At 40.6% G+C, this 72,089-nt stretch overlaps 1 protein-coding gene across 4 annotated transcripts; it reads left to right on the forward strand.

Annotated features, from left to right (window-relative positions):
• The first annotated feature begins 19,406 nt into the window (after nt 1-19,406).
• On the forward strand, nt 19,407-58,675 carry SLA2 (Src like adaptor 2). Of its 4 annotated transcripts, none has more exons than XM_077458960.1 (8): nt 19,407-19,547; nt 38,279-38,398; nt 42,088-42,187; nt 43,760-43,846; nt 44,295-44,398; nt 53,076-53,225; nt 56,282-56,411; nt 58,237-58,675. In XM_077458960.1, exons 2-8 carry the CDS (start codon nt 38,323-38,325, stop codon nt 58,376-58,378), a joined length of 789 nt encoding a protein of 262 aa, XP_077315086.1. In that variant the 5' UTR covers nt 19,407-19,547; nt 38,279-38,322; the 3' UTR covers nt 58,379-58,675. The 4 variants fall into 4 exon arrangements, with proteins under 4 accessions (XP_077315086.1, XP_077315087.1, XP_077315084.1 ...); XM_077458961.1 differs by having other exon boundaries at nt 42,091-42,187; XM_077458958.1 differs by lacking the exon at nt 19,407-19,547 and adding an exon at nt 23,755-23,798.
• The last annotated feature ends 13,414 nt before the right edge of the window (nt 58,676-72,089 follow it).

Consider the following 72,089-nt stretch of genomic DNA (forward strand, 5'->3'; position numbering starts at 1 on the left):
GGACAATGGTCTGGCAATTACTTGACTGAGTTCCCTAAGTACCCTCGGGTGCAAGTCATCTTGTCCCGGTGATCTATTAATGTAAAGAAAGTTTCCCAAGTCTGATTCAAATTCTGTCCTCTGTTAGCCATGAGGGAGTTTCCTGCGATGTGTCATGAGGATAAACACTGCAGTTTGGGTTACTGAAGCCCCCCAATTCCCTTGTGAAGACTGAGGTGAATAAATTCAATACCTTCACTATCTCCCCATCCTTTGTAATCAAATGTCCTTTCTCATTCTTTATGTGGCCAAAATGTTCTGTCCTCCTTTTTTACTGTTAATATACTTAAAGAAGAGTTCCACCCAAAAATGGAACTTTCACTTTTCCGGTTCCCCTCCCCCTCCGGTGTCACATTTGGCACCTTTTAGGGGAAAGGGTGGAGCAAATACCTGTCTAATACAGGTATTTTGCTCCCACTTCCGGGCATAGATACCCGAACCACCCGAGGGTATCTATGCCACTCCCCCTTACTGTCTTCTGGGATACACACGGGTCCCAGAACACAGCAGGGACCAGTGGGGTAGCACAGTTCGAGTCACACATGCGCAGTAGGGAACCAGGAAGAGAAGCCGCAAGGCTTCACTTCCTGATTCCCTTACCGAGGATGGAGGTGGCAGTACCTGACAGCCGAGGGATAGATTGGCTTTGGGTGCCGAAATCGCGGGCACCCTGGACAGGTAAGTGTCCTTATTTTAAAAGTCAGCAGCTGCAGTATTTTTAGCTGCTGTCTTTAAAAAAAAAAATTTTTTTCTCTCCTCCACTATGTGTCTTTTGTGTTCTATCTTAGCCACCCTAATTGCACCCTTACATTTCTTGTTGCATTCTTTATAAAGTCTGAATGCTAAGGATGATCCCTCAGCCTTGTATTTTTTGAGGGCCTTCTCTATTGCTTTTAAATGCATTTTTACATAAGTTAAGCCATCCAGAACTTTTCATACACAATGTGGTTGACCCTACATATCAAACACTTGATTCGTAGGGTCAACCACTTTGTGATTGTCTTTGGATATATAACAGCTGCCAAGCACTAAAGAGGAGAGAGCTTCTCATAGGGCTAATTCATCCAGAACTTTTGTTCGCTGTTTGAAATGTATTACCCAATGGGATGCACTGGCTAATGCCCTTATTTAATATGCTCTAAAAGCGAACCCATCTCTCCTCCTTGTTCTTTGTATCTAAGATTTTAACCCAATTTATGTCTTCTAGCGAGGTTCTTAGTTTAGGGAAGTTGGCCGTTTTGAAATTCAGGGTCTTTGTAGTTCCGTTATGTTTTCCTATTTGTGTGATTTATATTAAAGCCAATTGACCTGTGATCGCTGTTTCCTAAATTGCCCCGTATTTCCACATCCATGATCAGGTCTGTATTGTTGATAATCAGTAGATCTAGTAATGCTTTATTTCTAGTTGATGCGTCTACCATCTGACCCATGAAATTTTCCTGCAAGATATTTAGGAACTGGCGAGCCTTAGGCAAATGCATGGTTCCCTCTGCCCAGTCTATGTATAATTAAAATCTCCTATTATGATAACAATTATGATAACGCTTCCCATTCTTGCTGCTGATACAAATTGTGATAGGAGGTCCATCTCCCCTTCCTCCCTCAGGATAGGGGGCCTATAGCATACTCCCAGTATTATTTTCCCCTTAGTTTTCTCCCTTTGAAGCTCTAGCCATAAGGATTCCACCTCCTCCCCTGCTCCATTAGTGATATCATCCCTCATATTCACTTGCACATCATTCTTTATATACAGGCATACCCCCCCCCCCCTTTTTTTTTTTTGCCCTCCCTATCTCTGCAATATATGGAATAACCTTGAATGGTTGCCAGTCAATCATGAGTGCTGTTGAACCAAGACTCTGAAATTCCCACAAAATCAAAATCCTTCTCGTACAATAGCAGCTCTAGTTCACCCATCTTGTCAGCCAGACTCCTGGCATTAGTGAACAAGCCTCATAGTTTTGTCCGGTCGCATGCTATCTCCTTGTTGGTTGTTCTGAGGCTGAATAATGGATTTGTTAGTTTTACTTAGCTCGGGTTTAGGTACTCTAGTCACACTACCACTAATGCCCTCTACACTACACTCTGAAATGTGTTCCATGCTGGCTATCTGTACAGCTAGACCCTCCCCCCGTCGCCTAGTTTAAAAGCCCCACTAACTTTTCGGCTACCCAATTTAGGGGCAGTTTGTCCTTGCTAAAGAGCCGGTAACCAACAGAGAAGTCGCCCAGTTCTCCAGGAACCTGAACCCTTTCCTTTCTACACCAGCTCCTCAGCCACTTGTTAACTTCCCTGATCTCTCGCTGACTTTCTAGTGTGGCTCGAGGTATCCGTAGTATTTCTGGGAATACTACCTTGGAAGTCCTATTCCTCAATTTAGCTCCTAATGCCCTAAAATCGTTTTTTAGGACACTTCATCTTCCTCTGACTTTGTCATTGGTGCCACCTTGCACCATGACAGCTGGGTCTTCTCCAGCCCATACCAGTAATCTGTCCACCAGATTCGTGACATGCCAAACTTGAACACCTGGTAAACAACATACAGTTTGGCGCTTCGGGTCTTTATGACAAATTGCCCTCTCTGTCAGGGGCGTAACTAGAAATCACAGGGCCCCATAGCAAAATGTTGTATGGGGCCTCCTCTGCAAACAGCCCGCCCCCCAAAAAAAAAATTAACTTTACATATGGTATTATTATATTAACTGTTATACAGTGTTACATGTAACATACTCCTAGTGGAATAATTGTAAATGTAGTGCACGAATAGGCAAGCAGCAGGGGCTCCTCTGAGCCCAGCATGCATGTTCTTCTCATAGAATAGAGGGCACACACCTACTAATACATTACAAACCTGGAAGTTGACTGGGGGGCCCTCCCTCAGGCACTTAGTTGGGTGGCTCGGTTCACAGCCCTCGCGGGTGGGAGGAGGAGAGAAGTCTGGCTACGGGCAATGCACTGCAGGCAGCGAGAGTCGGCCCCAAGACTGGCTGGCACTGGGCACAGGCTGCCGATTTGCACTGCAGAATGCTGCTGGAGGAGGAGATACAGATGCTCACTCTGGACTGGGCTCTGGCTGCTGCTCTCTCTTTGCTGCTGCTGCAGCCGAAGGTGGAGAAGGAGCGGAGGTAGGTGGGCCTTAGATCGCTGTGCAGGGCAGCTCTGGGTAAGGTGACCCTCACGATGTTCCGCCTCTGACTGATTCTGCCAATGACGTCACTGGTTGATAGACACGGGGCGGCCCTAGCAATGAGTTTGGTAGTGTTTATCAGGGTGGCTATGTGTCCTTATTTCATTCTGGGACACTGTATTGTCCCAAAATGAAGGTGCTCAGGACACATTTGAATTGAGGGACAATCCTGCAAAAACCGGGATACGTGGGCACCCTACTGCGGGCCCAGGTCTGATCCTAGGGTCACAGAAGCCTGGGTGCAGAAATATTTCTGGCGCCCCCACATGGGCGTGGTCATCTTACCAACCCCTCCCCTTTACAAATGTTTCTATGGCAACGACTCAAACACAGAGCTGCTCCCCTAAGAAGTCTTTGTTACCCTGGGATCCTCCCATGATCTTTTAACAATAAAGAAAATGCAAGAAGAGCTTACACTAATGAAACCTGGAGGGGAGTCTCTCTGATGCACACAGAGAGGGCTTCTGTTAGAGAGTCTGTTAGAAAGATCCCCCAGACATAGTACAGGAGATGCTCAAAGACTGCAGAGATTATACAAGAGATGATCAGAGACTGTAGACACAATACAGGAGATGATCAGAGACTGCAGACATAGTACAGAATATGGTCAGAGACTGTAGACATGATACAAAGTCGGCCAGAGACTGCAGGCATAGTACAGGAGACCGTCAGAGACTGCAGACATAATAAAGGAGATGGTCAGAGACTGCAGACATGATACAATAGACGGTCAGAGACTGTAGACATGATACAAGAGACGGTCAGAAACTGCAGTCATTTTAACATTATTTTATTTATGGTATTCTCCACATTTACATGAAAACCAAGCTGATCAGCATTACTGCAGTTGACAAGAGTTGGCACTATAACACTGCCAGAGGTGTGTTAAATGGTTAACATCCAAATGATTTAAATCTACTGTCTGTGATTATATCTTGCAGCATGTCCACAGTCTCTGGTCATTTCCTGTAGCATGCCTACATCCTCCAACCATCTCCTGTAGCATACCCACAGTATCTGGCCTTCTCCTATAGGCTAGCATGCTCAAAGTCTCTGAATATTACCTTTAGCATGTCTAAAGTCTGTGACCATCTACTTTAAAATGTTCACAGTCTCTGACCATCTCCTGTAGCATGCCTTCAGTCTCCTACCATCTCTTATAGCACGTCCACAGTTTCTGAACATCTCCTGTAGCTTGCCCATCATCTCTGATTATTTCCCCCACAATCTCTGGCCTTCTCCCATAACTCATGTTCACAGTCTCTAAATATCTCCTCTAGCAATGTCCACAGTCTCTGACTCTCTCCTGTAGCATGCCTTCAGTCTCCAACCATCTCCTGTAGAATGCAAACAGTCCCAGATTATCTACTGTTGCATGTCTACAGTTTCCAACAATCACCTGTAGCATGCCTGCGATCTCTGAATATCTCCTGAAGCATGTCCATCGTCTCCAACCATTTCTTATTGCATTTCTGCAAGTCTCAAATGGTTTAAATCTTGCAGCATGTCCACAGTCTTTGGTCGTTTCCTGTAGCATGCCTACATCCTCTGACCATCTCCTGTAGCATGCCCACCGTATCTGGCCTTCTCCTATAGCATGCTCCAAAGTCTCTGAATATTACCTGTAGCATGTCTAAAGTCTCTGACCATCTCCTCTAAAATGTTCACAGTCTCTGATCATCTCCTGTAACACATTAACAGTCTCTGACCATCTCCTACAGCATGCCTTCAGTCTCCTACCATATCCTATAGCACGTCCACAGTTTCTGAACATCTCTTGTAGCTTGCCCATCGTCTCTGATGATCTCCTCCACAATCTCTGGCCTTCTCCCATAGTTCACAGTCTCTAACTATCTCCTCTAGCAATGTCCACAGTCCCTGACTCTCTCCTGTAGCATGCCTTCAATCTCCAACCAACTCCTGGATCATGCCTACAGTCCCGGATTATCTCCTGTTACATGTCTACAGTTTCCAACAATCACCTGTAGCATGCCTACAGTCTGATTATCTCCTGAAGCATGCCCATAGTCTCCAACAATTTCTTATTGCATGTCTGCAAGTCTCCTGTAGCATGTACACAGTTCCTGGCCATCTACTGTAGCATGTCCACGGTCAACCCAGAGGACACGGGGGAACTCTTTACGTCTAGAGGAAAAGAGATTTCATCTTCAAATACAGAAAGGTTTCTTCACAGTAATAGCTGTGAAAATGTGGAATAGACTCCTGCCAGAGGTGGTTCTGGCCAACTCAGTAGATTTCTTTAAGAAATGCCTGGTTTATTTCCTAAGTGTACATAATATAACTGGGTACTGACATTTACAGGTAAAGTTGATCCAGCGAAAATCTGATTGCCTCTCGGGGGATCAGGAAGGAATTTTTTTCCGGTGCTGTAGCAAATTGGGGCATGCTCTGCTGGGGTTTTTGCCTTCCTCTGGAATAACTGTGGGTATAAAATTGGGTATATTGGATGGTACGATATTTTTTATTTATTTATTGTTTTTCAGGTTGAACTGGATGGACTTGTGTCTTTTTTCAACCTGACTAACTATGTAACTATGTCTCTGTCCATCTCTTGTAGCATGTCCACAGTCTATGACCATCTCCTATAGCAGTGATGGCGAACCTTGGCACCCCAGATGTTTTGGAACTACATTTCCCATGATGCTCATGCACTCTGCAGTGTAGTGAAGCATCATGGGAAATGTAGTTCCAAAACATCTGGGGTGCCAAGGTTCGCCATCACTGTCCTATAGCATGCTATCAGTCTCTGACCATCACTTGTAGCATAGCCACAGTCTCTGACTATCTCTTGTAGCACATCCACAGCCCATGGCCATCTCCTGTAGCATGTCCACAGTCTCTGACCATCTCCTGTAGAATGTCCACAGTCTCTGACCACATACTGTACAATTTATTGTACAATAAATATTAAACAAGGATGACAGTAATACTGGTAACATTAAACATCCGATCAGGAAACGGGCATTCAGGCAATCAGTGAACTTTGAAGTTCTGGTTTTCTGTTGGGGTGTACCCTCGAACTTCTAGTATTTTCACTGATGATTTACTGTAACAACACAGGATTCACCTTCCCCGCACAACCTATGCAAATCCCCTTTTACAGAAATAATTTACAGATTAGAAATCATTTTCACTTCTCTAAAACATATAGCTATGACATTTTTTTGCGATATGGCACTGTGTTATTTAACTGACAATTGTGGGGTCATGCAACGCTGTACCCAAATAAAATGTATGTCATTTTTTTTTGTCCACAAATAGGTCTTTCTTTTGGTGATATTTTATCACCTCCTGTGTTTTTTATTTTTTGTGATATAAACAAAAAAGGCCGAAAATTTTGAAAAACAATGATTTTTACTCTCTGCTATACAACATATCCAATATAAAAATGTAAAAAAACTAATTTTTTCATAAATTTAGACCAATATGTATTTTACTACATATTTTTGGTTAAACAAAATCCCAATAAGTGTATAATGATTGGTCTGTGCAAAAGTTATAGTGTCTACAAACTATAGAATATATACTGGATATTTTATTTATTTATTCTTATACTAGTAATGGTGGCGATCAGTGACTCATAGCGGGACTGCGATATTGCGGTGGACATTCTGACACTAATTGACACTTTGTGGAAACCAGTGACACTAATACCGTGATCAGTGCTAAAACTATGCACTGTCGCTGTACTAATGACACTGGCTGGGAAGGGGTTGAACCTCTTGGGCGATCAAAGGGTTAAATGGGTGCCTAGCCAGTGTTTGTGTGTACTGTGAGGTGCTTTTACTAAGGGAAGTGATGTATGTTATTTCCTGCTTTGCAGGCAAAGAAAATTCACCACTTCCTCCTGTCAGGATGGATCTCTGCCTTGTTTACATATGCAGATCTCTATTCTGTGTGTTTTCCAGAAGTTTGGCGGGTGCAGCGGAAATCCACTGACTAGCACCAGATGAGCAGCTTCTGTTGTGACAAATCACAGCAGAAGAGCCACGCCACGCACAGCTCCTACCCGGAAGTGCAGAATTATGTATATATACGTAATTCTGCGCAACGTGGCCATCCTATAGCAGTGGATCTGCTATAGGCGGTCGGCAAGTGGATATATAATAGGCTGTTCATTTTCATTTTATTATTTTTTTGCTGGAGTTCTGCTTTATGGTGATTAAACAATCATACATAATACGCATTCAGTATCCCTGATCATCGCCACACCAGTCATATGATAACACTGTACTGCACTGGTGACAGTATATTTAAAAAAAAATGTGAAAAAAAAAATGTAATTTCTTAATTTTCAGAAAAAATTGTTACAACAAAAAACTAACCTGGACTGACTACTTTCCAAAAAGGGGTAATTTTGGGGGAATGTGTACTGTCCTGGCATTTTAGGGTCTCAAGAAATGGTCTCTCAATCATTACAACTTTGGCATAAACTTTGGCCTCAAGAAATGAAATAGGCAATTGGTCTCTCAATCATTACAACTTTGGCATAAACTTTGGTATAAACTTTGGCATAAAGAAATGAAATAGGCAATTGATCTCTCAATCACTACAACTTTGGCATAAACTTTCTTTATGCTCAGAAACCCCACCTCAAGCATCCTTTTTTCGGAGATCCAAAGTTTCCCCCTAGTCTTCATAGTTCACCTGAATTTTCCTGGTGGTACAATAATGGCTTAATATTTTTAACAAAATGTATAGAAAACTCTACTTTTTTATCTTTTTCATCCCTTCAAACGTCATATCAAACTCCAAACAGTGAACACTTTGGCATGAACCCCCTCTTTATACGAACAAATTTTCTATAAAACTCCATGAGGAAGGGGTCCTGATCTCAGAAAGCTGTACAAGATCCCTCACAGTTCGTGAAACTGCCATGAAACTCTTTACCAGAGGTTACTTCACACCTACCAAGCTACACACTATGTTCCCATCAGTCTGTCCTACATGTTTTAGAGGATGTTCCCCTCAGGGATCCTTACCACATGTTTTTTGGGGTATGTGAGAAAATCTCCCATATTTTGCGTAAGTTGGAAAATTTGGCTTCCACAATAACGGGCAACCCTGTTCACCTCACCTCCACTAATTGCATTTTATTCACCCCTATACCAGATGTTCCTTCCCCTTATATGAGACTTATTCATACCCTTTGTGTGGCCATATGCTGGCTGATAGCCAAAGACTGGAAGTCCTCTTCAGTCTCTATTACCCAATTAAAATCAAGAGTAAACTCCATTGGCCTTATGTAAAAAATATTCCACACTTTTTAAAACTCTATAAATTCCTATAACTTTAAATGGAACCCTTGGTTTAACCACTTACAGACCGGACCATTTTGCTGGTCAAAGACCAGACCACTTTTTGCGATTCGGCACTGCGTCGCTTTAACTGACAATTGCCCGGTCGTGCGACTTGGCTACCAAACAAAATTGACGTCCTTTTTTTCCCACAAATAGAGCTTTCTTTTTGGTGGTATTTGATCACCCCTGTGGTTTTTATTTTTTGCGTTATAAACAAAAATAGAGCGACAATTTTGAAAAAAACGCATTATTTTTTACTTTTTGTTATAATAAATATCCCCCAAAAATATATAAAAAAAACATTTTTTTCCCTCAGTTTAGGCCGATACGTATTCTTCTACATATTTTTGGTAAAAAAAATCGCAATAAGCGATTATTGATTGGTTTGCGCAAAAGTTATAGCGTTTACAAAATAGGGATAGTTTTATAGCATTTTTATTAATAATTTTTTATTATTATTTTTTTTACTAGTAATGGCGGCCATCAGCGATTTTTATTGTGACTGCGACATTGTGGGGGACCCATCGCACATTTTTGACACATTTTTGGGACCATTGTCATTTATACAGTAATCACTGCTATATAAATGCAGTGATTCCTGTGTAAATGACACTGGCAGTGAAGGGGTTAACCAGTGGGTGGCAGTGTAGGGGTTAAGTGTTCCTAGGGGTGTGTTACCAGCTGTGGGGGGGTTGGGCTTTCATTTAGTGAACACTGATCTCTGCTCCAATCACATGGAGCAGAGATCAGCGTCACTAGTTGCTAGGCAGAATGGAGAAATGCTGTTTACACGGCATTTCCTCCATTCAGCCGTCCCGTGAGACGATCGCGGGGATACCGGACTCACGGGGGTCCCGACAAGTGCAGGAGCGCGCCGCCGGCGGCGCGCTCCCGATGGCAGGGCGGCATTGAATATTGGAAGTACCTGTACGCCAATATGCCTGCCCGTGCCATTCTGTCGACGTACAAGATGCTGAAGATTTTTTCTAGATCACTGACAACTATGTTTTTCAATATGGATAATCTACATCTGACTAACCATTTACAGTCAAACACGTGTATTTTTTTTATATACAGCGTTAACCTTTAAAATCTATACTTCTGATTTATTAATCATAAGATATGATATGGGTTAAATGAGAATTCTAAAGACAAGGAGGAAAAGCTTTAAATATAATAACATTTATTAAAAGTAGGTGAAAGTCTAGCTAACACACAAATCTCTATCTATGGTCTTACATCAAGGAAGAAAATACTAGGTTGAAATATAATATTTACATGCAGGAATACAAAGTATATTCTCTAAGACAGTGATCTACAAGCATATTTAGTTACAAGCAACACCTTAACCATAATTACCCATCCTTACAAACGTTCCACCCTGAGGGCTGGTTTCCCAAAAAGTGACCCGTTACCTCCCCTCTGCTCTGAGTATATACCTTCATGCTGATGCCCCATAGGCTGCCTTAACTTGGATCATGATTGGAGGGCTTACTACAAAAGTCGGCCCTCTTTCATGCAAATCCTTGTGACTATTCTGGGCAGAAGATTTAATTGGATTTCCCCAGGAACTTAGGTATTGATTATGGTTGCCTCCCTTCATTGCATACCCCAGCATGGGGTCCTTGGAAGTGAGTAGGTGTAGAACAATGGAATTTGTTCTCCATGGTTGGTATATACAAGTCTCGGCCCCGCATTGTCTGCTCTTAACAAGCACCTGGGGGGAGGCATTTTACCTAGCTTTCATAGATGCAAGCCAAATGAGATATTTTCAGAATTACAATATTTTACAGATATTAATGAAGATTTCACATAAACGCATAAGGCAACAACAGTAATACCTTGGATTTGAGCATAATTCATTCCAGAAGCATACTTGTAATCCAAAGCACTCGTATATCAAAGTGAGTTGCCCCATAGGAAAAAATGGAAACTCAGATAATCCGTTCCACAGCCACTGCTGGTCTATGCAGTACTGTATGTGGCCAGAGGTGTGGGGGTGCCGGTCTATGCAGTACCGCATGTGGGCAGAGGTGCCGGGGCGCAGGAGACATTCGGGAACCGTGTGTCTCCGAGCGTCATTTGCGCCCCCCACACCTCTGGCCAAATGCGGTACTGCACACTCCAGCGGCTTGAATCCTACTCATCTTACGTGGCAACGCTCGCAAAGCAAGTCAGAATTTCAAAAAAAAATAACTTGTATTGAAAAACTATTGTAAACCGCATTACTCGCAACCCGAGGTTCCACTGCATGGTTAGCTATCCCCTTTGGATTAAGTTGTAATATTGTTTTATGGCCATCTATACAATTTTATGTTTTCCTTTGTCATTTCACTAATATCAAGATGTAACTGGCGATTGTACCTTGAAAACTCTTTTTCAGTTTTTCCATTTCATATTGCTGTTTTTTTTTCTCTCTTACTTGTACCGCTAAACTATTTGAATAAAAAGTTTGTGAACAAAAAAAAAAAAACCTCTGGAGGTCAAGTAGTTAAAATGCACCATACTTTTCCTTTAAGATCCAATTTGAAATGTAATCACTGCATTACAATTTTTTTAGCAATGCTTTACAAACACGTCAGAAGCAAATCAGAAATTCCTGTGTATTGACACATACTGTATTTCTAACATGGGAAAGAGGGACACTTTTTTTTTTTAGCACAGAAGGCTCAATTAAAAAAACACACACCAGAATAAAAATCCTAATTTTTGAAAATGTGAAGCCTCGTACACACGATCGGATTTTCCGCCTACAAAGCCTTGTACTTTTGTCCAGAAGGCACGTGGCTGGATTTTGTCTTGCTTACAAACGGCAAGGAATTGTTGGCCAACAAACACGAATGGAGTGATGTACTACGTGGTTTTTCAGCTCTTTAGCGCCACCCTTTGGGCTCCTTCTGCTAATTTCGTGTTAGTAGAAGTTTGGTGAGTGTTGATTCATACTTTTCCTTTCATGCTTTTCATTTCACGCTTTTCAGTTCGCACTTTGCATTCCATGCTTTGCAGTTTGTTTCTGAACGGCTGTTCGTCAACCAGACATGTTGCGGAATCGGAGGAGATAATGTGTTATTTATTATTGGCCTTGGAGTGATTGCTTTGACCCAAGACCAGTACAGGAACAGGAGGAGGAGGAGTTCTTAGACCAGAAATTCATTGCTCTATTACAAATTATGTCATATGCCTTTGTTGCGGGAGCTCCAGGAGAATAATCCAAATGATTTTTGGAATGATCTCCAGACGATAGACCCCTGCTTTCACCAACTCTTGGCATTGTTGACCCCCTATATTAAGAAGCAGGACACATGCATGAGGCTTTTATTTTATTTTTTGGTTGAATAACAATTTGATTATTTTCTATATTTTTGAATGCATAGAATGCACTTTTTGGTTAAGTTCTATTGGCAGATAGCATGCCTAATTTTATTTATTTTCTTTCTTTCTGTTTCAATATGTTTATTGAAAATTTTGAATAAACAGGAATAAACAAGACTACAATCTGCTCCTTGTGCGCCCTCGCAGGGGCTACAAAACATGAATATGAAACCGAAGGACAAACCATTAGACATGTGCAGAGTAAAATATTTCGTTTCGGAATTTCGTTTTCGTCTGAAAACTTAATTTATTTAGTTACTCCCGAAATTCGTTTTTATTTATTTCGTTTTTCGTTCAAAAATTGCATTCGTCCGAAAATCCACATGAATTACGGTCGAATCTGTCTTGGAAGGCTTATGGTGTCTGTCGAATGTATAAAGAAGATTCGACGGAGCTAACTATATAGCATACTTTAGAACCCTATTAAAGTCTATGGGACTCCAACGTTCAAAATCTAAAGTGCTAATTTTAAAGGCTAATTTGCAAGTTACTGTCCTAAAAAGTGTTTGGGGACCCGGGTCCTGCCCCAGGGGACATGTATCAATGCAAAAAAAAGTTTTAAAAATGGCCGTTTTTTCGGGAGCAGTGATTTTAATAATGATTAAAGTGAAACAATAAAAGTGTAATATTCCTTTAAATTTCGTAGGGGGGGGTTGTCTATAGTATGCCTGTGAAGGGGCGCATGTTTCCCGTGCTTAGAATTGTCCCTGCACAAAGTGTCATTTATGCAGGAAAAAAAGTCCTTTAAAATCACTCGCAGCTATAATGAATTGTCGGCTCCCGTAATACAGAGAACACTCATTGAAAGTCATTGATAAAAAAATAAATAAATAAATAAATAAAAAAAAAAGCGTGGGGGTCCCCCAAATTCAATTACCAGGCCCTTCAGGTCTGGTATGGATATTAAGGAGAACCCTGCCTCAAATTTAAGAAAAAATTTGACGTGGGGTTCCCCCTAAATATCCATAACCAGACCCTTCAGGTCTGGTATGGATATTAAGGGGAACCCCGCGTCAAATTAAAAAAAAAATTGACGTGGGGTTCCCCCTAAAAATCCATACCAGACCCTTTATCCGAGCACGCAACCTGGCAGGCCGCAGGAAAAGAGGGGGGGACGAGAAAGCGGCCCCCCCTCCCTCCTGAACCGTACCAGGCCACATGCCCTCAACATTGGGAGGATGCTTTGGGGGTCCGTGACCCCTCAAAGCACCTTGTCCCCATGTTGATGAGGACAAGGGCCTCATCCCCACAACCCTGGCCGGTGGTTGTGGAGGTCTGCGGGCGGGGGGCTTATCAGAATCTGGAAGCCCCCTTTAACAAGGGGACCCCCAGATCCCGGCCCCCCCCTGTTTGAAATGGTAAGGGGGTACAAAAGTACCCCTACCATTTCACAAAGAAAGTGTAAAAAATGTTTAAATAAAACAAACACACTTTTTAAAAATTCCTTTATTAAAAATAAAAAAAGATTCCAGCGGCGGTAATCCACTCTTGCTATCCAGCGACGGACGGTCAGCTCTCCATCGATGTCTAATGTCATCCAGCGCAGCGCAGCATCCTTCTTCTGTCTCCTCCACGGAGACACTGGAGGCATTCCGGCGCTGACGTTTCTCATATACGGAGGGCGGGGCCACCCGTCACCTGACCCCGCCCCCCTCTGACGCAAGGGGAAACCCGGGGTTCCCCGTGACGTATGGGTGACCCCGCCCCCCTCTGATGTAACGGAAACCTGCCTGTGTTACATCAGAGGGGTGCGGGTCACCCCTACGTCACAGGGAACCCCGGGTTTCCCCTTGCGTCAGAGGGGGGCGGGGTCAGGTGACGGGTGGCCCCGCCCACCCTATATAAGAAACGTCAAGCCGCCGGAATGTCTGTAGTGTCTCCTCCACGGAGACAGAAGAAGGATGCTGCGCTGCGCTGGATGACATTAGACATCGATGGAGAGCTGACCGTCCGTCGCTGGATAGCAAGAGTGGATTACCGCCGCTGGAATCTTTTTTTTATTTTTAATAAAGGAATTTTTCAAAAGTGTGTTTGTTTTATTTAACCATTTTTTACACTTTCTTTGTGAAATGGTAGGGGTACTTTTGTACCCCCTTACCATTTCAAACAGGGGGGGGGCCGGGATCTGGGGGTCCCCTTGTTAAAGGGGGCTTCCAGATTCTGATAAGCCCCCCGCCCGCAGACCTCCACAACCACCGGCCAGGGTTGTGGGGATGAGGCCCTTGTCCTCATCAACATGGGGACAAGGTGCTTTGAGGGGTCACGGACCCCCAAAGCATCCTCCCAATGTTGAGGGCATGTGGCCTGGTACGGTTCAGGAGGGAGGGGGGGCCGCTCTCTCGTCCCCCCCTCTTTTCCTGCGGCCTGCCAGGTTGCGTGCTCGGATAAAGGGTCTGGTATGGATTTTTAGGGGGAACCCCATGTCAAATTTTTTTTAAATTTGATGCGGGGTTCCCCTTAATATCCATACCAGACCTGAAGGGTCTGGTTATGGATATTTAGGGGGAACCCCACGTCAAATTTTTTCTTAAATTTGAGGCAGGGTTCCCCTTAATATCCATACCAGACCTGAAGGGCCTGGAAATTGAATTTGGGGGACCCCCACGCTTTTTTTTTTATTTATTTATTTATTTTTTTATCAATGACTTTCAATGAGTGTTCTCTGTATTACGGGAGCCGACAATTCATTATAGCTGCGAGTGATTTTAAAGGACTTTTTTTCCTGCATAAATGACACTTTGTGCAGGGACAATTCTAAGCACGGGAAACATGCGCCCCTTCACAGGCATACTATAGACAACCCCCCCTACGAAATTTAAAGGAATATTACACTTTTATTGTTTCACTTTAATCATTATTAAAATCACTGCTCCCGAAAAAACGGCCGTTTTTAAAACTTTTTTTTGCATTGATACATGTCCCCTGGGGCAGGACCCGGGTCCCCAAACACTTTTTAGGACAGTAACTTGCAGAATCTTTTCTCTCTGTCAAATCTTTTTTCTCTGTCGAATATTTTCTCTATATAATCTTGGACTAATAGAGGTAAGGTTAAGCACATTCGACCACAGGTTCTATAGACAGATTGTTATCGTCAGAGTCATGTCGAATCTCCTATTCTATATCGAACTGTTGTAACAATGAAAACGAAAATAAAGCATTTATTTATGTCGGATCTTTCGTTTTTCGGATTTTGTGCTTTCGTTATCGTTTGTCAAAACGAAAATAGCTGAAATTCAGACGAAAATGCATTCGGACGAAAACGAATGCACATGTCTACAAACCATCACATTATACTTATCAAAACACAAGAAGGGAAGGAAAAAGTGTAGGGAATGGTATCGAGACTGGCTCCAGTACCAAGCAACTCGTTCCTTTATTTATTTTCTTTCTTTAATGCACAATAAAAAAATTGTGTAGAATAATACTTGCCTATGTGTTTTACTTCAAATGACAGTTTTTGAGTAGGCAGTTACATTGAAAAAATACAATGTAAAATTGACAAGGTACCCCAACATAGTTGTATCTTTCATCTTAAAATCTACGGAATAATGGTGTTGTGGTAACTTGCCCAAAAAAAGTATAATAATATTATTCTTGATATCACTTGTAAAAAAAAAAACCTTTGAAAATTTGTTTGCAATAACTCCATCAGTATCACCAGCAAAGCAGCTTCATTATTACCCCATTACAGAAGAAGAGAATGTGCGCTGTATTTCGAGATTTCATAATTTGCCACGTCACGAATGTTAATTCTCCATTACGAACGCTAGTTTACAAGACCGACCGCTTCTGGCTCGCCCTTGCTTCCGAGCATGCGTGTTTGTACTTTGGACTTTTGTCCAACAGACTTGTGTACACATGCTCGGAAAAATCCGACAACAGACATTTGTCCGTGGAAAATTTTAAAACCTGCCATCCAACATTTGTCTGCGGAAAATCCGATGGAGTGTACAAACGGTCGGATTTTCCGCCAACAGCCTGTCATTATACATTTCCTGACGGAAAATCCTATCATGTGCACGAGGCTTTAGAGCAAGGATATGCAATTAGTGGACCTCCAGCTGTTGCAGAACTACAAGTCCCATGAGGCATTGCAAGACTCTGACAGCCACAAGCATGAGACCCAGAGGCAGACGCATGATGGGACTTGTAGTTTTGAAAGAGCTGGAGGTCCGCTAATTGCAGATCCCTGCTTTAGAGTTATTTTAACTTGAGTCCAATGAGATTTAATAATTATAGTCACATGCTCTAAAGGAGCAAGAAACTAAATACTGGTTGACCCAGAGCCCTTGGCTGTTTTACAGGGATCAGACTCTACTGGCTCCCTCACTGGAGCCTCCACCTTGAACCCTAACATGTTTCAAAATATACAGAGCCAGTTCCTTGGACAAAGATAGGGGATGGGGATGTCTGGATGATCACCTTTCGACTTGCCCTAGGGAATAGTGCCCTATCATTGGTGTCAGTGGGAGAAATAGTGCCCCGCCATTTGTGATATTGGGAGTAATACTGCCCTGCTGTCTGTGGCAGGAACTATGCCCCGCTGTTGCTGACAGTGGGGGGAATAATGGCCCAAGGGCCCGATAAAATAAGCAAAGGGCCATATCTGGCCTCTGGGCTGCAGTTTGGGGACAACTGCTTTAGTGGAAAGATTGCTATACTTGTGTCACATGGACCCCATTCTGTAATTAAGTAATGTTTTACACATCTATAATATGTTGTAGATGTATAAACTCTGAATGTTCTTTCCTCTTGAATAAAGATTTTACAGCCACATAACTGAAAATAGGGTGTTCAAAGGCTTGTGTTATACAGTGGGTATAGAAAAGAACCACTCCCCTTTTAAAATAATTCAATTTTGTTGCTTTGCAGCCTGAAATGAAGACAGACACAGATTTTGTTTTATCCAGCTATATTTACTAGTGCAACTTATGATATCCAAGTGAAAGATATAACACCAACATGTCAGAAAAAAATCAAAAACAGAATCACTGCATTGGATAAAAGATCACCCCCTTGTGTCAGTATTTTGTTGGACCACATTCTGCTTTAACTGCTTGCTGGTGGGGGAACTGATGCGTGTGGCCGGTGTCCGTGATGTGAACCGCCCATCCACGAACGCTCCACAGAGAGCCAGAACAGGGATCTGTCAATGTAAACAAACAGATCCCCATTCTGTCAGGGGAGTACAGAGTGATCGTCTGTTCCTAGTGATTAGGAACAGCAATCTCTCTGTACTCCCCATCAGTCCCATCCTCCCACAGTTAGAAACACCTCCCAGGGAACACGTTTAACCCCTTGATTGCCCCCTTGTTTTAACCCCTTCCCTGCCAGTGTAATTTATACAGTAATCAGTGCTATAAAATGATCTTTGTATAAATGTCACAGGTCCCAAAAAAGTGTCCAATCTGTTTGCCGCAATGTCACAGTTCCGCTAAAACTGCACAACTGCACAAATTTGGACAGTCCCTGAAAGTGAGGGACAGTTAGGAGCTATGCACGTTCATGACCTTATTAAACTGTCAGGGGTCCTGTGAATTGAGAACAGTCCACAGTACGACAAAACTGCCGCTGGTTGAACCACTTTTGGTGTAGCCTAAATATCAGCCATTCTGAGCCAGGTTTCCATGGAACCCAATGGTTCCTCCAGAGATTGTTAGCCCTTGTACACACGGTCTGAGATTCCGACGGATTAATTCCGGAAGAGGTCCGGAAGTGATGTTGCATACACACGGTCGGACTAAATTGTTGGAAAATCCGATTGTACATAATGTGATGACGTTATTTCGTTACGACGGGACTACGTTCAGGCTAGTAGCCAATAGATTTGGTCTAGGAATTTGATCTGACCATGCGTGGCACTTTGTCCGTCGGAGTAGGCTACACATGATCGGAGTATGTCCGATAGGAGCAATTAGTCGGAAAATTTTACCGGCAAGTTGGAAAACTTGGTCCATCGGATATTCCGACGGAAACAGTCCGATGCAGACAACACACAGTCGGAATATCTGACAAAATGGTCCGATAGGACACATTCTGTCGGAATCTCTGACCGTGTGTACAAGGGCTTAGAGTTTCCTGGTGCTGTGGCTGAAAGACCTCCCACCTGATGGGGCGAATGGTTTCATGTCCAAAGCCACATTGCATGGCCAGCAGCAGGACACCACTGATCATTTCACCTGTCTGAAACAGTGCCATTCTGACCACCAATGTAAGGGGCATTCTTCCCAGTGACCATCAATGTAAGGGGCATTCCTTTCTCTAACAACCAATGTAAGGGACATTCTTCCCATTGACCACCAATATAAGGGCATTCTTCCCACAGACCACCAATCTAAGGGGCATTCTTCCCACTAACTTCCATAATAAGGGGCGTTCTTCCCACTGACCACCAATGTAAGGAGCTTTCCTCCCGCTGATCATCAATGTAAGGGGAATTCTTCCCTCTGACCACTGATATAAGAAGCATTCTTCCCATTGACCACCAATGTAAGGAACATGCTTCCCACTGACTACTCCTACTGACCTCTAAGGTAATGGGCATTCTTCCCACTGACTACCAATGTAAGGGGCATTTTTCCACTGAACCCCAATGTAAGGAGTATTCTTCCCACTGACCTCCAAGGTAATGGTCATTCTTCCCACTGACCACCAATGTAAGGAGCATTCTAACCACCAATGTAAAGAATATTTTTCTCACTGACCAGTAATGTAAGGAACATTTTCATCACTGACCACCAATGTAAGGAACATTTTCATCACTGACCACCATTGTAGGGTCATTCTTGCTACTAACCTCCAATATAAGGGGCATTTTCCATTGAACCCCAATGTAAGTAGCATTCTTCTCACTGACCTCCAAAGTAATGGGCATTCTTCCAACTGGCCACCAATGTATACAGCATTCTAACTATCAATGTAAGGAATATTTTTCCCACTGACCAACAATGTAAGGAACATTTTCATCACTGACCACCATTGTAAAGGGCATTCTTTCCACTGACCATCAATGCAACGAGGGCAGTCTTCCCACTGAACACCATGTAAGCGTCATTCTTTCCTCCAATTCCTCCAATGTAAGGAACATTCTTCCCACTAACCCCTGATGAATTCAATTTAGCCGGTGGTTATCTGAGACCTGAAAACTATTTAAAGGGTTCCTTAGGGGTGAAAAGGTTGAGAAAGGCTGTTGCAGATTCTGTAGGCAAGTGTCTGGAGATATTTATGGTCTGGGTTCTATGACATGAAAAATCTATACTACAATAACCCTTTGTCTGGACCACACCATTCTTTTATTTGAAAAAGTCACGAAAACATAATGTACTTTCCATGACCAACGGGTGCATTGCTCTTACACCATACGATCCATGACACAAGTCAGTAGTTTGGTGCAGTTTCACGCACTCCTACATGCTCAGGTCTCCCCATAGAATTTTGGGAGTGATGTCATCACACAGATCTGGCTGAGTATTGCTACAAGGCACATCCTACTTCTCAGACTCAGCTGCCTCTCGATGTGACAGCGTAGGCTACTCATTAAGAAACCCACACCGAGAACTTCCTCCAAACTCTCTCACTAGCAGGTGTAGTCAGTCTTCTCTCTCAGCTGATGAAAACATGCTAACAAAGTAAGTTTTATTTTTATTCTTCTTCTTCTATGGAGTTTGTTATAGGAATACAATGTATTATTTGCCCAAAATAGCTGAGGTTTTCACATTATTAGACCATAAACCTGCATAGGAGACAGATTCAATACACATTTCAAGTCTTTTTAAGTGGTCCATGCTGGTGTTGTTCCAATATGCCCATACAGGCTCTTGAAGTGTTCATGATACCCAGTGAGAGTGTCCACATTCTGGTGGCTGCCTGGAAACCTGTTTTTCGCTATCTCTGGTTTTGCAGGAATGATATTCGGATTTTTAAACAGAGGTGCTGTGTTTATAAGCACATTTGATTCCAAAGTATGAAACATATGTTTTATGAGAAAGCCAGTTATCTTACTATCTTGCCAAACCCTTAAAAATTACAGAAGACCTGGAATTATCCAAGCAAGCTAGGCTGACAATTGTAGCATGCCTTGCAGTGATCAAATAAGCACTGGGCTGTGTAGGTCATCATTAATAGGGGGTGACGATCCATGCTTCCATCCTTTGGTTCCGGCTTATATTGGCAAACAAAAGTTTTCCAAACTTTTTTTTATAGAAAAAGGATTAGAAGCTTGCCTCTGAGCATTTCCCACACAGAGAAACATAGAAAGTGACAATTAAAAAGCTAATTTGGTCCATCAAGTCTACCCAAGTCTCCCCCCTTTTTATTTATTGTTTAACTTTTGGGGGTTTTTTTGTATTTTATTTTTTTGTTTCACCTTTTTTGTCTGTAATAGTGTAGACTTATATTTGTAAAATGTGGATCTATTCTTTTGTGGGGGTTTTTTTAACCTTTATGCCTGAGTATAGACCTAAGTTTATCCCATTTGTGTTTTTTTTTTCTTTTTTTTTTTTCTTTATCCAACCACTACATTTCATTTTATTTTTTTGTTTAACCTTTTTTATCCATAATAGTATAGACTTATGTTTATTCCATTTGGGTTTGTTCTTTTATTTTTTTTTTTTTTTACTTTTTGGACCTTTTATCCCATTTGTTATTATTATTTTCTTTTTCTTTTTTTTATCCAGCCAGTACATTATACCACTGATGAACAGGTGGCTATAGCCAACATTTTATTTTACCAATCAAAGTTTTCAAGTCTATACCAGGTTCAATTAATCTCACAAACCACAGTTGGATGCATCCAATTTGCAAGTGCCAGGGTCCTGTAATGATGTTGCCTAAATCAAATGCTGATCTTACTAATAAGCCTGGTGTGAGAACTCATATTCATTACTGTTTATTTGTGGTAGTACAATGGCTAGGTCTTGTAAATACATAAGAATACCCTCAAATTGCTATAGGCACCATCGTTGGGGCAATCAGCAAAAGTCCCTATTAATGGTGTTGGTGGCCTTTGTGGCAAAAATTGGATCAGTATATTTTATTATGGGGGGTCTTACATAGCTAGACTATTTGGTGACAAAATAATTGATAACCTCCTACTTTGACAATTGGTTAGTGCAATGGCTAGAAGGTCTTGTAAATGCCTAACAATACCCGCAAACTGCAAAAGGCGCCAAAGTTGAGGCAACCCGCAAACGTCCCTATTACCGTTGTTGGTGGCCTTTGTGGCGAAAATTGGATAAGGCTAGTAAATTTCTGGTGGTCTTACATAGCTAGACTATTTGATGACAAAATAATTGATAACTGCGTACTTTGACAATTGGCTAGAACAATGGCGAGGAGGTCTTGTAAATGCATAACAGTACCCTCAAACTGCAATAAGCGCCATTGTTGGGGCAACCCTGCAAAAGTTCCTATTACTGGTGTTAGTGGCCTTAAGTGGCGAAAATTGGACGAGGCTGGTAATATTATGGTGATCTTACATAGTTAGACTATTTGATGTCAAAATAATTGATAACTGCCCACTTTGACAATTGGTTGAGTATCCAACGTACCCATGAATACTTCTGTTTGGCTTAATAAAAAAATACTCTCGTAGAATGCCTACACTTTATATCCGATACAAAACGGCTGTTCCCCATTGTTACAGTTCAGTTGATTTCCCAGATAATGTAATGCTCAGAAGATGTTCAGCTTTTTTCCACCACCAGTTCTACAGACTTTTACAGAAGGACTAAACCTGGCACTCCAGTTTTACTGTGTGGCCTTATACAGTAGCAGGGGTTTACTAAGTACCTCCTTATATGTGGCATTTGGTCTGTAGTACCCTCCTGTAGTGCTTTTAATAATTGCCAATACACCTAAAAGTGTATAAAAAGCAGCCTATTATATATTTTAAGTAACTGCAACGTGTTTGCTCCAATTTATTTCTATAGACTTTTATCATTGCTTATTCATTACATAGAATTAATTTGTTGAATTTACGGCAAGCAAAACTAAAAGCTTTATTGCTTGGTGCAAAACACGTTGTTGTGTATGGACAAATTTCTTTGTTGTTGTTAAATCTAACTGTACAAATTAAAAATGTATTGGCTGTGGTGGACATCACCTCACTGGAGGCCTTATTTCAAGCTGCGTGAAATAACAACTGCCTATAATACCCCACATCAATGCATAGGCTTGCTGCTTACATTCAATTAGCTGTCATTTTTCGGTAGAGCTTTGAGTCTTGTTGCTTGCTGTGAGCTGTACAAAAAAACGTTCTTTAGGACACATTGATGAAGAAGCCAATTATTTTTTTTTTACTTATTCACTAGTAGTTTTTGAACTTACAAGCATCTACTGTAGCAGTCACTTTTAAAGGGAGCAAGAACTGTGTTCAATGGATACAGAACACAAGCTGGCCGAATGTCTTCCAGGAACGGCAAAGACTTGCACATCCCAATAAAAAACACTTGAATTGCCAACAAACGTGTGGGATTGTTAAAAAAACATATTGTCCATGAGAAGCAAAACCCTGCTTAATGGCGTGGCTTTGGGTCTAGAAGATAATCATCAATTATACTAGAGACTTCAGACCTTACAGTAGATCCAGGGGCCTTTTATTATTTTTTACAAAAATTGTTGTCAATGCTAAAAAGTATCGGAGGCTGGTGATATAGAATGACAGGGCAGCTGCAGAAGTTATGAGAGCCTACAGTTTAGAAAAGGGTATCAAAAATGTAATTTAATAAGACCATACACGTTGTTACAAACCATAGCATCCAATTAGCTTTCAGTTTAATGCAGACAAATAATAAAGCCCCTATATTTGTATTTAATTGCAGCTAAGAATACGATGAAATTGAAGCACTTTTTTATGCAGTGAATAGCTATGCTAAATTGACTGTAAGTGGATCAGGCCTAAAAAAGAAAAATATAATATGACTACTGACTGCTATAGGTTAGACCAGGCCTTTTCTGGAACTTTTTATTTACAAGTTTCAATTCGTATTTTTTGTTAGAGAATTACTTAGAACCCCCAAACATATATTTTTTTTAGCAGAGACTCTAGAGAATAAAAAGACTATTATTGCAATATTTTAAGTCACGTCGTATTTGCTTAGTGGTCTTTTAAACACAATTTTTTTGGAAAAAATACACTTTTTTTTTAATAAAAAAAAAAAAAACAGTAAAGTTAGTTCAATTTTTTTATGTGATGTGAAAGATGATGTTACACCGAGTAAATAGATAACTAACATGTCATGCTTTAAAATTGTGCACGCTCATGGAATGACGACAAACTATGGTACTTAAAAATCTCCACATTCCACGCTTAAATTTTATTTACAGGTTCCCTGTGTAGAGTTACAGAGGAGGTCTAGTACTATAATTATTGCTCTCACTCTAACAGTCGCTTCGATACCTCACATGTGTGGTTTGAACACCGTTTACATATGTGGGTGCAACTTACGTATGCATTTGCTTCTGCACGCGAGCACGGATAGACAGGGCGCTTTAAAATAAATAGTATTTATTTTACTTTTAATCTTTACACTGTCCCCTTATTATTTTTTTTTTTTTTATCACTTTCATTCATATTACATGGAATGTAAGCATCCCTTGTAATAGAAATAAGCATGACAGGTCCTCTTTATTGAGAGATCTGGGGTCAAAAATACCCCAGATCTCTCATTTAACTTTAAAAGCAAAAATAAAATAAAAGTAATTTTGCCTTTAAGGGGAACAAAAAAAAATCATCACCTTAAGGCTGAGAGGCGGAAGTGTCAGACCTCGTTCCAGTCCTCCAAGGGCATAGAGCTGAGTGGAGGACATTTTCTCCTCATTCGGCTTCCTGCCCAGGCATCTGACGGTTCGGATCTTTTCTGGGCTAATGGACAGGTCCGGTAAGCTTGGAGATGACTGGGAAGGGGCAGGAGGGGGGCACCTCTCCCGCCTTCTCTAAAAGTGATCCTTAGGCAAATTTTCTGCTGGGACCACTTTTATCAGACGCAGAATCGCCCACAGTACAAAAAAGTACTAGGATTATGGCAGCTAGCTGCTGCCAAACCATCAGTATTTAATGTCAAAATAATGATGTAAATGTACTGTGGGCGGTCATTTTTTGGTAGGATTTCTTGGATCACAGTCCACTTTTTCAGGAATCATGAGCAGGTTTTGGAGATAGTTAACAACAGCTCTATAACATTTTAAAAAATAAAAACAATTTGTTTCCATAAATTCAAAATCATTTAAAGTGTTTGCTCCTTCTGTCCTGGATTGGGGTCCCCTCTTGAACCCTCTAGGCTATTGCAACGCCCCCAGTGGTCTTTGAGGTAACTGCGGTCTTCATAGAGGCACTTTAAATTATTTTGGATTTATGTAAACTAATTGTTTCTATTTTTTTTTTTTTTACATGTTTTTAATTATCTCCATCACCTGCTCCTGAAGAAGTGGACTATGATCCAAAAAATGATATGAATTTGGTAGTTTGGAGATAACTAAATTACATGTTTTTATGGGAATTTTCAGTAATTTTGTAACAAAGTTGTTGAAATTAAAAAATTTTTTGTGTGCCTCAAAAAAAACATTTTTATCTTGTACTTTTTACTGTGTAATAATAACTGGACAATAAATAGGATAGATATGGATCCTTTGGTTGAAGCCCTGGCAATATAAATAAAATAACACACTGAGCTAAAAATCTGTTGTTATGAGGACCTGTCTTCTAATATTGCAAATGGCAAAAAAAAATGGAAGGGCAATATCTAAAATCTGTGAGCGTCCTTGGAAATCAGTAATGGTTGGTGTCTATGATACCATGCAAGTAGGAATGATTGAATCAGGGGAATTGCAGATTCATTGTTATTCTCTTGAGTATTTGCTTGTAGGTCTGTCTGAAGATAATTCCTAAATGGTAAGATTTTCAATTTGCCTAATTCTAATATCTATTTCCTTTTCAATACTATAGCAAAAAAAGGTGTTTGCTATGGACGCTTCTTATTTTGTTCGGCATGGGATTTTTCTGCTTGGCTTAAAGCAATTTGATATTCTTTAAAGGTCCATGCAACAATAATATTTTAGTTACAAGTGGAGATATGTGGGTGAAGTTGGCCCTTGGCATCTTATATGTCTTTTATATGTCGCCAAGAGTGCCATAATTCTCCGCTTTGTTCTTGTCCTCCTGGGAGTTCTGCGTGTTCCAGCCCCCCTTGTTATATTGTCTATAATCTAAAGTAATCTAAAATAAATACAATTCTAGCAGGGCTGATGAGAACCCGTCATAATGGGCACAGCAGCTCTGCAGAACGCAGTTTAGAGATCTCACTAACAGAATTTCCAAGAGATATAAGAAAATGTCAGGTGGTTCAATTCTCAAGCATCTATCAAAAACTGAAATGCCAGTTCTAAGTAAACTTTAGATATTAAATAAGACTAAGTAAACCCTTTAATATTAAAAACAGGGTTTATTAAAAAATAAAATAAAAAAAATAAAATAGGGTTTCATAAAAGAAACAAATACTGTACATGGTTTCCTGGGCAGATGCCAGTTAGCCCCTTTAGATACCAAGTTGCTGCTGCCAATTAAAAAACTTGTGGAAACCAACAAATGAATGAATGTTCCAGGCTGATGGATTACATTACTTTGCAGCAAATGTTGCACTAAACCTTATCTCTTGTAGTTTGCTATTACGTACTTACTGGCATTTAGTATCATACTTAACATTTTAGACATTCGGGGAGTTTAATATGGTTCAATTTAGAGATAATAGCCAATTGTTGGCTATAGGTTCTATGTATTAATGTTTTCACCCAAGATTTATACAACTTTCACTCACCTGAATGGAAAGAATCCTGGGTGAAAGTTGTGTAAATCTTGGACAAAAATATTGATAAACTGGCACCTATGTGTTATTGATCATACTGATTGCCATTTTTAACCACTTGACTGATATTTTCAGAGTGAGCCTATACCCTGTTGCGGGCACAGAATACAACATTTTCCAACAGCTTTTTATACATTTATGTAAATTCACGGCTATCATATTATCTTATTAATTACGGTTTGCTTGCAATACTTGCATTTTCTGTAAAAGGCAATTGCTTCGTTTTGATGCAAAAGAATTGCATTGTGCACTTATTTGTGCACTTGTTTAATGCAGTTTTTTAAAACAGACATTAATTATCATTAAACTGATATCCGGCGACACACAATAAAATGAATACAGACATGGTACATACCCCATACGCCCTAAATCACATTTTTGTAAAATGTATAAAGATTGGAAGATTGGAGTCCTTCCTTGGCAGTACTCCTCACCCTCAACAATCGTCACATTTTGAAGGGTCCAACAGACCCATGATCTCTTTGATGAGAGCAGAAAACCCATCCCAACAGGTCCAGCATTACTTCTTAGGCTCGGTTCACACAGTACGCGGCACGACTTGCCGCGCCGCGACCTCAGCGGCGACTTGCAAAACGACTTCTGTATAGAAGTCAATGCAAGTCGCCCGAAGTCGCCGCAAAAGTAGTACAGGAACCTTTTTTCTAAGTCGGAGCGACTCGAGTCGCTCCTATTAGAACGGTTCCGTAGTACAGAACGGGGGCGACTTGTCAGGCGACGAAGTCGCCTGCACAAGTCGCCCCTGTGTGAACCGAGCCTTAATCCACAATGAGAGATTTGACACACACAAAAAAAAACTTATTGGACATCAGCCATGGCCATGCCATGGTCACTTACACACCCAATACTTATCACAAGCCCCACCAAGAGACTTTTATACTAGATTATTATTCTTTATATTGTATTTATGAGTTTAAATCTCTTTTTATTTTTTTACTTATATATTAGAAAAAGAGTGTACAATATAAAATAAGAAAACAAAGGAAAAATAGCAATGTGTACCAGGTAAACTGCGTTTTGTTCATCAGCTGGACCGCTCGTGAGCATTGACACTGGGTACAGATATAGCAAATTGAAGTGATCCTAGAGCAAGAGCTCTAATCCTTTTTAAAACTACAGACTCCAATTTATTGCCCAATATGTCCTCATACCCGTCATCATCATCAACAGTCTTATTGAGGACCAATGTGATGCCCTAAATCACATTTTTATAAAATGTATAAAGATTGGAAGATAGGAGACCTTCCTTGGCAGTGCTTGGTTTTACTTTATAAATGGATAGATAAGTACAAAATAGCTGAAAGAGATTTTAGAGATTATATCATTTATATAAAAAAAAGGCAAATCACAAAGCTAGCTATAGCCGGTGAGATTGTTGCTGTTGTTTTTTTGCAATCAAAGCATGGAATTGAGGTCTAGTTGCTAATGATGTTACCCACATTATGTAGATTTCTTTTTAGTTTAGTTTAAGGTTCAGTAAGGTTGGTAAAGTTCTGTTTCAAGATTTGTTTGATCTTTCAAAGGACCAGTTCCATACCTTCATCATTTTGGTTCTCATATCACCAAGGGGCATGGATAGCCCCAATTAAGAACCCAACAGAAAAATTCGAAGTCACCAGCACTTTACATTCATTTCACATTTATTGTGAAGACCATGTCATATAAGAACAAGAATTCTGCCTCGTTGTCTTTGTCTTCTATAAATCTTTACAAAGAATGTGAGCTTAATACCCAGGGAAACTGAGCGATCGGGGGGAGAAGGGCCTTAGTCAGGAGGGTGACCAAGAATTCAATGGTCACTCTGAGAACCTTCCTGAAGGACAACAATCTCTGCAGCACTCCATCAATCAGGTCTGTACGGTAGAGTGGCCAGATGGAAGCCACTTCTAAGTAAAATACACACACACAGCCCACCTGGAGTTTGCCAAAAGGCACCCGAAGGACTCTCAGACCATGAGAAACAAAATTCGCTGGTCTGATGAAGCAAAAATTTAACTCTTTGGCCTGAATGGCAAGCATCATGTCTGGAGGAAACCAGGAACCACTCATCACCTGGCCAATACCATCCTTACAGTGAAGCATGGTGGTGGCTGCATCATGCTGTGGGGATGTTTTTCAGCGGCAGGAACTGGGAGATTACTCAGGATCGAGGGAAAGATGAATGCAGCAATGTACAGAGACATCCTTGATGAAAACCTGCACCAGAGAGCTCTGGAATTCAGACTGTGGTTCATCCTCCAATGGGACAACGACCCTAAGCACTCAGCCAAGATAACAAAGGAGTGGCTAAGGGACAACTCTGTGATTGTCCTTGAGTGGCTCAGGCAGAGCCAAGACTTGAACAAGATTGAACATCTCTGGAGAGATCTGAAAATGGCTGTGCACCGACGCTTGCGATCCATCCTGGATCGGACCTTCCGATAGGGCCGCGTTGTCGGATAATCCGACCGTGTGTGTGCTCCATCAGACTGTTTTCGTCGGAGTATCCGACGGACCAAGTTTTCCAGCTGGGCTATAAAATTTTCCGACAACATGATCCGATCGGACTTTGTCCAATTGTGTGTAGAGAATTCTGATCGGACAAAGTACCACGCATGCTCAGATCGAATTCCTAGGCCAAAGCTATTGGCTAGTAGCCTGAACGTAGTCCCATCGTAACGAAATTACGTCATCACGTTCTGAACGATCGGATTTTCCGTCAACTTTGTCCGACCGTGTGTATGCAACAGTTTCAGACAAAATCCGTCGGACAAAATTCAACGGATTTGGTTGTCAGAATGTCCGATCCTGTGTACAAGGGCTAACAATGAGTTACTTAGAAGTCAGGCCAAAGGTATCTTTTTTTTTTTTTTGGCTGCATTCGTTTTCTTTTTCTGGGCTAAGAACATTTCCTGGAGTTCAGCTTTAACTGATAGAGTTGGTGGTAACTCATATGTTATCTAATTAATGAGCCGATGAACGTGCAAATGTGACAGTGCCTGTCCCTAAAAAGAAAAGAAAATGCAAATAAATAATTATAAATGTAATTAATTTCATTATAAATGTAATTAAATAAAATGCAGGTACGTAGCTCTGAATAAGGCATAAAGCTTGTGCTCTGTCTGGAGTTCTCCTTTAATAATCAGAAATGGGAAGCTTTCTATAGACACAGGTTGTTTATGGTTATGCTCCTTCATGCGTTTAGAGCTGGAGTCCCAGGCGTGTTTTCGGTATCACTATTACTTTCTCAGCAGTCTGTTTTCTTCTGATAAACCCCAATTGCAAATTTGTTTTACTCAGCATCCTCCTCAGTCCTCCAGTGATAGGCAAGGAAACCCCCTTAGAGCCTCAGTGCCAGCCTACAAGCAGCCATTGTGTAGAATGTGTTCATACTGTATTCAGAAATAAAAAATTACTGTTAAGAATCTCCCATCAATAACACAGGCTGTGTAAAAGCTTAACTTCGTTGGCTACAGCTTTTACACTAAACTACTTGTGGTCATTTAGAACCAATCAGGATTCTGGATTTTTTTCATCAAGTTTCATGCAACGGTTTCATATTTTCTTTAGCAGCTTCTAATGCTGTCTGTGCATTTAGCAATGTCTTGTGCAGCCAGCTTGAAAAATGTTACCCCCAACATTTCATATTCCTCATATGTGCCTGCTGTACCATGTACTGGTACAAAAAAAGTATCCTGTTCTCTTTACATTGCTTCCATTGCGTGAAATTTCTGGTGATCCTACCAGCCTCTCTGCTTTCCTGTTTCAAACTGACCGCACTAGACGTTAGAGCACTTCTATTTCAGCGTGACCAGTTTTCTGGCTGTGCTGGGAGAATAGGGATAAGAAATATGCAAAGAATTACAGGTGATATCGACATTTGCCTTGTTCCTTATATGCACTTTTTCTAGCTAAAATGGCACTGACTTATTGTTTATGCAACTTTCTTAGTTCCGACCAACACCTAAAACCATATATAAAGAACTAGCAAATGTTACCATAATAGGAAACCTTGTGAAAGGCACGCTGGATTTGGGAATAAAGCTGACAATGCACCATGAGTCACCAGTGGGCCTTAGCCAATGGCAGGCTGCCAAATACTGCTGTAAAAGAACTGTGTACAGATTTCCTGGTGTGATTCTGCTGTGGAAGAGTTCTATCACCCCTTTGTACTGGTACATAAATCTGTAATAAATCTGTCTTCTAATCAACATGACCGGAGTTGATAGCTTGTCTGTTCTCCATTGGTCAGACTTCTGCTGGCATGCCTCCACACAGTCATTCACTAGAGTGGTCAGTGTACTGCTGTTTCTCCACCCCCATCTCTCCAAGCTCCTTATGCAGCTGAGGACAGATATCACTTATAAAAAAACATATACATACTGTACATGTACTTATATATATACATTTACATGTACTTATACACATACAATTTGTACAGTTATAAAGGCTACGACTTTATTAATATCTGAGCTTGCCCCAATGTTTTTTTCTATTTATTACAGGTATTTATATAGCACTGACAATGTATACAGTGCTTTACATAGTGTACATTCACATCAGTCCCTGCCCTCAATGAGCTCACAATCGAAGGTCCCTATTTCCCATGCATACTCACATACACTGGGGCCTATTAACCCACCAGTATGTCTTTGAAGTGTGGAATGAAACACACACAAGCATAAAGGAAACATGCAAACTCCATACAGGTAGTGTCCTGACTGGTTTTCAATCCAAGGACCCCAGTGCTAACTGCTAAGCCACTGTGCTGGCTATGATGGTGCCTACAGTGCCTTGAAAAAGTATTCATACCCCTTTTCTACAATTTATTATGTTACAACCAAAAACATAAATTGATTTTATATGGATTTTATGTGATAGACCAACACAAAGTGGCACATAATTGTCAAGTGGAAGGAAAATGATAAATGGTTTTCAAACATTTTTACACATAAATATCTGAAAAGTGTGGCGTGTGTTTGTATTCAGCCTTCTGAATCAATATTTGTAGAACCTCCTTTCACTGCAATTACAGCTGCAAGTCTTTTTGGGGATGTCTTTACAAGCTTTGCACATCTAGATAGTGAAATGTTTGCCCATTCTTTTTTTCAAAATAGCTCAAGCTCTGTCAGATTGAATGGAGAACATCTGTGAACAGCAATTGTCAAGGCTTGCCACAGATTCTCAATTGGATTTAGGTCTGGACTTTGACTGGGACATTCTAAAGCCCCATACACACTATAAGATTTTCTGATGGTTTTTTCCTTCAGATTTACCAAAACCATTTAGTGCAAGGGCCTGGCTGATTGCATACAAATTGAAACTCCTAAGGTTTGACCTCATAGTATATGGTTTTGGTAAATCTGAAGGAAAAAAACAGCAGAATATCTGATAGTGTGTATGGGGCTTAACGCATGAATATGCTTTGATCTAAACCATTCCACTGTAAGTTTTGGCTGTACATTTAGGGTCGTTGTCCTGCTGGAAGGTGAATCAGTCTCAAGTCTTTTGCAAGCTGTAGATGGTGTGTTCAGGGTGATGTTTAGTGTTAGGTTTCCTCCACATATAGCGTTTTGCTTTTAGGCCAAAAAGTAAAATTTTGGTCTCATCTGACCAGAGCACCTTCTTCCACATGTTTGCTGTGTCCCTCACATGGCTTCTCACAAACTGCAAATGGGACTTCTTATGGCTTTCTTTCACCAATGGCTTTCTTCTTGGATAGATACATTTGTGGAGAGCACGACTAATAGTTGTCCTGTGGACAGATTCTCCCACCTGAGCTGTGGATCTCTGCAGCTCCTCCAGAATTACCATGGGCCTCCTGGCTGCTTCTTTGATTAATGCTCTCCTTGCCTGGCCTGTCAGTATAGGTGGACGGCCATGTCTTGGAAGGTTTTCAGTTGTGCCATACTCTTTCCATTTTCGGATGATGGATTGAACAGTGCTCCGTAAGATGTTCAAACCTTGGGATATTTTTTATATTCTAACTCTGCTTTAAACTTCTCCACAACTTTATCCCTGACCTGTCTGGTGTGTTCCTTGGCCTTCATGATGCTGTTTGTTCACTAAGGTTCTCTAACACTCTAACAAACCTCTGAGGGCTTCACAGAACAACTGTATTTATACTTTGATTAAATTACAAACAGGTGGACTTTATTTACTAATTAGGTGACTTCTGAAGGGAATTGGTTCCACTAGATTCTAGTTAGAGGTATCAGAGTAAAGGGGACTGAATACAAATGCACGCCACACTTTTCAGATATTTGTTTGTAAAAAAATTCGAAAGCCATTTATTATTTTCCTTTCACTTCACAATTATGTGTTACTTTGTTTTGGTCTTTCACATAAGGTCCCAAAAGAATACATTTACGTTTTTGGTTGTTACTTGACAAAATGTGGAAAATGTCAAGGGGTATGAATAATTTTTCAAGGCACTGTATAATATGAACTCCCCGCCACCGTCATTGAGTTACACTCATAAAGAATGTAATTTGTGAGTTGTAGGACTAAGCAGAGCATACCATACAAAAAATGGGAATAAGATACAAACTCTATGCAGATAGTGTCCCTTTAAACACAGAACCCCCTTAGCTACTTAACCACCATGTCTCCTTTCTTCCATTGTGGTACATGCTGTTCTTGGTCTTATCAGTATTCAGTTTGACTGCTTGAAGCCCAAATACATATGCTTAAACATATATTCCTGCAATGCAGTCTGGCTACATATACAATAATAATGTTCAGGTTTTTTTTCCCTTTTTTTTCCTTTTTACTTACTTTGTGCTACAGCCCAGAATTGACATCCCCTGCTCCAGAATCAGACATTTGCTCAAGACAGAGCACAATGGTCTGTAGGGGACCAACGTGTTTCGTACCCACTGCTCCAATCAACTCAGGGAGTATTTAGGCTGCCGATTGGAGCACTGGGCAGGAGGAGAGCAGACTGCTGAAAAAAATAGGGCACTGCTTTGGCTGCATTTGACCTGCTTTGCTTTGTATTGCGTTTCTTTGGACAGAGAAGACCTTACTGAGTAATGCCCCGTACACATGACCGGACTTTTCAACACCAAAAGTCTGACGGAATGATTCCGGCAGACTATTCGATCATGTGTGGGCTGCAACTGACTTTTGATTTGCAAAAGTCTGACAGACTTTAGAAATGGAACATGCTTCCAATTTTTCCGCCAGAACTCTGCCGGACCCAGAAATCCGCTCGTGTGTGTGCTAGTCTGACGGACTAAAACCGACGCTAGGGCAGCTATTGGCTACTGGCTATGAACTTCCTTATTCTAGTCCAGTCATACGTCATCACGTTCGAATCCGTCGGACTTTGGTGTGATTGTGTGTGGCCAAGTCCGTTCATTCGGAAAGTCCATCAGAACTCTGTCAGAACTCCGTCAGAACTCCGTCGAAAGTCTGCCGGACTTAAGTCCTGTCGTGTGTACGCGGCATTACATTTACATTGCCAGTAAAGCATGTGAAATGCAGATTTTTGGGTTCAAACGCTTTTGATCATTGCGGCATCGATTGAAACAGTTTAAAACAATGCCTGTATAAACAAGTCCTTGGACTGAATACTGAGACTCCCATTTTCTGATGATAGCCCTTTTTCTCTGGGAATCCCAGTCTTAATCAGGCTAATAGATGGCAACTGCCTACCATGGTAAGCATTAGAAGGGAAGTAACCCGTGAGATAGAATATATACAGTATCTATCTATTGTGCCACCTTAATGAATTGTTTTAATGATGCTATGATGGATTTCCAATGTTTATTCTAAATCATTGAAGACATTTTATAAAGTAAAATACTCGAGAAGGGGCCGTAACACTTTCTCTGCAACTAAGCCACTTGTTTTTCCTATGGTTAAACTCCGGCAGCAGGTGGGAGGAATACTCTATATATAACTCAATTCTAAGAACACGAACAGCAAATGATGAAACCCACCAAATTCTTTTGTATGTTTAACAGGCCCTCCTTATGGTGCATTTTACTGTCACTTCATCCAGTGCTTTATAGCACATTGAACAAGGCTCAATAATAGAACAATGATTTCTGATTGGTGGTCAGGAGTTGTCATTGCTTAAGATTTTAAGTATGATGCTATTAATAGAGTCCGCCCACCCTAAATTGATATATGCTGGTGTACCAAATCTCCAAATCTTTTACTGATCTCTTTAGGTCACTTTCATAAAAGAGGTCCGATCTGGTTGGCCTGTCCGTTTTTCAGGCAGACCCGATCGGACCCTCCATTCTCCTCTATGGGCAGTCGGATGTAAACCAAATTGTGTTCATTTACGCTCGGCTACTTTCGATCCAACCCAGCAAAATCGAAACGGATTTGGAATTATAGTCACAAATTCCCACAGATGCATTTTAAGATCTTATGGAAAGCCTTCCCAGAGGATTGAAGGCCATTATAGCCACAAAGGAGGGCAACTGATACCCATGGTTTTGGAATGGGATGTCCAACGAAGTCAAATAGATGTCTATATTGGCCTGTGCTAAAGAAGACCTATAAAAGAACTCACACTCCACAGACACATTTCAAAATCATGGGGAGGTCCTTAACAGGAAAGTAGCCTCAAAGGGGAGTGGGGGGCAACTCCATATTCATTAAAGTGTATGTGCAGCCATATCTTTCCTTTTTATCCTGGTGGCCATTGTCACCAAGACTGAAGATGATGGGAAAGAAATAGAAGTAAGGTGTTCCAGTGACAACTGTCTAGGAAGGGATCTTCCCTCACTTTGGAGAGATTTCATACCACTGATTGTTGTGTCTTGGAGAAAGAAGTGTAGGAAAACCTCCTTAGTGGGATACAGTCTGCAAAACATAAATCAACTGATAGGGGTTTTAATCCTTCCCTACTCTATCCAAAACAAAATAAAAAAGTTTTAGCTATACACCCTCTATATTGCCTATATATTTAGAATGAAATGTTCAACAAGCTTATATACTAGCGGTCTAATGGGTAGGTGTGCAGTCCACTTAGCTTTGACCATTTGTACTGATGGGCAGCGTTGTAGATTACTTTTTTTTCTATTCTTCTTTTACATTTTAGTGACCAGCCCAATATTTTTTCATATAGATTGTAAAATTTGTTCCATTCACTTATCACAAACTGATCTTTATTATCAAATGACGGTTCTCCCCCATCGCCCACACAAATCTAAACTTTAAAGCTAGCTTGTAATGTGGAACACATGCAGCACACACCTGGGAAAATTTATGATTCATTTTCCACCGAAAATAAAAAAGATAGGACGCCTGTTTTGTTACTAATGTGCAGTTCGGGTTTCATGTAAAATTTCAGTTTTGCATGCGTGTGGTAGGAAATCCTATATTTGACAACAAATGATTATTCTGCTTTAAAGGAAACCTCTACTGAGAGGAGTACTTAGTCCATAATTGCTGGTGTCTTTCTGAAAATGCTGGTTTCCTGGCTGCCTGGGGATTCAGAGTTTGCCAAATCACTGATCCAGAACAAACATGCAGCAAGTCAAATCGTTGTCCACTTGAAAGTCCAGGTCTTACTTTTTCCAGGACCGTGGAAAAAATATTTAGGCAGAGAATGATTGTCAACCAAGCAACATATAGGTTCAACAATGGCACACAGTCTAGTAGAGTCTTAATTTGGGTTTTCTTTAAATGAAATCTGTTATAAGAGTAACAAGAAAGCTGCCCTCGCTGACCATTCCTATTAAGACACAAGATGTTACACCCAACATGCCTCAGGGGTTGTACATGTCCCCCTTCGTCGGGGAAATGTGGCAGTGGCACAGCAGTCTAGTAAATCCACTACATTGCTGTAGATTTTTCCAGATTTTAAAGGCAATTTTCCTGTTGAAGGGGGCCATCTGCAAAATGCATTGGCTGTTACGTCTTTTGTCATCTTGATTAAGGACTTATAAACTTATATCTGGACAATGGAAATTGGTGTGGTGCTCTTTTTGTGCTCCTAGATCAGCCTTTATCAACTTTTTTCCTCAGAAGAACACTTGAAATAATTTTCAGGACCTGGGGAACCCTTGCTAATACCAATTAATTAGGGATCAGTGGGAAAAAAATGCCCCTTATGTTGGTGGTCAGTGGAAAGAATGTCTTCCTTGTAGTGGTGATCAGAATGAAACTCTTACAAATAGAGATCATTAATGCCACACTACTGACTATGCCAAGTGCTATTGGCCCTGGAACTTAGCAGGCACCATTAAATGTCTATCAGCCAATTATTGCAGCTCAAGGAATCCCTAACAAACTCTTGATTCCTTGTTGAAAGTGGTCATTCTAGATGTTTTGGATTCTTCCTGTGCTGAAATCCCTGTTGTATGTGAACTGCCATAGCCAAAGCAAGAGCATTATTAGCCATTTTCCTTGATGATTGGCTAGAAACAACCAAATATCCAGTGCCTCATACCCATATCCCTCAAACTAGCAAAACTACAGCACTGTAAACTTATTTTTCTACAAGTTGGTTTTGCCAGTAGGCAGACATAAAATATGAGGGTTCTTCAAAAAGTTTTTGCACTTTTTAAAACTTTTTAAAACTCTTTTTATTAAGAATTTGAAAAACAAATTACACTAATTATACTAAACTTCAAGGTCAGCCGGCTTGCCAGACAGACTAGTCACATGACACTCTCAGACACGACCAATTAGAACTCCACCCGCTCTCAACGTTTCCAATGAAAATATAAAAGTGCAAAAACATTTTGAAGGCCCCTTGTATATACTTCACATTTAAAAGACAAAACAGGGATAGGTTTATCCAGGGGTCAAGTCCTGGGGAAAAAAGTGTGGGAACTCCCACCCAAGATCCACTCCCCCACCAAAAAAAAAAAAAAGATACGCTCATATGCATATATATATTTCACATAAAATACAGTGACTGCAAATGCGACATGCTACAAGAGATGACCAGACTGCGAATGCGACTACAGGAGATGACCAGACTGCGAATGCGACTACAGGAGATGACCAGACTGCGAATGCGACATAGTACAGGAGATGACCAGACCGGGAATGAGACTACAGGAGATAACCAGACCGCGAATGCGACTACAGGAGATGACCAGAGTGCGAATGCGACTACAGGAGATGACCAGACTGCGAATGCGACTACAGGAGATGATCAGACTGCAAATGCGACTACAGGAGATGACCAGAGTGCGAATGCGACTACAGGAGATGACCAGAGTGCGAATGCGACTACAGGAGATGACCAGACTGCGAATGCGACTACAGGAGATGATCAGACTGCGAATGCGACTACAGGAGATGACCAGACTGCAAATGCGACTACAGGAGATGACCAGACTGCGAATGCGACTACAGGAGATGACCAGACTGTGAATGCGACATAGTACAGGAGATGACCAGACCGGGAATGAGACTACAGGAGATGACCAGACTGCGAATGTGACTACAGGAGATGATCAGACTGTGAATGCGACTACAGGAGATGATCAGACTGCGAATGCGACTACAGGAGATGACCAGACTGTGAATGCGACATACTACAGGAGATGACCAGACTGTGAATGCGACATAGTACAGGAGATGACCAGACCGGGAATGAGACTACAGGAGATGACCAGACTGCGAATGCGACTACAGGAGATGATCAGACTGCGAATGCGACTACAGGTGATGATCAGACTGTGAATGCGACTACAGGAGATGATCAGACTGCGAATGCGACTACAGGAGATGACCAGACTGTGAATGCGACATACTACAGGAGATGATCAGACTGCGAATGCGACATAGTACAGGAGATGACCAGACCGGGAATGAGACTACAGGAGATGACCAGACTGCGAATGCGACTACAGGAGATGATCAGACTGCGAATGCGACTACAGGAGATGACCAGACTGTGAATGCGACATACTACAGGAGATGATCAGACTGCGAATGCGACATAGTACGGAAGATGACCAAGTAGCTAGTTTTAAAATTTAAACCTGTCCTCAGCCCCTTTATGGCACCTCCTTTACATTCCTGTCCTCACCCCCTTTGTAGAACCCCCCTTCACATTCCTGCCCTGCCTCCCTTTTATATCACCCCTCCTCATTCCTTTCTGTTTCTGATACTTTCCCCCTCCCTCCTTCATAACAGTGTCCTCTTCCCTGTCTTACCTTACACAGGACACAGCAGATGACATCGGAAGTGCAGCAAAGGGATGGACAGAGGGCGGGACCTGCCCCAGTTAACTGATTGGTTGATAGAATGCAGAGCAGTTCTATTAACCAATCAGTTAACTGAGCCAGCCCCTGCCCTCCGTGCATCACTGTGCTGCTCTTCCGATGTCAGCTCTGTGAAGACAACGCAGCTAGCAGACTGTGCTAGAGCCTCGGGCGGCTCTGGTCCTGCAAAGGGAACGGCGTTCCTGCTGTGAAAAAAGTGCGGGGACGCCGTTCCCACGCGTTCCCGCAGGACTCGAGCCCTGGGTTTATCTGTATATTAACATGCCTCTAATTCCTGACTTATTATTTATTGACTAGATTTATATTACTTAAGAATTTCTACAACTGAGTCAGCGAGATCAATGGGGAGCTTACCCAGCAAAAGAGGATATTCAGCGATTCAGACGACTCTAGTCAACTCTCAAGCAAACATTGCTGGTAAGATAACTAAAAAAATCACTGGTAAAGTAAATTACATCTCTGCCATATCTATATATTCCATACCATACAGTTCTATATGAATGTTACTTTTTAGGTTTATCTTAGTTTAAAAAAAAAAACTGTGCTGAGAGGAATATGCCATTGTGACCTCTTTCTGAAAATGTTAGTTTCCTGGAAGATATATTGATCCTCTGACTTCAATATGTTCTGAGTGGCTGTCCTGGTATGAGTGTACAGATCACAACTGACAGAGGTTCTTACCTTCATAATTGTTCTAGGACAGTCCCGTAAAGTATAAAGCCAGAGGGTCAACATGACATCGATTCAACTAGCGTTTTCAGAGCAAGAGGTCAGCAATGGCAGCCTCAGAATTCTCTTTAAAAAGTCCTCCAGATTCTAATATTTTAGTTTTGTATAACACTGTTGGGCCTAATCACCTCTTCTATCACTTGGGGTCTTCTCATTGTATTTCCATGTCCTGCTGTGGAGAAGGAAAGAGGGACCTCTGATAATAATTGCATCTTTGGGATAGAGCAAGGAATGAATGTTGAGATGATGTTTGAATCCACTCAACCTATTTTTTGGAACCTATTTTTCCAATTGATAAAATAGGCCTAATAATTTCCATCTCCTGTTCATAGAGCCAGGGAAATAAAATGCGGTATCCTTGGCTTTTTTATTCCTCAAGTTTTTAATGATTGACTCATGTTTTTCGAGTAGTCATAATGAAAGACATTGGTTCAATATGCAAATTGGGTAGAAGATGGTAATATTTGCCCGTAGGTTTTGTATCAAGATTTGCATAAGAAAACATATTCGCCTACAAAAGGAATATGTTTCAAAGTGATGGAGAATATGAGGCAACTATGCATTGTCAAATGAAAAATAGAGCACACCAATGTAATTATTATTATTGTAGGGTTCACCTTAAAGAAACTTCTTAAAGGCACAGTGGGGTTGATTTACCAAAATCTGGTGCAGCTGTGCATAGTAGCTAATCAGCTTCTAACTTCAGCATGTTCAGTTAAGCTTTCACAAAATCCTGGTAGCGGATTACTTTTGCAGAGCTGCACAAGATTTTGCACTCTCCAGTTTTAGTAAATCAACCCCATTGTCACGTTTCCAGTTCAAGGGGAGAAAACAGTGTCTGCTGATACGCCCATAACTTCCTAGTAAAGCATTTTTGCCCCCCTTCCCCACTCCCTCCCCACTGCAGGAGTCCACCAGGGTAAGCTACAGTGTCAGATAGTGTCAGAGCTTACCTAGGTTGATGAGGTCACCTCCCCTCCTCATATTACAGTGTTAGGGCCAGGAGATTAGTCCCTCAGGCTTGAGCGCTGTCATATGGGAGAGGTCACATGATCCCCCCTAACCTTGGAGGTTTAACTCCGTAATGGACAAGGGGCACTGAGGTAGCTTCTCCAGGGCTTGAATGGCAACAATGTGAACAAGCCAGTAGTGAACTGGACCTACACTGGTATTTTTTCCAATGTGAAATACAAGGCCTTATTAGCAGCTTGTTTGGTCTGTGCTTGTATTTCACATTGGAAAAATTACCATTGTAGGTCCAGTTCACTTCTGGCTTGTTCACATTGTTGCCAGTTAAGTTCTAATGAAGGGGGTGCTTGGACCCCCAAAACATGTTGCTTATTTTTTTGATTGTACCCCTGACTTTCAATGGAATAATGATGTATCTGGGCCTCTTAGCAGTGGTGTGGCACTTCAATTTCAATTCTTACAAAATTAAGATGAGGGAGGGTTAATAATCCTAAGGTTTGTATTAATGTCTGTGTTCCTTGTTTTTTATATTGTATTTATCTTTGTCTTTTGGTTGAGCTTGATAGCCATGTGTTTTTTCGCTTGAATATTTATGTTGCTAGTTACTGTATAAGTAAAAGTTGGAGGAATAAACAGCTATGCTGCCTTACTCCTCACTCTCCTCTTCTCTCCAACGCTCCAAGATGTGGGCAGGCTCTCCATGTCCTTATGTATATTGAAGTACTTCTAGTCCTGCGTTGTATGTGATGATGTTGGAAGCCTGTGACCAGTGGGGTAGTCAAGGGAAGAGGCTTTGAGAGACTTTGTAGAGTGTGGGTGAAGGAATAATGTAGTTACAGCACTGCTTATTCCTCTACCTCTAGACAAAATTCGAATTTATCACTTGCAGTGGGACAATTTTTCACTCTGGTGTGAATAAGCTCTTAGCTCTTAGTGTTAAAAGCTCTACACTGAGAACTAATAGTGCCCATTGTTCAATAAAACAAAGATTCTAACCCGGCATAAAAGAAGTTGTAAACACAACCGATATATTCAAGAGAACTTATCTCTATTTATTTTCAAAACAGAAAAACAAAGATAAAATTTTTTTTTACAAACACAAAGAAATTTTTTCCTCCTTAGGCTCGGTTCACACAGCGGGCGCCAAGACTTGCAGCGCCGCGACCTGCTGCGACCTGCACACTATCAGCGGCGACTTACAAAACGACTTCTGTATAGAAGTCAATGCAAGTCGCCCGAAGTCGCCGCAAAAGTAGTACAGGAACCTTTTTTCTAAGTCGGAGCGACTTGAGTCACTCCTATTAGAACGGTTCCATAGTACAGAACGGAGCGCGACTTGTCAGGCGGCGAAGTCACCTGGACAAGTCGCCCCTGTGTGAACCGAGCCTTATACATACACATTTAAGACCTAATTGATATCCTATCAGAGGTAATATAGTCCACTCAAAATTTCCAAAAAGGAAAAACAAAATACATATTTATATAAATATAAAATAGAGGATATCAACCATACAGTCAGAAATTACATATGTTCTGGTGCTCTACATGTTTCACGTCTAATAAATAACGCTTCTTCAGGAGCTGATAAAAGTGTTATTTCTTTATAAGGTATGTCCCAAACAGGGAACCCAAGCCAACGAGGAAGGCAGAGAAATTGACAAAATTTCAAACACGCATTTTTCCAAAAACAAAAGGAAAAAAGGGGGGGGGGGGGTAGAGATTGGATGGTAAATGAAAATATAGGTTTACAATTAGTGGGATCACTTCAACATTGTGTTGAGCCCTAGAGCTTCAAACATACGGTTTTAGTAGGTGTTCATAATATGTAGGTAGCCGGGAGGTAAGTGGTAATAAATACTCTGGGTATCCCCTAAGCTTTAAATGTAGTGATCCCCTCCAAATTTCCGCTGGGTAGAGAGGGAAACAAAAGGGGGAACCAAAAAGGCAGACTCTACAGCCCGTTCGCCCCTATAGTGTTTGTTATTTGTGAAAGTTATGGCCGCTGTCATCCAACTGAACCCACATTTTTTCTCTTGAGGTCTTTTATGTGAAGGTTCTTTCATCCATATATCTTTTATTTTTTTCTCCCTAATCCCCCCCCCATTTCCTGTCAATGTCTATATTTACAAAGTGATAACCAGGACGTGGCATTTTGTTTAACTTTTTTAGTGTATCCACAGACACCACCATGTGATAGATACACATCCTTATTCATTTAAATACTAAAGATTCTAACCCTTCAAAATTGTTTTCAAGGATCAAAAAAAGTTTTGTCTAGAGTCAAGCTTTAACTGCTTATTTTAATATAGAGAGACATTGCATAATTTGTTGTCAAACTGAGTTTCTGTACATTTTGTACGTCACAACTTTAGCAAGTACTGTGCAAATGATGTTTACTTGTTTTTCAGTAGCGGACAAGTGCATATTTGTGGCTTTGTACAACTTTCCAGCCGGTGGTCAAAGCGATTTAAGCGTTCGACTTGGCGAGCAGCTAAATGTTCTCTCAGAGTGAGTGATCTCAAATGTTCTTGTTTTTTCCTGACCAGCCTGGATGAGGTGCAAACAGAAAACAAGTTTTATCATCTAGGCACAGCTTAAGCAAACAACCTCTATTTTTTTTTTAGAAAAAGTACGTCAGTTTGTTTTTCTTCTGAAGCCAGACAATGATATTGCAAAATGATATTCTATAGAAAGTCATATTTAAAATTAGCAGTACACACAGATCGTTTTTGATTCAGCAGATGAACCAATCTTTGCAAGTTAGAGAAAAGATTGCAGATCGTTAAATTCAGGAGTTCCTAACTTTTTTTTTTATACAATTACAAATCCCAGTTGGATTTTGCAATATGTCACCATACCCCATGCAGCAGACTGTCAAAGTTATCATCACCACTTCTATTAGGTACCTGTATAACTTAAAAAAATGTCAATAGTTTTGCTTACTTAACGTATGAGTACTTAGGAACACAACGACTGAAAAAAAATCATAAGCAGTTTATCTTATTATTTATATAAAAAGAGCAAATCACCACTACACAAGTTAGCTATGGCTAGAGAGATTTTCACTGTGGCTTTTGTGCAATCAAGCATGAATCTGAAGTACAGATGCTAACAATGCTCTCCAACCATACCAACACATCAACTGGCTATACTGTGAATAGGGAAGATGTCCATAGTGAGCTGATCACTGATTAGTTATTAGCCTCATGGCCTCAATCCATGTTATATAATAATTTAGTTTAATAACGTTTTGAAAAATTCTTCATCCAGTCTTATAACCCAATCATTCGGATCCCACACCCCATGGAGCTTTGGACACCCCTGGACTACATCATCAAAAGATGCAGTTCCCTCCACAATCTCTCTGCTCCAGGGTTCATGGGCCTAGGACAAAACAGCCATGCCCAATACACTATGGACTCAAGTCTGCCCCTGTCCTTTTAGGTACCTCAACTACCTCTTTACCACCGTCTGTGACAAATCTCCTTTAATATTTCTAATGTCCTTCTTGGCAACCACAGTGCTCGTATTGGTGTTAGGCATTGAATCTTAAAGAGTTATTGTAGAAAACACTAAAGCTGGCCATACATATGCACATATTTAAGCAGGTAGTCATCAGAAATGAAACAATCCCATAGATTTGAGCAACCACCAGATTTCAGTCAATTGAGAAGTCAAAAGTGTCCAACCAAGTAAATTTTGATCCTGTCTCCTTATAGTGGATTTAGACCACAAATTTATGTCTTCAATCACTTTGTGATTTCAAGAAAGGTTTAATCAAACTGCTGGGTGTGTGGACATTTTTTTAAAAGTTGAAGGTATAACCCCTTAGGCAACAGTTCTCATTGCTATGGTTATTTCAAATGTCTGGGTAATTTGGCTAGAAAAAGGAGAGGCAAAACCTATTGCCTAGAAAGTTGGTAATTTTATCTAATTGGCTTCCTGAACCAGCTTTGTCAGAATCATTGACTTTTTTCCTTAGCTGCAGTAAATATGGACAGTCTGGTGATATATTTATGTTATTTTGGTTGACTTTTTTTCAATAAACTAATACTTTACTTCGATGGCAATGTTTTCCAGGGATGGAGAATGGTGGAAAGTGATGTCTGTTACAAGTGGAAGAGAGTGCTACATGCCTAGGGATTATGTTGCTAAAGTATATAACAGGTAAATTTGTAGTTAAAAAATGCTTGCATTTTGAAAAAGAATTCTGGTTTAATTTAAAAAAGAAGAATTCATTCAACAAAGATCAATAAAAGCACTATTTATAAGCAGTTCATACTTTCCAGTATCCAGCACCATCGCAAACCTTTTCCATGTTCACCATTTGCACTAACTCATATTGATTGTCAGTATCGATCATGGAGAAGTAGAACTGTATATGTAAAAACATTTCAAAGCTTTAAACTTCATAAGATTATTATAAGTTGAGCAGTTTTTTTTATCTATAAAAAAATTATTTCTAGTACCTGTGCATTCCCTTTAAATGTGACTGCAGAAAAAAGGGAATAGAAGATTACCACATCCACATTTGTTTTGTGCAGGCATCTAAAAAGTACCATGTCCAATGCAGGGAACAGAATAATACCTAACCACAAGTTCCTTATTATTTAAGGTGGCTTTTCAAAGGTATAAATCGTGAAAAAGCAGAAGAGTTGCTCTTGATGAGCAGCAACAGAACTGGTTCCTTCTTGATCCGAGAAAGTGAAACCAGAAGAGGTAAATCCTTTTATCATTTTGTTCTTCCTCTTAAAAACATTTCAACTTGAAAAGTATGACATATAAAAATAGCATATTTAATATAAGTCTCAGAAATGCTTATTTTTTACAGGGAAATAATGAGTTGTTGTTTATTGTTTATTGCTGTAGTTGTGGGTTTCGTTTGTGAAAGTAGGTACGGTAATGGGTGCAGTACAATTCCCTCACCCCAACACATTATTTAACATTGTTATGACAGAGGAAAATCAAAATATCATAAAGCAAGATATTTTCACAGATCAGTTCGCACTTATACAGCTGCTCACTTCATTTTTTGATCTTTGTGGTATCCAGAGACTCAATGGTGTCAAAGAAACTATAGAAACATGAAAGAATGTTATTAAATAAAAAAAAGCAAGAATCCAGTAATAAAAAGCTATAGATAAAGGTGGTGGAACACAACCCACCAAAAAGTTCAGATCTTGGCTTTATAGAATAAATTTGCACTTTGTAAATTTAGCATGTCTGCAAAGATGGTATAGAGGAACTTACAGAAGAATTGTTAGAATTTGTATTATTTTCATATGCAAATACATAAAATCCTCACATAAAATGCAAATTAAATTTAAATTCTGCTTAAATGGTATCTAAACCCAAAATGTATATGGTAATATATTAGAGCATAGCAAACCTTAGGTGTGGTGGTTGCAGAGTTTTTAGGCCTTTTTTCGCTTAATTTTGACCTGAGAAATTTGCCATTTACACAGTCTCTGTCCTACTGTGAAAACACTTACTTGTTGCTCTGTATTCAGAGGAACAGCATTTTTACTAGGCTGCTGATCTGACTTGGACTACGAACACCTCCCCATTCCTCATATCCATTAAATATAGAGATGTTGCTTTATCATTCACAAGGATAGATAATAAAGCTGGCAATGGTGCTGGAGATTTCAGTCCAGTTCCCGCTGAATGGGAGGTAACAAAGACACAAGATTTGTGAAGGGGATCAACTGGAATATTTTATTACCGGTACCTCTAGAAAATGTACAACAAAATAATAGAAATGACTAATATAGCCACCACATGTAAGAGCCAGTAAGATGCTATATATTACATTTTTGTTAATTGGTTTGGGTTTAGTCAAACTTTCAAGCAGTATTAAACCAAAAGCAAACATTTATTATATTGCAGCTTACCAATTCTTAGATATGATGGCTGCATTTGTTGTCGTTTTTATGTTTTTTTTCTTTTATTTTCACCTGGCGATCCCACCAGTAAGTCTGCTGTTTTTCAACAGAAAAGCTCTCTTTCGTTAATAAATTAAAGTCCTTTATGTTTTCAAAATGGGGTTTCCTAATTTCAAAAACACATTCTATATAGAATTTTTTTTTCTTTTACATTTTTTAAAATGTATTTTCATCTGAGTATTAACCATTAACAAACTTCTAGTCCTAGGATCACAGCTGCTGTTAGAAATCATATATCGTACCTGGCAGGGGCCCCCTAGAATATATCAAAACAACATTTTTACATAAAATATACTAAATTCATTCTTAGTGGACACAAAGACACCAGAGAAGCTGTGTGAATTAGCCCTTTTTTATTGTTTTCTACATTTTTGAAAAAAAAATTTTATAATTTAAAAAACAATTGTTACTTCTAAAGCTACACACTCCTACTCAGATACACCTTTTCTGTTTTTTTTTTTTTTTTTTCGGTTTTTTTTTTCCTGTTTTTTCTTCTTTGCTTTTTTTTTTTAAGTACATTCATTAAAATGTGTTATGTGTAAAAGACCAAACTTACCTTCGAGACCCCACACACCCACACAGTGGTATATCGTATCAGACCAAGGTTTTCAAGGCAGAGTTTCATGTGTTTCATGTGTTAACAAGTCTTAGCTGAAGAAAGTAGTAACTATGTCTTTTCAAAAAAAAAAAAAACATATTTTACTTAGTATACAAAGACACAACCATTTTTATGATTCTCAATATATTTATTAGAAAACATACAGTATAAGGTCCTGCACTATTTTGGTGTGAATTTGATGCAAATTCAGCCATACAATCTGTATAGCTGAATTTGTATTGCACAGACATCGCACGTGATGTGCACAGCGGTGCAAATCACATGCAATGTCTGACATCACACCAGTGTGAACCCAGCCTAATATAGTCAATGAAATTACAGTGCATGTAGAAGATTTTTGCAGAAATTATGTCTCCAACTCACCAACATTTTTTTTTTGCCATTTATCAAGTTTAGTGTTATTTACCATCGTAATGTTACTCATTTCTATTTGATGAGTAAAAAAAAAAAAACTGCGTCACTTTAACTGACAATTGCATGGTCGTGCGATGTTACACCAAAACAACATTGACGTCTCTTTTTTTCCCACAAATAGAGCTTTCTTTTGGTAGCATTTGATCTCCTCTGCGGTTTTTATTTTTTGCGCTATATACAAAAAAGGAGTGTCAATTTTGGGAAAAAAGCAATATTTTTTACTTTTTGCTATAATATCCCCCAAAAATATATAAAAAAACAAAAACTTTTCCTCAGTTTAGGCCTATATGTATTCTTCTCCATATTTTTTGTAAAAAAAAATCGCAATAAGCATATATTGATTGGTTTGCGCAAAAAGCATTTACAAAATAGAGCATGTTTTTATGGCATTTTTATTATTCATTTTTTTATTAGCAATGGCAGCGGTCTGCGATTTTTATCGTGACTGCGACATTATGGCAGACACATCGGACACTTTTGACACTATTTTGGCACCATTGTCAGTTATCCAGCGATCAGTGCTATAAAAATAGTAAATGACACTGGCAGGGAAGGGGTTAAACACTAGGGGGTGATTAAGGGGTTAAGTGTGTCCTAGGGAGTGATTCTAACTGTGGAGGGGTGGGCTACCACTGACATGACAGCGATCGCTGCTCCCGATGACAGGGAGCATTGATCTCTGTCCTGTCACTAGGCAGAATGGAGAAATGGCTTGTTTACATAGGTATCTCTCTATTCTGTGGCTCTGTGACATGATCGCGGGACACTGGCGGACATTGAGTCCGCAGGACTCGCGGGCACGGTCACGCTGTACGCAGTGGGTGCGCGCGCGCGCTACCCGCTAGCCCCACCAATTAAAGGGAATGTACAGGTATGCCCATTTGCCCACCGCTGCCATTGTGCCGATGTATATCAGCGGTTGGTAAGTGGTTAAGCTGCATTATATCTCCCTCTCCCTTTAGATTGTAAGCTTCATGAACAGGGCCCTCCTATTCCTTTGGTAATGAACTGTATTGTTATTGTACTGCCCCCCCCCCCCCCTTTTATATTGTAAAGCTCTGCTTAAAATGTTGGCGTTATACAGTCGGGAAAATAATTATTTGATGTATTCTTTACCTTGTATCTGTTAAAATCCCAATAAAAACCGAAACAGAGCAAGAGGTTCTAATAGGCTTCAAAATAGGGGGGACTGGGGTCTCAGAGAATGCTCTCCGATCCCACCCAGGTGAAACACTGATCCTCAATTTGGCCAATCAGAAGTGGGTATGAGACCTGTTTTTCCGATCGACCAAAAAGAGAAGACTCCCGATTGGCCAGACAAGGAGGAGGGAGGAAATTGAAGCCGCTGTGATGACCTACGGAGAGCAGGAGAACGGAAAGCCACTGCTGCCGAGTAGGGGAAGCCGCCTGTGATGGGGTAAGTGCTACTGACCGGGTGGGGGGTGGCATACTGTTTGCCGCCCCCCCCCCTCCCAAAAAAAATAATTCCACCAGCCGCCACTGGTTTTAGCTTATACTTGTCCTGGGTCATTGTCTCAGAAGTAAAAAAAACAAAGACAGACAGACAGCTAGCACTTTTTTTAAGGAATACACAGGTTAGAGCTAGTTATGGGATGCCTGTAGGTGCATTTGATTTTGTATTGCACATTGAAAAAAAAAAATTAGTTAATAATAATAGTTAATTTTTTCCGTTCTGTACAGAGATCTGACTTAGATATGACAAAGGGTCTAAAAGCTACACTTTATAGAGAACATCTCGCACTTGTCGTCTGCCCTCAGGAAGTCCTCACACCTGTCACACAATATGTGGTGTGAGTTGTGGAAATTATGCATTGCTGACATTGGTAACAGGAAACCAAATAGCCTGGTGTATATACACAGGTGCTGTGTAGTCTTGTCTCAGTATGCCGACACTTTCTGCTGCCCCTCTGTTGTATATTACTGGATATTATCCCAACTAACTGCTACAGAATATTGATTCTCCTAGCTCAGAAATGTACTATAAATTGGGGAGATTTACTAAAACCAGAGTGCAAAAGCTGCTGCAGCCATGCATAGTAACCAGCTTCCAGGTTTTATTGTCAAAGCCTAAAGTGGTTCTAAAGCCTCAAGGTTTTATACCATACTATACTATATTAATGCATTAAGGTGAAAAACCTTCTGTGCTGCAGCAGCCCCCCCCCCACCTTTTTCTTACCTGAGCCCCGATTCGATCCAGCAATGTGCATGAGTGCAGCTGCTCCAGCCGCTATTGCTCTTCTCATTGGACAGATTGATAGCAGCAGGAGCTATTGGCTCCTGCTGCTGCCAATCAAATCCAGTGACAGAGGACTGGAGAAGCTAGGAGCACCGGGGGGGGGGGGGGGGGCACCCTGGAAGTTAACAAAACTTGCACAGAGCAGGTTAATATAACATGTTTGTTATTTTTATTTAAAAAAAATTACCCCTTTAATTTAAGAAACTGAAGTTAGCAGCTGATTGGCTGCCATGCGCAGCTGCACCAGATTCTCCAGGTTTAGTAAATTTCCCTCATTATAAAACTATTACTACTAAGCATAACTTTCACATCTCTGGATGTAGAAATGTTTGCACCCAGTGCCATAACCATAGCAATCTGCACCTTCTGCTATGGGGCCTGAGGTAGAAGGGGGCACCATTAGGGAAGTTATTAAAATGGTTCTGAAGTCTTAGACCCCCTTCACATTGGGGTGTCGGGGCAGCTGGTGGTAAAGCACTGCTATTTTTAGCGGCTCTTTGCTGTCGTTTTTGCAGGGGTTTTCGGGGTGGTTTTAACCCCCGCCGGAGGCCAAAAAAGGGTTGAAACAACCCGCGTCACTTTGCCAGCGGTTCTGCAGCAGTGCCCATTCAGTTCAATGGGCAGAAGTGGTGAAGCACTGCTCCAATGATGCAGCTTGCAGGAGAGGCTCTTTACAGGTGCTATTTTTATTGCTATAGCGCCTGTAAAGTGCCTCAGTGTGAAAGGGGTCTTAGGCTGGGTTCAAATATGTGCCAATTGGATGCAGTTTTCCCCGCATCTAATTCGCATGACATGCAAGTGTGACCAGCTCTGAATGAATCCACAGGTCTAGGGCAGCCACAGAGCGGATTGCAAAAGTCCTGTGTGTTTTTGAGACTGGTTCAGGTGGGAATTCAGGCAAAATTTTGGACCTGATCTGGTGAACAAACATGCACCGGACCCCTGGCCTTAACGTTTTTTGTTAACTTAAAGAGGAAGTAAACCCTTCCAAACAACTTGGACCTATAGGTAAGCCTAGATTAAGGCTTACCTGTAGGTCCAAGCAATATCTCCTAAACCTATATGGTTTAGGAGATATTTGCCCGAAAATGGGCACCGCTGTCTACAGCGCATGCGCCGTAGACAGCGGCGCGCAGGCGCACTAAATGCGGCAAATCCAAGAATGGATTTGCCAAATTTGTCGACTCCCGTGCGCATGCGCGGGAGTGACGTCATCGCGGCTTCGCCGTATGACAGCAACGGAGCTGCGAGGCGCGACTCCCGTGCGCATGCGCGGGAGTGACGTCATCGCGGTTGCGCCGCTGTCATTGGTCGGAGCTGCGAGACGCCACCAGCAAGATGGACGCGGCGGACTACAGGGATCAGCGGCGACTTCGCTGGCTCCTGTGTCAGGTAAGTGACACATAATGAGCTACTATGCGATGCATAGTAGTCCATTATGCTTTACCTTTGCAGGGAAAAAAAGAGGAAGTAAACCCATCAGGGTTTACTTCCTCTTTAATGCATTCTCTACATTAAGGGATAAGTTCACCTTTATAAAAATAAAAATGAATGCACATATTTTTTTTTTTTAGGAACCTGGAAAGCATTGCATCAGTGATCAGCAGATCTCTGGTGCCATGCCGGTCTCCTGCAGACTGTCAGTGTATCTGTCTGACCCATACATTGTACAGCCAGTTTCACACTGACAGGAAGACTCAATGAACTACTGCAGAGCTCAACAGCACCACGGTGGTTCATTGAGAACTGCAAGCCGACAGCCACAAAGGATGTTAGTACCTGTAGTTCATTTATTCACAGAACTCTGTGAAATAATGACACGGCTGTGTGGGCGGAGCCCCATATGGCTGCACTCTTTTGAAAAAGTGACAGTGGGTGTGTGGAACTTCTCCCCGTACCCGGATCCCTGAGAGGCTGCAGCAAAAAATGGGTGGAACATGCAATATGTTCCCCAAGGTGAACTTATCCTTTAGGGCTCATTTACACTTGCTTTGGCTTCAACACACATTAACAGCTAGTTTGCACTTGCTTCAAAACAAGGCTTTGCTAAAGCTTTCTGAATGCCAATCAAAGCTCCTGTCACTAAATAAAATGGTTAGCTTACAGTCCTGTTTATACCTTGCTTTTGATTTGTTTTGGCTTTGCTTCAAAAATGATACCCCATGTCGCTTTAGTTGTGAGTCAAAGCGTCTTCAAAGCCTCCATAGAAGTCCATTGCAAAGCTCGCTTGAAGCCCCACTGAAGCCTCATCAAAGCCCCACCAAAGCCCCACTGAAGCCTCATTGAAGCCCCACCGAAGCCCCACCAAAGCTCCACCGAAGCCTCATCGAAGCCCCACCAAAGCCCTGCCGAAAGCCTCATCGAAGCCCCAACAAAGATCCACTAAAGCCTCATCAAAGCCCCACCAAAGCCTCATCAAAGCACCAAGCAAAAGCAAGATGTAAACTGGACTGTATGTTAATCATTTTATTTAGTGACAGGAGCTTTGATCGACGTTCAGAGAGCTTTAACAAAGCCTGTCCGAAGCCTTGTTTTGAAGCAAGTGTAAACTAGCCCTTAAGGTACAAAACATTCCTAGCCTACTCTATTCCAAAACACTTACCTGGCTCCGGTCTTGGCTCCAGCACGGCTACCCTCATTACTTGCTTTCACAGGAGACACTGAGGGCAGCGGAGCTATAAGCTCCTGGTGCTGTTAGTTAAACTCCTGTGAGGAGGGGGAGGGGTTTGTTTTACCGGAGTTGTGTGCGTTTATATAAGCACACAACCCAGGTCACACTCGGCTTACTAAGGAGGCACCCAGAACAGTTGGGGGCTGCTACGGGGTCTAGGGGTGGAAGGGGCCCCAAGAGGCCTCAGAAGTTACACCAAGGCCCTGATATTTGAGATGTTGAAAAGACTGGGGAGCTACTGAAGACAGAATGGTTACCTGGGAAATTACAGTTAATTCCCTGCAACTTTTCCCCCACTCTTCCCTGACCACATCTATACACAGCACTGTTCTATAGTTATATACTGACTATGCGGACAGCTCTCATGCTGCCTGGCTTTGATTTAGATATACTTTATGTTATGATTGACAGTAGAGAGGTTTTTGGGAGGCACCATCAAAATTTTACTATGGGGCACTATGATCCGTAGTTATGCCCCTGGTCTTAGTTGTAGATTTATTGCCCTCTGAACTTCTGATACAGAGTGAAATTCCCCTATGCCTAATGCTGTCAAAAATCCCAACGTTTTTCCTCTGTTTAAACCTTATAGGACAGCTAGTATAATTATAATTATTATTGCCACTGCAAGTATAATATCTATAAATAGTGCTGGCCCCTTGTAAAGTGCTGCCTATGCTGGCAGCTCCTGTCCTTCATTTAGGCCAGGCTTTCCCAACCCTAGGGTTCCTCCAGAGCTTGCCAGGGGTTCCTTGGGCAATGAGCAATATTTGCCCCTCAGATAAGTTCCCACTGACACCATTGATCTTTTTAGCTATCTGTAAGATGGTAATTCTTGCCAATGACCACAAGTGTAAGGGGCATTCCTCCCACTGACCACTACATTAATGGAGCCTGAGTTGTACATATAACGATTTGTAGCAGGGGCTTCCTAAGACTGTAAAGTTATTTCAATGGTTCCTCTACGTTTAAAAGGGTAAGAAAGGCTGATTTCGGCAGTGGCTTCCGTGCTTAGCATGGTCAGTTTACAACCAGGAAGTAGGAGAACTGGCAGGATCAACCAGTAATAATCAGATGCAAAAATAAAAGAAAAAAAAATGTGAGGTTATTAAATTAAAATACACAATTTTAACATTTAAAGAGACAAAATATTAAATTTTAATATTAAAGTAATAAACACTCAGAAAAAATGAAATGCTTTAAGAGGTGTATTCATCAGACCGAAATGAAGCAGATAAGAGAAGTTCATTGTTAGGATTTTCATAGACTTTACGTTTTGTTGGTAGCTTCAGCTTTTTAAACAATGTAATAACCAGATATTATGTCTAAGCACTTGATGTGCAGGTTACATGTCTCTTTTTTTAAGTTGGTTAATCAATTACAATGTTCATTGCATGTTTTGAAATACTGTCCCTAATTTACTAAAAGACTTCTAGTGTTGAACATACCTTTTACGTCAATTTTGTACATTTAATCTTTTGGTTTCTCCATAGGATCTTACAGTCTGTCAGTTAGAAGATCCAATCAAGTTACTCGAGATTCCATCAAACATTATCGTATCAATCAACTAGAGAATGGTTGGCTGTATATATCTCCTCGTCTAACATTCCCTACTCTTCAGGACATGGTGGACTACTATTCTGGTAAGACCAAGCTTCAGATTGGGCTGAAGATTGAAAAGAGAACATTGCCTATTGCTTTTATGAATGTTTTCACACAAGATGAATCCAACTTTCACACAAGATTCATTATTATTATACAGGATTTATTTAGCGCCAACAGTTTGTGCGGCTCTTTACAACATGAGGGCAGACAGTACAATTACAATACAATTCAATACAGGAGGAATCAGAGGGCCCTGCTCATTAGAGCTTACAATCTAGGAGGGAGGGTCAAGTGATACAAAAAGTAATAACTGTGGGTGATCTGATGAAGAAAATGAAAGAGAAAAGTTTTAAGGGATCGCCTAAAAGCGGATAGGTTTGAAGATAGTCTCACAGATTGGGGTTGGGAATTCCAGAGCATAGGAGAGGCTCGGGAGAAGTCCTGGAGGCGAGTATGGGAGGAGGTGATGAGGGACCAGGGGAGCGGGAGGTCTTGGGAGGAACGAAGAGGATGATTAGGTTGGTATTTTCAGACTAGGTCGGTGATGTAGCTGGGACCTAAATTGTAACTCTTATGTTGCGTACACCCAACAGACTTCCAAACGAACAGTCAGTTCGAAAGTCCGTTTGTTTTGAACGTGATGATGTAAGACAGGACTAAAAAAAGGAAGTTCAATAGCCAGTAGCCAATAGCTTTCCTTGCGTTGTATTTGGTCCATTGGACCAGCATACAGACGAACGGTTTTCCTGATAGGAATTGAGTCTGTCGGACAGATTTGAAACGTTCTATTTCTAGGTCCGTCAGATTTTTTTAATGAAAAAAGGTCCGTCAGATTTTTTTAATGAAAAACAATCGTATTAGCCCACACACAATCGGATTGTCCGATGGACTGATTCCGTTAGACCTAGTCTGACAGAAAGTCCGGTCGTGTGTACGTGGCATTACAATCCACTTTTTGCTACAGGTAAGCTTATAATAAGGCTTACCTGTACCTACCCCGGATATCTCCTTAACCTGCATGACTTCATTGGCACATGTGCACTGAAGCAATGGGACGTGCATGCTGTTTGCTTCAGTAAGTGTGCCGTTACCAGCAGCAAGCGTGGGAGTGACGACATCGAGACTTCGGCCAATCACAGCAGCGGAGCCGTAATACCTGGAAGTAACTCTGGATAGAAATGTCGCCGGCCGGTGCTGTCTATGGGCACCCCAGTGAGGGCTTCAATCTTAGGTGAGTATTACATAATGAGCTAGAATGCTATACATACTAGCTCATTATGCCTTTGTCGTGCAGGTTTTTTTTTTTTTTCATATGGGTTTACAACCACTTTAAATAAAACCATCATCGTGCTTTCCATCTTGATAAAAATAAAACTTTATTAAAAGAATAAAACTACACTCGCATAGATTAGTTTAGACCAGTGAGCAACAGTAAAGCTGGCCATAGATGGATCGAATCTAGGCATGTTCACCATCCAAAATTTGATCCATCTATGGGCAGACTGGTTGTACGGAAGTCGATTGATGGAGTGACTTCTGTACAACCAGCATGTTGGATTTTTTTGTATGCAGTTATTGCCAGTGGCACCAGCAGGGGCGAACTGACAACTCATGGGGCCCCTGGGCAATAGGAGATTATGGGGCCCCCAGGCAATCACAGATTATGGGGCCACACAGTATACACAAACACACACACACACAGTATACAATCACACAGTATACAGACATGTTTCTATTGGCTGAGAAGGTACTGGAGAGGTAGGTCAGCTATAATCTCAGGATTTTTAGACCAAGAGGATGTCGGTAAGGGACATTTCAGAGACAGATGTAAAAAAAAAACACAGATTTTTACATACTGTCCCTGGTTTTACTGAGGCTGGCAACCCTGATGGGGCCCCCTAGTGGCCCTCGGGCAGTGCCCAAGCGGCCAAATGGTCAGTCCGTCCCTGGGCACCTACACATTGCTCGCTTAAAGATAGTGGATCGGCATGATCTTACCAGGGAGTGGCTCATCCCCTTCCAGGTTTGTGAGATGACGTCACAGGCTCCGCCTGATTTGATTTTCCACAACCATGGAATTATCAGTTTTGGGCGTGGGCCTTCACTGTTTTAGTCCAGTCTTGTAGAGAAAAAAGCAGGTGAACTCTAGATTACAGGTGTTTTAGAAAACATTATTGCAGATTCTTACATTTTTTGCTCTGAATTAACCAATTGCCAACCACCCTTTAGCAGTCTAATGCCCTGTACACACGGTCGGACATTCCGGCGACAAAATCCGATTTTTTCAGATGAATTTTGGCCTAAACTTGTCTTGCATACACACGGTCGCACAAAGTTGTCAGAAAATCCGATCGTTCAGAACGAGGTGATGTAGAACATGTACGACCGGACTATAAAGAGGCCAGTAGCCAATAGCTTTCATCTCGTAATTTATTCTGAGCATGCGTGGCACTTTCTGCGTCGGAATTGTCTACACACGATCAGAATTTAACCGATCGGATTTTGTTGTCGGAAAATTTTAGATCCAGATCTCAAACTTTGTGTGTCGGAAATTCTGACAGAAAAAGTCAGATGGAGCCCGCACACGATCGGAATTTCCGACAACACAGTCCGATCACACATTTTCCGTCGGAAAGTCCGACTGTGTGTACAGGGCATTAGTCCTACAGGGTAGCCGTTCTGTGCAGGATCATGTATATATACATACATGATTTATCACTATTGGGTATCAGGAGTGAGTGCGCTTTCCTCCTAGGCAGGAATTGACCACTAAAGCGGTACCAAAATATCTTCAAACAGGAAATTCCTGCAGGGAGGGCCCGTAATTTGACTTGAGCCAATCACATGACCAAGAAATGGAGTTTCAGAGAATAATTTCTTCACAAACAGCGTCTTTAAGATTGCTATCCCTGAAAGGAAGCACCATAAATAAAATTCTTGGGGGGGGATTTTAATGGCTGCAGTTACATGGAAAGTTTTTTTAAATCATTTTACAAAAGTGTACATCTAACGTTCTACAATATATCGATTTTTTATTTACAAAAGTAGAAGCATTATGTTGAATTTGTTTTGCTTTTATTTGATCTTTTTATAGAAATGACAGACGGTATTTGCTGCGTCTTAAAGGATCCATGTATCGTACAAGGCTTCATCCCTCCAGTAGTTCCAATCTCACAGCCAATCATCGTAAGGAAACCAACACTCAACTGGAGAGACCTAGATAGGTAAGTGCTGTTATTTTAAGTGGAACTTTCACAAATTCTTCACGTTTGCAAAAAAAAATTAAAAATACAGAGGTTTCACAATATGCAGCATATCTACAATTTGAAAAGCAGTGCTTGAGCTCCAATCCGGTGACATTGTCTAGGCTGAGATGATGCCATCAGTCTTCTCCAGGCAGGTGTTTCATCAGATTAGGCGACCTGTCAGATTTTGTAATGGAAGTGACATTCCGTTGCTGCCATATTGCTACACCCTGCACTTGTCCACAGTAAGGATACAGTGAGAAAGCAGCAAGTGGACATCTTGTTACACCCACCAGAGTCATGCATTTCACACTTATTTTTAACAGTAAATTCAGCATTTTAAAATCCGTAAGACTGTTTTGATGTTCATCTTTCAAAGCAGCGGTGTTCTGTCAGATTAGCAAACCTGTGAGATCACTAGGCTCGCCGCTGCTTTTAAAAATTAACATCTGAACAGTGAGATGGATTTTTAACTACTGTATTTCACTATATAAGTTCAGTTTATTGTTAAAAAATAAGTGTGAAATGCAAGACTCCAGTGGGTGTAACAAGATGTCCGCTTGCCGTCAAAATTCTAATAGTGTACGGCTAGCTTTATGCTTACATTTTATGTAGCATGTATGGATTTATAGCGGAGTTCCACCCAGAAGTGGAAATTCTGCTTTAAGCACTCCTCACCCCATGATATTCCACATTTGGCATGTAATTTTTTTTTGGGGGGGGGAGCGGGTACCTAGTTTTGAATGGTACCCAGCTCACACTTACGTTCTCGCCTCCTAAGCAACTCCTCCTCTCTCCCTGCAATCTTCTGGGACACGTCACAGCTCCCAGAAGATTGCCCGACCATTGAGAAGGCGCAGCGCGACTCGCGCATGTGCAGTGCACGCCCGCCTGCGAAGCCGCAAGCTGTCACAGCCAGGTGCCCACACTTGCAATGCCAGTGCCATTGAGAGGAGAGGGAGAGGAGCAAAGCTTCCGGCGGACCATGGGACAGGTGTCTGTTTATTAAAAGTAAGCATACGCTTTTTGTAGCTGCTGACTTTGAATAAACTTAAAAACGACTGGAACTCCGCTTTAAAGTCTTACTAAACCCAGAACAGTAAGATCAGTCTGTATATACAATAAATCATACTTGTTGTACTCACTGTGAAACCTAAGGAGTTAATCCTCTGCATTGTGTAAAAAGGCTGTTTGATCCCTTCTTCTCTGATGCTCCCCTTTTTCCACTGTCCCCAATCCATATGCTGATAGTACAGAGCCTTGGGGGGCACTCTGCACATGCCCAGTTTGGTGTGCATTGCTAGGGAGTTTTTTTTTTGGGGGGGGGGGGAGGGATCATGCATGTGATCAGCACAGGGCCAATTAGCACGGTCCAGACAGAGGGTCAGGGATCCTGCAGCCTCATAGGACAGTCAGAGGAGAATGAATACTTCTCCCACAAGTTTTAACCACTAATAGAAGTCACAAGACTGCTATATACTGCTGATGAGAAAAGATATTTAGCAGTTTACTGTGTAAAAGTCAATCAGCGCCACAAAAGTGCTATGTGCTAAATTTAAATAAAAATAAAAATGATTGTGCAAGTGTACAATTATAAATTTTATTAAAATTTTGCAAGTTTATATTTACTAAAATAATTGCATTTTCATGTTTTGTGTACTGTGGGAGACCAGATACAGTGAATGCAGGCTCCTGGGTTTAGTAACACTTTAACATGAAAAAACTAAAAATAATATATACCATAGATAGAAGTCATAAATTATAAAAAAAAAAATATATATATATATATATTTTCATTTTTCAGCTCCTCATTGTTTACTGAGAACAGCGACCTGAGTGAAGATTGCCCGGTCAGCATAGGACTCAGAGAAGCGGTCAGCTCATACATGTTAATGACAGAAGACAAGGAGTCAACAGAGAAAAAACATCGGTGGAAAAAATCATAGAGACTACTTTCCTCTGCTACAGTTCTGTCAAGCCATTTCATTGACTGGGAGATGACACTGTGATCACTTTTCTCAAAATGAGAAGTTTCTAAAAAGAAAAAACTAACAAACTTTAAAAAAAGGATATTTAACTGGTTCGGTGCCTGTTCAGCAAGATTTTGCAGGTCAATCCTTACTGACTTGTGCTGCTTAAAGGACTTTATTGCTCTCTATTTATTGCAGCTGTGCTGCTTTCCATTGTCTCATTGTAATATTTTGTGTTTATTAAAAAAACAAAATTAATATTTTAATTTAAAATTGACTCTTTTTTTATATAGAAGATACAGACCTTGGCAGGTTGAGCGAAGAAAATGAGAATAATGCCGCGTACACACGACCGGACTTTCCGGCAGACTAGGTCCGATTGTCTTCCCGACAGACTTTCGTCGGAGTTCCGATGGACCTTCCGAAAGAACAGACTTGCCCACACACGGACTAAGTCCATTCGTATGTCTGTTTATTATGAACGTGATGACGTAAACGGGACTAAACAAGGAAGTTCAATAGCCAGTAGCCAATAGCTTCGCTTTCGTCGTATTTGGTCCGTCAGACCAGCACAAAGACGAACGGTTTTCCTGATTTTAGTCCGTCGGAATTGAGTCCGTCGGATAGATTTGAAACATGTTTTATTTTTAGGTCCATCGGATTTATTTTTCAAAAAACGATCGGACTAGCCCACACACTCGAATTGCCCAATGGACTAACCCTTCGGACCTAGTCTGGCAGAAAGTCAGGGCGTGTCTACGCGGCATAAAGCTTATTGAGTTATCTAATATATACACTATTTTGAAAAAAGTATTGGGACGCCTGCTTTTACATGCACATGAACTTTAGTGGCATCCCAGTCTTAGTCCGTAGGGTTCAGGATTGAGTTGGCCCACCCTTTGCAACTATAACAGCTTCAACTCTTCTGGGAAGGCTGTCCACAAGGTTTAGGAGTGTGTCTATGTGAATGTTTGACCATTCTTCCAGAAGCGCATTTGTGACATCAGGCACTGATGTGGACGAGAAGGCCTAGCTCGCATTCTCTGCTCTAATTCATCCCAACGGTGTTCTATCGTGATGAGGTCAGGATTTTACCCGATAGTTCCTCCACCCCAAACTGGCTCGTCCAGGTCTTTATTAAGCTTGCTTTGTGCACTGGTCCAAATCATTTGGTGGAGGGCGGATTATGGTTTGGGGTTGTTTTTCAGGGGTTTGGGTTGGCCCCTTAGTTCCAGTGAAGGGAACCAAGACATTTTGGACAATTTCATGCTCCCAACTTTGTGGGAACAGTTTGGGGATGGCCCCTTCCTGTTCCAACATGATTGAGGGCATGTGGCCTGGTATGGTTTAGGAGGGGGGCATTCGCTCGCCCCCCGCCTTCCTGGCCTGCCAGGTTGCTTGCTCCAGTAAGGGTCTGGTTTGGATTTTGGGGGGGACCCCATGCCGTTTTTTTCTTAATTCTATCATAGGTTTCCCCTTAACCACTTCAATACACTGTATTATTTACTCCGCCCTACACTGTATTATATATACTACACTAACTGCACTATATACTCTGAAATGCCTTATATAGACTATTCAGACTGCACTATATATTCTGAACTGCAGTATATGTACTATACGAACTGCACTATATACTCTGAACTGCAGTATATGTACTATACGGACTGCACTATATACTCTGAACTGCCTTATATAGAATATACGGACTGCACTATATACTCTGAACTGTATTATATATACACTGTGTTATATACTCTGCCCTACACTGTACTATATACTTCCCAGTACACTGTGCTATATACTCCGCAGTACACTGTGTTATATACTCTGCCCTACACTGTGCTATATACTATGGAGTACACTGTTATATACTCTGCCCTACACTGTACTATATACTCCGCAGTACACTGTTATATACTCTGCCCTATACTGTGCTATATACTCTGCAGTACACTGTTATATACTCTACACTGTCATATATACTCTGTCTTCATAGTTGCCAACATTGTAAAAAAATGTATAGGGACACTTTATTGCCTGTAGGTGGAGTCTTATTATAATCAGGGGGCGGGGCATTCATTTGTAGGCGTGACATCGCAGAAAAAGAAAAATGTGGCAAAAAATGGGCGTGGTTTAAGCAGAATATTGAGTGTGGCTTAGAGGGGCATGGCTCGAAGGGTGTGTGTGGTTAGAGTCTGAGATGAATGAGGGAGAGAGAGAGAGAGAGAGAAAGAGATAGGGAGGGAGGGAAGCAGAGAGAAGGAAGGAAAGAAAAAGAGATGGAGGGACAGCAGGCCCAGATCCAACACCACAATAGAAATATGTGTATTCCATAAAGTTTAACAATCAGCAGATAAAGATGCTCCAAACACCTTGTGTTAGTGCTTCAATCATCTCGGCACCATGGTTGTTATGGTGTCATGTTGATTGAAGCTCATTATTTCTATTATTACATTGTAATATACTGTAAAATTAAATCATTCAACTCATCATAACGTAGAATCAGTGGGAGCCCTGAGAGTGTCACTTGCCACATCACCTGGCACCAGATGCCATCAGATGCCCCAAGCAGAGACTGTCCTTACATCAGATGTCCTCAGCAGCATCCCTCCTTATATCAGGCATTCCCAGCAGAGTTCCTCCCTACATCAGGTGCCCCCAGCAAAGTCCCTCCTTACATCAGATGCTTCCGGCAGAGTCCCTCCTTACATCAGGTGCCCTCAGCAGAGTCCCTCCTTACATCAGATGCCCCCGGCAGAGTCCCTCCTTACATCAGGTGCCCCCAGCAGAGTCCCTCCTTACATCAGGTGCCCCCAGCAGAGTCCCTCCTTACATCAGGTGCCCCCAGCAGAGTCCCTCCTTACATCAGGTGCCCCCAGCAGAGTCCCTCCTTACATCAGGGACCCCCAGCAGAGTCCCCAGTCCTTACATCAGTGTCCCCAGCAGAGCCCAGTCCTTACATCAGTGTCCCCAGCGAAGCCCAGTCCTTACATCAGTGTCCCCAGCAGAGCCCGGTATTTCCTTAGATCAGTGTCCCCAGGAGAGCACCGGTACTTTCTCACATCAATGTTCCCAGTGGAGCCCAGTCCTTACATCACTGTCCACAGCAGAGCCCATTCCTTACATCAGTGTCCCCAGTGGAGCCCAGTCCTTACTTCAGTGTCCCCAGCAGAGCCCAGTCCATAGTTACCCCTTCCCCTGTACATAGTTACCCCCTCCCCATAGTTACCCCCCTGTACATATTACTCCCCGTACATAGTTACCCCCCATACATAGTTACCCCCTGTACATATTACACCCCTCCTCCTGTACATAGTTACCCCATCCCCTGTACATAGTTACCCCCTTTACATATTACCCTATCCCCCTGTACATAGTTACCCCCCTGTACATAGTTAACCCCTCCCCTGTACATAGTCACCCCCTGTACATATTACCCCCTCCCCCTTTACATAGTTACCCGCCCTGTATATATTACCCCCTCCCCCTTTACATAGTTACCCCCCCATACATAGTTACCCCCCTGTACATTGCATCCTCCATGTACACAAGACAATGCCCGCTATCCCCATACATATCTATGGTGGAGACATTGCAGTAATGGTGGGGGTTACAGCTGATGATCATGTGTTGCTGGCCCGGGCTGTCCACCGACTTCCCCCATAACACACAGACGGCAGAGCTGAGCAAACTCCCAGAACAAGCCATGTGTTCAGTGGAGAGGGGAGGGGCCTCAGATTTGTGCAGCCAATCGGTTTCAGTGTACAAGAGAATAGTCTACTTGTACACTGAAGAAAGAAGCCAATTGGCTGGCCCTCCACTCTCAACTGAACAAACGAGGAAAGACACCTCACGGCAGTGGCGGCGGACATTTCTTGTAGCCCGCCTGCTGTTTTTGCCTAAAACATTCCCTATTTCCCGGGACAAAGGTAAAATCTCGGGAATTTAATCGGGACGAGCTCCAATTGGGACGAGGGTCCCGAAATTGGTACTGTGCCGGGATAATCAGGACTGTTGGCAAGTATGTGTTATATACACACTAAGCTGACTGGCCGCACACTACACTACACGAAATACCCTGCCTAATCTCCATTCATAAATAGTATATATGGCCGTTGTGTAAGCAGTCTTACATAGTGTGGGGTGTGGACTTAGCCCCTGAGCCATGATTGGCCAAAGGCACCCTGCCTTTGGCCAATCATGGCTCTCACAGCAGATTGTGCTTTGATTGGCCAAAGCATGCAGGTCAGGTGCATGCTTTGTCCAATAAGCAGCCATCAATGAACTGCGATCTCACAGTGCATTATGAGGTGCGCCGCAGCGCTCGAATTTGCCACAAACGCTCCATATGTTCATTTGTTCTGTGAACAAATGAATACACACGATGTTCGACTCAAACATATGTTTGACTCGAACATCAGGACCATCCCTACTTATTTTTGCTCTGCTGATAAGAAAATGCACTTTTTATCTACCAGCTTTTTAACCTAAAAGTATTGCTTTTGTTATTTTGAAAAGCCTGTATAAAAGAAGTGGTAAAAAAAAAAAAACACTTATGGGGTCAACAAATAATTTTTTGCATGTGGCCTCCTCGTGGTTTATGGAACTGGGGGCATGGCAGAGTGTGTCCATTGATTACATGCTTTGTGCTGAAAGGTGTCCCCCCTTGGGAGGTTTATGCAAATGCAAGTGAACTGTCACGTGACACTTAATATCTAGCTGGTGTCAATGTATTGAGATGACATTTTTGGAATGCTCATAGATGAGGTTCATAGTGAAATGTAGCCCCATGTTTTCCATCTTTATCATCCGCCTCTGGGTTGCAGGTTCACTGCATAAAGTTCCATTGTGCATCATGTTTCAAGTGTATGTTAAGTTTCCATCACAGGTCTATACAAGGCCAAAAACACCAGAAGAGGGGAAAAAGAGGGTCACATGGGTCTATCAACCACAGTGAGGGATCTTTTTTTATATGTCTGAAGTTAAAGGAAACCTGTACTAGCAATTTTTTACTTGCTTTTGAAAATGCCAATTACCTTCGTGTCCCCTGATTCAGTTATTTTAGCATCACTGAGCCAATACAGTTATGGAGACTAGAGGTTAGAATTTACTCCAAGCAAATCAATGTTCAATTGACAGAAACAGGAGGCATTTAAACACGCTCAACGCAAATTTTCACAAATTTTTCAAAAAGCAGTTCGTTGTTGTAACTGACTTGAGTGAGAAAATGCTCACATTCGATGGTGTCTGGCACTTTGGAGAAGTGTTGTTTTCACGGATGAATCCCATTTTTCACTGTACAAGGCAGATGGCAGACAACGTGTATGGCGTTGTGTGGGTGAGCCGGTTGCTGATGTCAAATTTGTGGATCGAGTGGCCTATAATGGTGGTGGGGTTATGGTATGGGTAGGCGTATGCTATGGACAATGAACACAGGTGCATTTTATTGATGGCATTTTGAATGCACAGAGATACCGTGACGAGATCCTGAGGCTCATTGTTGTGCCATTCATCCACGACCATCACATCATGTTGCAGCATGATAATGCACGCTCCCATGTTGCAAGGATCTGTACACAATTCCTGGAAGCTAAAAACATCCCAGTTCTTGCATGGCCAGCATACTCACCGGACATGTCACCCATTGAGCATGTTTGGGATGCTCTGGATCGGCGTATATGACAGATTGTTCCAGTTCCTTCCAATATCCAGCAACTTTGCACAGCCATTGGAATGGACCAACATTCCACAGGCCGCAATCAACAACCTGATCAACTCTATGCGAAGGAGATGTGCTGCACTGCATGAGGCAAATGGTGGTCACACCAGATACTGACTGTTTTTTTGGACCCCTCCCCCCCCCCCCCCCCCCCCGCGACCCCCCGCCCAATACTGTTAAACTGCACATTTTAGAGTGGCCTTTTATTATGGCCAGCCTAAGGCACACCTGTGCAATAATCATGCTGTCTAATCAGCATCTTGATATGCTACACCTGTGAGGTGGATGGATTACCTTAGCAAAGGAGAAGTGCTCACTAACACAGATTTAGACAGATTTGTGAACAGTATGAGAGAGAAATAGGCCTTTTGTGTACATAGAAAAAGTCATAGATCTTTGAGTTCAGCTCATGATAAATGGGGACAAAACACTCAGTGTCTATAAAGGGTAGAGTATTGTTATCACTAGTAGTACCACAGCCAAATACATAGCATAATATTCCCATACATTTACCTTTACCTCAGGATTCCGTAAGATCACTGTGATATTTAAAGGGGTTGTAAAGGTTCGTGTTTTTTCACCTTAATGCATCCTATGCATTAAGGTGAAAAAACACATTAGTGACCAGCCCCCCCAGCCCCCCGTTTTACTTACCTGAACCCTCAAACTTGTCCCACAGGGATGCGCTCTCTCTCTGCCTGGGGTTCTTGGCTCTTGATTGGGTAGATTGATAGCAGCGCAGCCATTGGCTCCCACTGCTGTCAATCAAATCCAATGAAACAGGCACCAGGGGGCGGGGCCGAGTCCTGCATTCAGCATCTAGGGATGCTGAATGCTGGACTCAGGAGCGCGCCTGCAAAGTAACCCCCCGGGAGAGCGCTTCTCCCAGGGGGTTATCAGGTCTGGAGAGGAGCCGCGAGAGCCGCTGAGGGACCCCAGAAGATGAGGTTCAGTGCAAAACGAACTGCACAGTGGAGGTAAGTATGATATATTTGTTATTTAAAAAAATAAAAAAAAACACAAGCTTTTAGTGTCACTTTAAGTCACACAAACTTTTATTCTGAAGGTTACAATGGTATTTTAATTCTGAGGTGGTTACGTGTTTTACATATCTTTTTTATTTCCTCAGACCATATGGAAATATCTAAAATGTAAAGATACCATTATTCCTAATAATCATAGTAATCATATAGTAGTTTTATTACACATATTTTTTCAGCGATAATACTCCATAAACCAATACCTAAACTTTATTTATATACTTACAGCATTTATATTTTTTTAGTGTTAGTATGCAATACACAGCACAGAAATCCTCATAATAAAATTCTAGATGTACCTTGTTATATTTTGATTTATACATTTTAATTTTTCTTTTTTTTTTTGCAATAAAAGTTTTTATTGACTTATTGATAAACAGTGATACAAAGTATCGAACATGAAAAAATAAATATGTATGATAAAGGACGAACAAAACAAATCCCCGAAACGGTCAACATTTTCTGTGACGAATGATGTCACACCTTAAAATTTAAATTCTTGAGTTTGTTTTAACCATTATAGATAACAGACAGTTACATATGGTACATTAGGGCAGAGTGCAACAAAATTGTTGCAGTTTGAGTCTGAAGTACATAGAGTGCCATAAAATATTATGTATAAATTATGAGATAGTATTAATGTCCCTTCCTTTTTTAATTTACAATATAAAAAAAAAACCTCTCTTTTCAAATTCTTAGATTAAAAGGAAAAAGAGGGCGTTATTTATATTGGGAATTTTAAATTGAAGGGACTTTAACGCTGTCCCATAATACACATAATATTATATTGCAATTTAAGTATAGCAGTCAGTCTTTAGGGGGACTTTTTTTTTTTTTTTTTTACACAAAATATTTGTTATTTAGGGGGTTTAATAGTGTTAGATATGGGCACAGTTCTTTCTATATACGTACATCAAGTGTAGTGACAGATGTCTTTGTGGGACAATATACGTCACTATATGCATACTTTGAAAACTGCAGGGCTTTTTGACCACAATTCAGTGCAAATATCTGAGGCTTCATTCAATTTATCATATTGCTAGGCATTGGACATAACAACCTCACAATTATAATACAATTATAATACAAAGATAAATTGAAATAAAAAATGATGTAATCCACCAAAATCAATCAGAATGATAAAGTACAATGCATTTAAATTCATTATTTGACATACAGAATAATTACACAGTTAACAGTAATTAATAAATGTAGGATTCATTTTAAAAAAAATTATTCAATTAACTTTTATAAAACAAACAAAACAGTTACAAACTCATAACAGTACATCGAATCCACCTTAAAAATACTTTCAATTCTTATCGGGGGTGGGCTTTCCTCAGTTCTTTTCACAGTTTTATATTATAGTAAAAACCTGAATTTAAGGTATTTTGTTAGCATATACACCCCCAATTCGCGACCATAGTATTGTTATGGCTGTACATACTTTCATGTGTCTTTTTGCATGTCACTTCTCTGTTCACAATGTATATAGATTGCATCTATGTTTCTGTGCCTGATCTTGACAAACTGTAGCCTCGATTTTCCATGTACTGCTTTTGTTTACCTTGATGTCCGCTCTGATTTTCTTAACAATTTAAAGAATGCTTAAAAATACAACTTTCAAAGTAGATAATAGTAATAATACAAAAAATATATATTAGATATTATTATTATTTTAACAACATTTTTGCATTGGATTCGGGTATTGTAAATTGACTTACTCTGAAAAACTCTAGGCAACTGTGAAAAAAATATATAATCTAAATATATAAACTTGCGCTGATGGTGATAAAAATTTAGTGAAATAGGTGAATGAAGCTGCTATACACAAAGTGCTAAACACTTGACCATAGTAACAATATATAAATACAGTGCTCACAAACATAAACCCATCATAAGCGAAAACAAGATCATAAAATCCAAAAAACGTCTTCACATCTGGTGCGCAAAAAAAATGCAGAAAATACTTCACATCTGATGTGCAAAAAGGTGCAGAGAAAATATTGCAGAAATTTTTTCAGGCGTACCAACACCCCCACATGTGTCCCCACTCACCAGATCACAATAATACCCAGCTTTTCAGTCTGGGGGTCAGTGAAAGCTTGTAACAATATCCAAAGGATATCCGCAGAATGGCAGATACACTGATGGGACTTGCTGATAAATAATCCTTCAAAATGGTTTCTCAGCCATAAAAAACAGGTAACCAAAAGAAAAAAAAGGGACTGATAGTGAAGTATGCTAAGAACAGGTATTTATTGCGCATAAAAATGCATACTTACAGACGTAAGTTAAAAACAGGCATGAAATTGATAGGAAAATACAGCAGACGCCTTTGCTGGCATTCTTTCCACGAGACCGGAAGTGACGTCAGTCGAGCTGGAGGTTGCGTCGCGTCAATGCATTTCGCCCTCCCAAAGGGCGTCATCAAAGGACCTTTGATGACATTTTCTTGTAGTAAGAAACACTATTTAACTCCCTATTCCAGTGATGGCGAACCTTGGCACCCCAGATGTTTTGGAACTACATTTCCCATGATGCTCATGCACTCTGCAGTGAAGTTGAGCATCATGGGAAATGTAGTTCCAAAACATCTGGGGTGCCAAGGTTGCCAAGGTTGCCAAGGTTCCCGATCACTGCCCTATGACATTGTCACCAAGCTTTTAAAATTCTTGCACGGGCAATTGCTGGGAGCTCAGTTCCTATTGATGTACCCACTCCCCTTCCACCAGAACTATATCTCCCAAGAGCCCTTTTCCTGCTCTCAGTATTTTGGCAGGCTCTATGGAGTCAAGACAGCAGCATTGTTTTGCAGGGGGAAAAAAAATCAATGAAGTTATGTAGTTGTCAGCTCGTATGCAGGGAATCTCAGCATAAGATCATCAGTGTCCAAGTATATGCACATAAAACAGGAAACATCTAGTGCTCTCTGCTAGCATGTGTTTAATAAATAAAAAGAATCACACTTACATTAAAGGCACTGCCAGCCAACAAGCGTTCTGCCACATAAAACCACATGGAATCAGCATACGGCCGCGGGTGACATAGCTCCCTGTCGAATCCTAATTCCATATAAGCATTGCTGGAGTTAAAGTTCTTTGTAGACTTAGAAGCCCAAAGTACATTCAATGATATAGAAATTACCTTTTGTATAAGCTCTATATTCCTGCAATAGCCATGAAATATGTATTGTTTTTTTACAGAGACTATATACACACTGGTTTGATGAAAGCAAAAATCAAGCTGCTAGCTTTTCACCTTGAATCATCCGAATTAACGGATGGAGAAGGCAAAGTTAAATATTTCTGAGAACTAAAGCTTATAGAATGGCAAGTTCTAAAAAGTGTTGGTACCCTCTCTATGCTACAAAGTGGTTTGACACAGGAGGAGTGGGCGGATAACCAGAGTATGTACATTTGCAAATCTTTAGCAACTGTTCCAATATGTACAGTATATTACAACTTTTTAACTGATTGTCTAGCTCAAGTTAACTTTAAAGGAAACTTAGAAAAAAAAAAAAAAAAGTTATTTAAGCCTCCAGTGATTGAAAAACAAAAATGCAGTTTACTTTTCTTAAAAAAAAAAAACCACACTTTGCCTTTTACCTGGTTCTAAATAAATAAAACCCATTGGCATTTTATTCTGTCAAGAATTTACAACTTAATGGTTTGTTTTATTTTAATTTTTTTTGCAAATTTTTTTTTATTTAATTTTTTCGTTAGCATACAAAATTAGCCCACGCAGGGACCAAACCTTTGGGTTTGTTTTATTTTTATTTATATTACAGATATTACCTTCTTGAATTGAATTGGATTATTAGGGAAGCCTATTAGCAAAGTGCACTTTATTTTCTGTGCCATTATTCAGTTTATTTTTTTGTCTATGAAATTATTTATGCTTGAGGACTGGCAGCTTGGCAATTTTCTAAACCAAACTGTCATCCTATCTGAAAAATATGCAAGTACAATTTATTGTTTTAGCTTTGTGTCATCCTTTGTACTGTACAAGCCATCTCATCCACAAGGTAAACTGATATCGGTATTTTATTTTATTTTTTATATATATACTTTATAAATAAAATATAAATGCATCCAAGTGCTGAATAAAAAAATATTCTTCAACAAAGCATATTTATTATTTTCATGTCTGTCTGTCTGTCTGTCTGTCTGTCTGTCTGTCTGTCTGTCTGTCTGTCTGTCTGTCTGTCTGTCTGTCTGTCTGTCTGTCTGTCTGTCTGTCTGTCTGTCTGTCTGTCTGTCTGTCTGTCTGTCTGTCTGTCTGTCTGTCTGTCTGTCTGTCTGTCTGTCTCTAGATAGATATATATATATATAAAATTAGGGCTGTTACTGATTAAAATTTTTGTATTTGATTAATCGTTTTTTTAAATCGATTAATTGACTAATTTCAATTAATTATAACGTACATACAGATCCAGCTACTTTTAGCTGATCTCCTTGCATTGCAACTCTGCATTAGTCAGTGGTAAATGTGGTATACACTATATACAATCACCCGACACTAGTTACTTTCCACAATCCATGACATTTTAAATTCAAACTGTAGCACTGATGTAAGTAATTTTTTTTCCACAGTAGTGTGACAATCCCTCCACCTCCGGTCTAACTCATCACTCTCACCTTATGGCATGGACCTCTGTGCAAACAGGTGGTCATGCAAGCGGGTATCAAAAGGGTTAACACGGACCATAAACTTCTCTCAGGTCTCCTTAGATCTCAGCAAGGACGCCAGGTCATAGGTAGAAAGAAAGGATCTAAGTGCTCACCGCTTAAGTATAAGATTTAATTTTTGTGTTCAACCACAAACTACTCACATAAAGATGATAAAAACACAGCATGTAAAGCCGACAATTGTGTTAGTTCCTTAGGGCAGCAGCGGGTGATGTCATGCGTAGCTAGCCCCCCCCCCTCCATACGCGTTATGTTATATCAGAACTTTGACGTCACCGGACTACTCCCCCCTTCCCTTCGTTAGCAGACAGAGGCACTTGGGGAAGGGGGGAGGAGTCCGGTGACGTCGATGTCCGTGACATCACTGGATCTCAGACGGAACTCCCTGAAGACCCGAAAGTCGGCGGATATGTGAGTACCGATCAAAAGAATTTTGATCGTTCAAAAGAAATTCATGATTAATAGAGGAATTTAAAATATATATATATTATTCTATAGCTATCTATCTTTCTATATATCTATATATATATATATATAGATATATCTAGATATATATATATATCTATATATATCTATATATATATATATATATATATATATATATATATCTATATATATATATATATATATATATATATATATATCTATATATATATATATATATATAGATAGATAGATAGATAGATAGATAGATAGATAGATATATATGTATGCATTTTATGTAACACATAAAAAATTAAATACATTTTTTTAAAATATATATATATATATATATATATATATATATATATATATATATAGATATATATATAGATAGATATATGTATGCATATATATATATATATATATATATATATATATATATATATATATATATATATATATATATATATATATATATATATATATATATATATATATATATATATATAAAATATATATATATTTTATTTAAATTTTTATTTTATTTTTTATGTGTATAGATATATATAGATAGATATAGATATATATATGTATGCATATATATATATATATATATATATACATATATATACATATATATACATACACATATATATATATATATATATATATATATATATATATATATATATATATATATATATATATATATATATATATATATATATATATATATATATATATATAAAATATATATATATTTTATTTAAATTTTTATTTTATTTTTTATGTGTTACATAATAAATAACCTGAACAGAAGGCGCCTTAACGCTTTAAATATCAACAACAGAAGGATTGAAAAACAATAAAACTTCAAGCCTTCCTGTCTGAAGCTTCTACAGCAACAACAAAGCATAAAAGATATGTATGCCAGTGTGTGGGAGAAGCTGTTGAAACATATCGGGAAGATGTGATAAGAATCAACAAGAAAAAAATTCAAACAACAGTGTAAACCACAATATGCATTGAAAAAAGCCTTTCTTCCCCAATAACAAAGATGAAAAAAAAAGAAACTAATTAATGGCTACAAGTCATTGCCGGACCCGTACTCTGCTTTTTTTTTACCAGAATGCACTCTAAAAAAGAGTCAACAACATCAGTATATGTGTGTCATTGATCTGATTTATAATTTTTCAGGTAACTATGAGTCTAACATTTTCTGTTGATGACTAGTCTAAAGATTCATACAGCATATATAGTTCCCATACCATTGCACAGTGCTTATCTTTTTTTTTTTTGAGCCGCAAAATTAGTCAACGACAGAGGAAATATGTGAAGTTTCAGTTATTAGAAAAAGTAAAATTTGCAAAAAAATAATAATAATGAAATTGGCTTCACTTCAAAGATGTCTTAAAGCGGAGTTCAGGTTCATAGATAGTCGCAACTAATCATATACATATGAGTATGAGTAATAAATGTATGTTTTATTGTTCTTCTTCTTTTCAAAAAACGTACTCTGCTCTCACCAGCGAGTGAGCTCCCATCTTCAGTGTGGGCATCTAAAGCCCACTCGTTTCTTCTTCCTGGGTATGGCGCATGTACCTTCCGATCTCGCGCATATCGTAGAAAGCGCGGCGCACAAATTGTGTTGCAGGATACCCATTGACTCCTGGGATTGATGTCACTCATATTCCAAGAGCCAATGTGTGGCCGGAAATGACGTACCCCCCCTGCAGGGAGGTTCATGTAGGAGGGGAGCATTGCCTTCTAAATAAGCTACATAGATTATTGGAAAAAAAATGTCCAATGAG

The sequence above is a fragment of the Lithobates pipiens genome, unplaced genomic scaffold (assembly GCF_037356315.1).
Source record: "Lithobates pipiens isolate NorthernLeopardFrog02 unplaced genomic scaffold, aLitPip1_a1.2 Scaffold_28, whole genome shotgun sequence".
Classification (NCBI taxonomy): Eukaryota; Metazoa; Chordata; class Amphibia; order Anura; family Ranidae; genus Lithobates; species Lithobates pipiens.

Excerpts from the sequence above, each read along its gene's own strand:
- SLA2 (XM_077458958.1), top strand. Across the intron at positions 53,226-56,281 it reads CATGGTGGACTACTATTCTG|AAATGACAGACGGTATTTGC; the intron begins GTAAGACCAAGC and ends ATCTTTTTATAG. Across the intron at positions 56,412-58,236 it reads AACTGGAGAGACCTAGATAG|CTCCTCATTGTTTACTGAGA; the intron begins GTAAGTGCTGTT and ends TTCATTTTTCAG.